At 39.9% G+C, this 72,089-nt stretch overlaps 2 protein-coding genes across 3 annotated transcripts; one reads left to right on the plus strand and one right to left on the minus strand.

The window, feature by feature from the left end:
* Positions 1-29,429: 29,429 nt before the first annotated feature.
* On the plus strand, positions 29,430-47,952 carry LOC121758724 (kinesin-like protein KIN-7C, mitochondrial). Of its 2 annotated transcripts, none has more exons than XM_042154114.1 (23): positions 29,430-29,638; positions 29,733-29,830; positions 37,761-37,850; positions 38,111-38,163; positions 38,893-38,958; positions 39,079-39,132; positions 39,852-39,911; positions 41,408-41,486; positions 41,792-41,859; positions 42,348-42,407; positions 42,653-42,757; positions 42,847-42,951; positions 43,057-43,164; positions 43,263-43,409; positions 44,043-44,225; positions 44,400-44,567; positions 44,651-44,890; positions 45,071-45,211; positions 45,357-45,482; positions 46,135-46,227; positions 46,414-46,707; positions 46,831-47,544; positions 47,632-47,952. In XM_042154114.1, the coding sequence occupies exons 1-23, from the start codon at positions 29,466-29,468 to the stop codon at positions 47,650-47,652; spliced, it is 3,246 nt and encodes a 1,081-aa protein (XP_042010048.1). In that variant the 5' UTR covers positions 29,430-29,465; the 3' UTR covers positions 47,653-47,952. The 2 variants fall into 2 exon arrangements, with proteins under 2 accessions (XP_042010048.1, XP_042010049.1); XM_042154115.1 differs by having other exon boundaries at positions 46,177-46,227.
* Positions 47,953-48,872: 920 nt separating this feature from the next.
* On the minus strand, positions 48,873-56,939 carry LOC121758725 (aldehyde dehydrogenase-like). Its single transcript, XM_042154116.1, has 10 exons — positions 56,714-56,939; positions 54,106-54,174; positions 53,930-54,026; positions 53,644-53,850; positions 53,220-53,335; positions 49,991-50,095; positions 49,743-49,915; positions 49,558-49,648; positions 49,348-49,497; positions 48,873-49,269 (listed from the first exon to the last, which is right to left on the minus strand). Exons 1-10 carry the CDS (start codon positions 56,903-56,905, stop codon positions 49,036-49,038), a joined length of 1,434 nt encoding a protein of 477 aa, XP_042010050.1. The 5' UTR covers positions 56,906-56,939; the 3' UTR covers positions 48,873-49,035.
* Positions 56,940-72,089: the final 15,150 nt, after the last annotated feature.

The raw sequence follows: 72,089 nt of genomic DNA on the forward strand, positions 1-72,089 counted from the left end.
CTGAGGATTCGATAAACGCCAACCACCAGACTTCGGCCAACATTGAGGCCTAATACAACAAGGTGGCGTACAAGCGGACCAAGGATCAGCTGCGCAAGTGTTGGGATCGGCTCAAGGTCCACGTCAACAACTTCAGCTATATCTACACAAAGAACATGGACGGAAGGGTGATGCACTTTTTATTAGCACTAAAAATACCTGTAATTATACATGGTAGATCTATTATAGTTAAAGGTCAGTACCAGGATATCGAACATGGGGAATATAATTGCAACTGACAATCATGTACTAAGCGCCATATACTATCTAGAGAAACAACAGATTTGGTTTTAAATAAATAAAGCAAATAAAATAAAGCAAGTAAATTAGGCAAATAGGGGAATTCCAAGAATAGTGGTTTCACAATTATGGTTATACAAATTCCAACTACAACACCCTAGCACAGTTCATACTTCGATAGAACGAGTCACATAAGTTTTGCCTATGCGGCACAAGCGTAGATTACTAACACTAGGGTTGCCAATCCCAGATCCGTAACTCCTAAAAGCTCCTAAGACCCTTATAAAGTCCTCACTCTCAATTAACAGTGTCGTTTTAAGGAAGCTAATTGCAGTATCTACTAAGTGAATCTAACTCGCCAACCTCCTCTCACGATTATGTAGCAAGTTATATTAAATCATCACCGAATGCGTCACTCAAACGTGAAGTATTATAGAACAACTTAGGAAAGAAACGAAGTAAGAACTAAACGGATATTAAATAGCAAAACAGAATTTTATAAACCAATAAAAGTTACTAACACATCCAAAGAAATCTGATAATTTAGCTACTTATAGACAAATAGCAAAAACTACAAATTAAAGTACAAAATATAAAGAAAAAGCAAACAAAACCCAAGGATGAATTGTTATGCAATCTTTAGTCTTCTCTTGCCTTGCTCCAATCTCCAAGAATGGTGATAGAATGATGGATGGAGGAATTAGGGTTGGAGAATGGAGGGGGAGTCATGAAGGCTCCCCTTTTGTGGGCTATGAATTGGTGAATATTATGAATTAGGTTATGAGGTATATAAAGGCTTGAAAATTATTTAAATTTGGTAAAAAGTTTCCTCCAACCAATAGTAAAGATGGAATTTTCGTGCCCCATAGTAGAAGGAAAAGATTTGGCTTCACAAGGTAATGTATTTTTTTTCTTTAAATTTCCGCCTAAACTGCATTTGACAGCTTTGCACGACTTTGGTAGAATGGCCATAACTTTCTCCACAGAATTCCGATTGAGATGATCTTGGTATCAACACGAAGCACTTTCGGAGTCAAAGAGAATGACATGTAGAACGCCCTGATCGGAGTTAAGATCGTAGGAAAATTGAGTTTGAACACATGCTATCGTGCGTCGCGTTTTCCCAGCGGGCGCTGGAGAGAGTCAGAGAGTTCTGGAGTGATTTTCAGCGACTGCTGGGGTGCGCCGCGGTCCGCTGGGTTGCCTTCTACTCCAGCTTCCGAACTTTGACGTTTTTATGCCCTTTTTAAGCTATATTTTGCACATTTTTCACAAAACACGTCAAAATAACAAAATGGATAAAATATGCAAATAATGGACATGAAATGCAATTTTGACACTAAAACAGACCACAAAATAGCCTCAAAATAGTGCAAAATCCGAGCGTATCAAAGGGGCAGCGTTGAGAGCATGTAGGATGTCATCCAGAAGTTGATGGCCGAGTATCAGTCGCAGTACGGGCAGTTCAAGTTCTACAATGTTTGATTGATCTTGAAGAACAAGGCGAAGTTCGACGGAGGGATATCGGTTGCATCCTCAGCTGCGAAGCAGCCGAAGAACACCGCCAATGGCGGTTACACGAGCAGCGGCCCATCGCCTGTGGATCTCAACCTGAGCCGGAAGGGAGTTCCGGCACGCCTACGTCTATTTTAAGGCATTCCGTAGGCAACAAGACTGCTAGAGCCCATGCCGAAGGTGACCGCGTCTGGATCGGCTCCCCCGCAGGCTGTGCCTGCTCCGTCTACTCAGCTCGTGGCCTCAGCGCTCCAGGAGTTTGGTGGTTTTCACGAGGTGTGTGAGTATAGGTTTATACTTGACGCATAAAACAGCCTTCTGAATACCACCGATCCAGCCGCCCGACGGAGGCTTGAGAAGATGATCAAGAATATGAGCAAAAAATTAGATTTATTAAAAATTAAATGCAAATTGAGTGTAATTGATAGGGCGAACAATAGGGTGAAACCAATGTAGAAAGAAAGGTCGGACTAGGAAATGTTGATGTGGCAATCACTAGGGAGGACACTAGGGCGGATGTGTTAGGGTTTTGTATACTAGAAATCACCTTTCGAGTGATTGCATACTGTAAAACTCTAATGGCTATTTTCCAATAAATGCAACAGATTATTTTTGTCATAATTTTGTTATGGTTTACATTTAATGGTTGTTTATTGCATATTTAAATGTATGAGCAAACGTAACAAAGTCTAAGTCTTTGTTTTAGTAGACCGGTTGTGGGCGTCGTCCAATTTAAGGTAACACGGTCAGTTCTAAACAAAGAAAAATAAGAATTTCACAACCTAGATAGACCTTGACTACCTATCGCGAAAGGTTGCAATGTCAGTCCGATTATTTCTAAACCTTATTGAAATAAGATGACGTTGGTGTGGTATAGCACTGAATGGATCTAACAGGAAGACGAGTCTTTATGCTATCTACTGAAAGACGAGGTCTTGATAATTAATTTCTTAATCAATGTACGTTAGCATTGAGCATACGATATTGAGTATCCACTACTTTGACTTACCAAAGGTGCGGGTTTTTCGTAACCCAACGATTCAGGTATATTGGATAGTGGTGATCATTATCTAGAGGTGCTAGGATTGCTATTATGTTGAAACGTGCGCGAGGAGAGTCTCGTTTGATAACATCCACAAGAGGAGCTCGAAACGAGGTTTTATTATTCGGAACCTAGCTAGTTGGAGTTTGATTACTCTATGAATAATAAATAAGAGTTTCTTGCTAAGTCCACTCTTGGAATTCGAAATATGTTAATTAATTAAGTCTATAGCAGACATTAATTAATTAATGGATGTTTCCATCTTAAGCGCGGGAAATAAATCAAATACAATTAAAGGAAACCCGGAATACTTGTAATTTCGGATTTGGAAGGCAGTGCAATATTACTTCTGTAGTGGCTGCTCGTAATATTCCAATATAAGTTTATATTAAATTGTGGGTTCAATTTAATTAGTAAAAAACTAATTGGGTGAGGCCTGTTCCAGATTCTTCCTTAGATCCCTGACTGGGCCCAATATGTGACTTATATAAATAGAAGAATAAAGGAGACAGAAAACACAACAATTTATTCATAAAATTTTCGTCCCCCTCCTTTAAGAGAATTTTTGAAAATTGTGCTCTCCTCCGTGAGCTGAGTTCTGTCTTCCATTATTCGAGTCCTAGTACGTTGGTGAGATTTGCCCACACAAATATCAGCGTATAGTCCGGGACACCAGTCAGAAGATCCGAGGTCTTGTATTGAAGATCTTCACGTGGAGACGGAGCAAGCCATCATCGATTCTTGATTGAATCAACGAGGTAAATTGGCTAATTCCGTAGTAAGCATATTTTAGGAATTTAATGTGCTAAAGCATGTTTTAATTCAAGTTATGAGCATGATACATGTGATAATTACGCGAATAGATTTTGTCTAAATAATCTGCTAAATAGATCAAATTCATGTGATCCGTTTTGTCACGCACGCTTCCGCTGCCAGCCCCTTCAGTTGGTATCAGAGCCAGTCTTTGGCTCTGATTATTTGGATTTAAATTTCGCGAAATTCATGTATGCATGTATTATTTGATTGCGAAGCATGTTCTTGGTGTTTTGTTTAATTTATTATGCATGGTGAACTCAAGAACTATCGAATCAAGAACTTGTATTACTCGATTGTACGAGACGTGCGATCGAGATAGGGATGTGGAGACAGTAGGAGCCGGAGAGCCGGGATCACGGGGCGACGCGCAGGCGAGCCAGGGCTCGCGCGCGCCGCCGGCCGAGACCGCTGGCCCCAGACGCACCTGCGTCGAGAGCGACATGGTGGCTGGCGTGGTGTGGTGGCTCGTAACTGAACCACCGAGACACTGGGCGCCGGGAGCCGCAACCCTAGGCGGAAGGCCGAGAGCGGGCGCACCTCCGTGTGCGCCGCTGGCCGAGAAGATCGCACCGCCGGATGGCTTGGTTGTCCGAGACGGGCGCCGAGACACTGGCCGAGAGCGGGCGCGCCACCGTGCGCGCCGCTGGCCGAGAGATGTCGGCACCCGACGAGCCAAGAAGCCGCGACAGATGCTCGCCGCTGGCCGAGAGGAGCTGCGCCTCCGCGCACGTCCTGGCCGAGACGCTGGCGAACCGCGACGACCCGCTTGCCGAGACGATGGCGCGCCACCTGCGCGCATGTGGCCGAGACGCCATGTGCGTCGTGATCCAACGACGAACTCGTCGGATTTTCGTCGTTCATCGTTCGTGCGAACCTCGTACGATGAGATAACGATGAAGAATTATTTTAATGATTATTTAATTATTTTATTAAAAGATATCATTAAAATATTATTATTTAATGGAAATAAAATCTTTTTGGAAGATTTATCTAGATTTTAGGAATATTTTGATTATTATCTATATCTATGGAATTAAATAATATTATTTTATTCCTAGAAGATATGGATGAGAATAATTTAATAGTTTCATAATATTTTATCTAGATTTAAGGAATATCTTATTTTTTTCTATATCTATGGAAATAAATAATATTATTTTGATTCCTAGATGATATAGATAAGAATAATATAATAGTTTCCTAATGTTTATATATCTAAGATCCTAATAAGGATAGATATGTATCAATACGTTAAATAATATAATATCTCTTCCTAATCTTGAACATGGAAATAATTTGAATTTAATTTTTCATGTCTTATTAAGAATTAAGTAATTTAATTATTTTAGATATATCTTATAGTAGACATGAATAAGAATTAAATTCTAGAACAATAATTCTTAATGGAAGATACCAATTAATAAAAGATTTAATTATCCGGTAGATTAAATACCAACAGAATTTAATTAAGCCTTCAACTGCCTCAAGGCTAAGGATAATTAAAGAAAAACCATAACCCAAATATCTAAGCTATAATTATGAACTCAACGTTTGTATATGGTCTCCATCAATTGGTCTGCAATTCATGAAGCCTTTTTCTAATATTATCGCCACCTGCTCTGTGGGGACAATAATCCTAAGAAAATAACAAGTTCATGAGGGCGGACTTCTCAAATATAAATAGTATGAACTAGAATGTAGTTTCGAATATTATCGCCACCTGCTCTGTGGGGACAATAATCCTAAGAAACTGCGAGATTCAGAAGTTCACACAGAATTTATGAGATAGCTTGATCTTGTTAGCAGCACATAAGCATTGTTATGGGAGTGTGTTGTAGAAATGAGACTCTGTAATGCTAAAGAGATGGTCTTGCTTAGGCAACATTAGGCGGCCATGCCACTCTGTGGTCTCTGGACTATTCGTCGGTGTTGTGACCAGTAAAATTGTAAGATTTTAATGCGTATTGACTTCCTCTGGAGGGTACAAAATTTTAATTTTACAGTTGTAAGATTTTGAAAAGTTTTATGGTTAATCTAATCAAACTTCTTAGATAAGTTTATGACAATAGTAAAATACTCTGTTTTGCAGTGCAAATCAAATCGTCAATATGTCATTCAATCCTTTTTCCGCAATTCTCAAAGAAAATAAACTCGAGGGCCAAAATTACATAGAATGGAAACAAAATTTGGATATCGTTCTCACAACAGATGAATACATCTTTGTGCTCACCACCCCGCGACCTCCAGTGCCGGCGGCTACCGCTGCGGCAGGAGTCAGAGATGCACACAGACGGTGGCATAAGGCGAATAAGATGGCTAAGTGCTACATGTTGGCTTCTAAGTCTTCAGTACTCAAGCATCAGCATTCAGCCATGGAAACAGCCGCCGAGATTATGCAGAATCTCAAAAATCTTTTTGGTACTCAGAATCGAACGGTGAAGTCTCTAGCCTTTCGGAGTATCATGTCGAAGACAATGAAGGAAGGCTCGTCTGTGAGGGACCACGTCCTCGAGATGATGGGCCACCTCAACCAAATTGAGGTCTTGGGAGGGACAATCGATCCCGAGTCCCAGGTAACTATCATCCTTCAAAGTCTTCCCCCTAGCTTCCAACAGTTCAAGCTCAACTTTAAGATGAACAAAAGGAATTACACCTTGGCAGAGCTGTTGACTGAACTTCAGTCGGCAGAGGACCTTATGGTCCAGGCTAAGGCGGCCATGATGATTTCGGCGCCTCTTTCCTCTGGCTTGAAGCCTAGAGCAGGAAAAAGGCAGGCACCGAACTCAGGACCGGCCAAGATAGCTAAGGGAAAGAAGAAGAAGAGGGATAACAAGAAGCCTACGGGGAAGTGTTTCAAGTGTGGAGAGAAAGGGCATTGGAAGCCAGACTGTTCTAAACGGGGCAAGGCTACAGGTATGCACCAGGCTCTAGTTGTCGAGTCTTGTTTGACTTCGACATCAATTTGCACTTGGGTTATTGACACAGGAGCCACTGATCATATTTGTTTTGATCCTGACTTATTGCAGGTGACAAGACGGCTACATGATCGTGAAATCGAAGTCCAGCTGGGCGACGCTACCAAAGTGACGGCCGTTGCAGTGGGAGACATTTATTTGCATTTTAGTAGTGATAGATTTTTTATTTTGAAGAATGTTTTGTTGATACCTTCTTTTAGAAGAAATTTAATTTCGGTTTCTAAATTGGTTTATGATGGATATTCGATTTCTTTTAATGACAACTGCGTTATTAAGAAAGATGGTTCTTATATCTGTCATGGTATCATGGAAAACAATCTGTACACAATCACTTCTACACAGTTTAATAATCGCAAATCAGAACTCAATACAACATCGAAAATTTCAAAGAAACGAAAAGAACCTTCAAGTTCAATGAACGAAACGTACTTGTGGCACCTTAGACTTGGTCATGCCAATGAAAGGAGGATCCAATCTCTTATTCAACAAGATCTTATCAAAGGTCTAGAGGAGGAACCTTTTCATAAGTGTGAGTCATGCTTAGAAGGCAAGATGACCAAGAGGCCTTTTAAGGCTAAGGGCAATAGGTCCAAGGAAGTACTTGAGCTCGTTCATTCCGATGTATGTGGACCAATGTCAACTGAGGCAAGAGGTGGTTTTCGATACTTCATCACATTTATTGATGACTTCTCGAAAATTGGATATGTCTACTTGATGCGTCACAAGTCAGAGTCTTTTGACAAGTTTAAAGACTTTAAGACTCTTGTGGAGAAGTATCATGGGAAGAATATCAAATGCCTACGATCTGATCGTGAGGGCGAATACCTCAGTGCCGAATTCTTGGACTACTTATCGGAAGTGGGAATTCAATCCCAACTGACTGCGCCGGGCATGCCCCAGCAGAACGGCATGGCTGAAAGAAGGAACAAGACCTTATTAAACATGGTTCGATCGATGATGAGTTATGCACGTCTGCCTATTTCGTTTTGGGGACATGCCTTACTTTCCGCAAGTCACATTTTAGACAATTTACCATCAAAATCCGTACCTAAAACTCCATATGAGTTGTGGACTAGGCGTAAGCCCAATCTAGCACATCTCAAGGTTTGGGGTTGCCCGGCTCATGTATTGGAAAAGGATCCAACTAAGCTAGGATCTAGGACGGAGGTATGTTTGTTTATAGGATACCCCAAAGGAACGAAAGGTTATGAATTCTTTAGTCTCCGAGATAAGAAAGTCATTGTGAGCACTCACGCGATATTCTTAGAGGAAGACTATGTAATGAATCATAAACCCAGCAGTGAAGTGGCTCTTGATGAGCTAACTTCTGTCACAAGTTCCATTAACCAAGAACAAGTACCAAGTGTACAAACAATTCCCGAAACTTCAACTTCTACTCAAAATATTGTAGTGCCGCGCCGCAGTGGGAGGGTCTCACATGAGCCCGACAGATACATTGGTTTGGGAGAATCTATGGATCACTCCTCGGACAGCAATGTATTAGATCCCTGGAACTTTGCGGAGGCGCAGGCAGATATCGATCATTGCGAATGGGTAAAAGCAATGGATTCGGAACTACAATCTATGATAGACAAAGACGTCTACGATTTGTCCGTCCTACCCGAAGGTTGTACTGCCATTGGGAGCAAGTGGATATATAAACGTAAACGTGGACCCGATGGACGAGTTAAAGTCTTCAAAGCAAGACTAGTGGCCAAGGGGTATACCCAAAAGGAAGGCATCGATTATGATGAGACCTTCTCCCCAGTGGCCATGCTCAAATCGATCCGGAACTATTGTCTATTGCAGCTTATATGGATTGAGATGTATGGCAGATGGACGTTAAGACTGCATTTCTAAACGGCAGTCTTGAGGAGACCATCTACATGGAACAACCCGAAGGATATGCCATAAAGGGCAAAAAACACATGGTTTGGAAGCTTAAGAAGGCCATTTATGGCCTCAAGCAAGCATCCAGATCGTGGAACCAATGTTTCGATCAAACTGTTTGCAAGTTTGGATTCGAAAAGTGCCCAAGTGAAAGCTGCGTGTATAAGAAAGTTGATAAGGGGAATGTGGTGTTCTTAGTTTTATATGTAGATGACATTCTTCTAATTGGAAACAATAAAAAGATGTTGTCATCAGTTCGAACATGGTTATCAAACTAGTTCGAGATGAAGGATATGGGAGACGCGGGACACATCCTCGGGATCAAGGTTCTTCGGAATCGAGATAAGAAGATGTTGTGCTTATCTCAAGAATCTTACATCGAAACAGTACTTAGTCGTTTTAGCATGCAGGATGCCAAGAAAGGTTTCTTACCTTTTAGGCATGGCATCCATTTATCTCAAGAGATGTGCCCTAAAACGCCGTCTGAGATACAAGCAATGAGAAGGATTCCATATGCTTCGGCAGTTGGAAGTCTCATGTATGCTATGCTTTGTACTAGACCAGATATTTGCTTTGCTGTTGGCATGATGGCAAGATATCAGTCGAATCCGGGCCAAGGACATTGGACTACCGTAAAGAACATACTCAAGTACCTTAAACGGACTAAGGACTATGCTCTAGTTTACAATGCAGTCGAGCTCTGTCCTTTGGGATATACTGACTCAGACTTTCAAGCTGATCAGGACTCGAAAAAATCTATTTCAGGATATGTGTTCACCTTAGGAGGTGGAGCCGTAATTTGGAAGAGTGTGAAGCAGAAATGCATCGCGGACTCGACCATGGAAGCCGAGTATGTGGCCGCTTCAGAGGCTGCAAAAGAGGCTGTATGGTTCAAGAACTTCCTTATGGATTTAGGTGTGGTTTCGAATCTGCCCAAGAGCATCACCATTTATTGTGACAATTCTGGTGCTATGGCAAACTCGAAGGAACCAAGAGCTCACAAAGCGAGCAAACACATAGAGCGGAAGTATCATATCATTAGAGATATAGTGCAGAGAGGAGACATAAAAGTGGTCAAGATTGCGTCAGAGAACAACCTGGCAGATCCTTTTACAAAGGCTTTGGCGGTAAAACCGTTTGAGTGCCACGTAGAAGGGATGGGAGTTCGACTCATTCAAGACCTCAACTCGCTTTCAGTATAAGTGGGAGATATTTAAGACGTGTGCACTACCATTTTGTATACTCGAAAGCTGTTTTGAGTATAAGTGGGAGATTGTTAGGGTTTTGTATACTAGAAATCACCTTTCGAGTGATTGCATACTGTAAAACTCTAATGGTTATTTTCCAAAAAATGCAACAGATTATTTTTGTCATAATGTTGTTATGTTTTACATTTAATGGTTGTTTATTGCATACTTAAATGTATGAGCAAACGTAACAAAGTCTAAGTCTTTGTTTTAGTAGACCGGTTGTGCGCGTTGTCCAATTTAAGGTAACACGGTCAGTTCTAAACAAAGAAAAATAAGAATTTCACAACCTAGATAGGCCTAGACTACCTATCACGAAAGGTTGCAATGTCAGTCCGATTATTTCTAAACCTTATTGAAATAAGATGATGTTGGTGTGGTATAGCACTGAATGGATCTAACAGCAAGACGAGTCTTTATGCTATCTACTGAAAGACGAGGTCTTGATAATTAATTTCTTAATCATTGCACGTTAGCATTGAGCATACGATATTGAGTATCCACTACTTTGACTTACCAAAGGTGCGGGTTTTTCGTAACCCAACGATCCAGGTATATTGGGTAGTGGTGATCATTATCTAGAGGTGCTAGGATTGCTATTATGTTGAAACGTGCGCGAGGAGAGTCTCGTTTGATAACATCCACAAGAGGAGCTCGAAACGAGGTTTTATTATTCGGAACCTAGCTAGTTGGAGTTTGATTACTCTATGAATAATAAATAAGAGTTTCTTGCTAAGTCCACTCTTGGAATTCGAAATATGTTAATTAATTAAGTCTATAGCAGACATTAATTAATTAATGGATGTTTCCATCTTAAGCGCGGGAAATAAATCAAATACAATTAAAGGAAACCCGGAATACTTGTAATTTCGGATTTGGAAGGCAGTGCAATATTACTTCTGTAGTGGCTGCTCGTAATATTCCAATATAAGCTTATATTAAATTGTGGGTTCAATTTAAATAGTAAAAAGCTAAATGGGTGAGGCATGTTCCAGATTCTTCCTTAGATCCCTGACTGGGCCCAATATGTGACTTATATAAATAGGAGAATAAAGGAGACAGAAAACACAACAATTTATTCATAAAATTTTCGTCCCCCTCCTTTAAGAGAATTTTCGAAAATTGTGCTCTCCTCCGTGAGCTGAGTTATGTCTTCCATTATTCGAGTCCTAGTACGTTGGTGAGATTTGCCCACACAAATATCAGCGTATAGTCCGGGACACCAGTCAGAAGATCCGAGTTCTTGTATTGAAGATCTTCACGTGGAGACGGAGCAAGCCATCATCGATTCTTGATTGAATCAACGAGGTAAATTGGCTAATTCCGTAGTAAGCATGTTTTAGGAATTTAATGTGCTAAAGCATGTTTTAATTCAAGTTATGAGCATGATACATGTGATAATTACGCGAATAGATTTTGTCTAAATAATCTGCTAAATAGATCAAATTCATGTGATCCGTTTTGTCACGCACGCTTCCGCTGCCAGCCCCTTCAGGATGATCATCCAACCATTGTGGATGCTCTAATGGCGTTTTTGTTCACTTCGCGTTTTCAAATTTGTGTTGTGAACTAAATCGCTTTTATAGTAAACTAAATTCATGTTCTTTAGTTATACATTTAAGTAGTGATTGCCCTATATCACTAATTTTTATATGTATATAGGGTCCTGTTAGGCTGAGATTTTTAGCTTAATTGAGAATTGAGATGCATTTTCAGCCACTCATCCACAACATTTTCGAAATGTCAACTGCCAGTAGATTATGTCAACTCGGGGGTATTATCGTCAATAGCCAGCACATCAAATGTCAATAGCCAGCACCTCAAATGTCAACAACTTATAGTTGTGATTATATGTGTGTAGTTGACATGAATTGTATATATAGTTGACATGGATTATACACATAGTTGACATTATATGTGTGTAGTTGACATGAATTGCATATGTAGTTGACAAAAAAAATTAAAAAAATTAAAATTTTAAAAAAATTTATTGATTAAAATGTACCATGAAATTACCATTCCGCCCTTTTATAATTAATTCATCTAAAAATATTTTTCATGTGGTAAATTCTGGACCACTCATTTAATAAAAATGAGTGGTTGATAATACATCTCAATTCTCAATTAGGCTAAAACATCTCGATGATCACCACCCTATGTATATACATGTTACGTAAATTACTCCTATGTAAACTATGTAATATGTAATTGCATTGATTAACATTTTTACGTGAGAGAGATCAATCATTTCGCTGGGTGGGTAGCTAGTTGGTTTGCAATATTCTTAGTTAATAAATTTCATGACAAAAATTAATACTACTATGACTGCTGATTAGTTGAATTTATCATTATTTTAACGTACCATTTTGTTGGATTTCAATATTCTTAATTAATAATTTCCATAACAAAAAAAAATTATTATGACTGCTCATTAAGTATTATTTTAACGTAGTAGTGATAAACGTACATAATTTCTACTTACATAATTGGATATTTTAGGCATTTCAATTCAGAATCAGTTTATTATTTTTAATTATTTTAAAATAGATTACTATATTACATATTTGTCGTTAATAATATATCCGAAAAATTAAAACTTTCAAATTAAAGATTATAGATTTGGAAAAAAGATTTGCTTTTCTAATGTATATCTATTTAATTATATCGAAATCAAATGCAAATCATTATGAATCTTACAAACTGCTTCCTTCGAAGCATTTACGTCCATTAAATGTTAGTCATATAGTTGTACAAAGAAAAAGAAAAAATATTGTTGATATAGCTTTAAAATAATAAAAGCATTCCAAAAAATTAAAAATTATACTATAATATTCTTATAATCAAAATCGTAAACTCAATCAATATTTATATACAGTCAAATTTTAATTTATTTCAAGTTAATTGAGTTAAAAACTACATACTCCATTCATCTCTAGTAAGTGATACATTTCTTTTTCTCACATGTGTTTTGAGAAAATGATAATAAATCATTAAAGTACATTATTCTCGCACTTACTTTGTATTTTCATCATTTAACTATTCATATTATTTTTTCAAAACATGTGCGAAAAATAAATGTGTCACTTACCTTGGCATGAGTGGATTATAGTATTTTTATAAAGCAAACTATAAAATATTATATACAGCTTAAAAGTATTAAATACATGAGTTAGGAACATGTTACTATTATTTATCGAAATTCAACTATAACATTCTAAAAATTAAGAATTTAGTGGAGCTAAAAATTTGGAAAGTGAAAAGTTAAAACAAAATTATGAAATTCTTAAATCAAAATCGTAAACTCAATTGTTGGTGTCTTTAAATCATAATTATTTCCAATTTTAATTTCTTTCATGATAAACTAAAATGAGTTAGGAAGTCTAATATTTTTACAAAGAAACAGATAAATATAAAATATATGAATTTAAAATATTAAAGCTATTCCAAAAGTTAAGAGTTTAATTAGAAAACTAGAAATTTGGAATGTCAAGTTAATTGAGCTAAGGTATTTAATTAAAAAGATATTTAATATTTATTTTTAAAATGTTAAGTGGACAAGTTAGGAACATGTAATTATTTTCTAATAGAATTTGCCTGTAAAATTCTAAAAAATAAGAATTTAATAATATTAAAGTTGAAAATTAAAGTATTAAAATTAAATTAAAGTAAGAAATAGCCGGGATATGGTTTGTTTAGAACAAACCATATCCTGGCTATTGGGTTCAGAACAACAAAATAGAAATATTAACTACATATCTTTAGATAATTTGATAGATGAGTTAAGAACATGTGATAATTTTTTTAATTGAGGTTTAACGTAATGTTCTAAAAATTATGAATTTACAGAAAAGAAGAATATAAAGAATTAAATCAAAATTATAAATTCTTAAAATCAAAATTGTAAACTTAATTAGTAATAATATATCATATGTATCAAATTAAAATTCTGTAAATTCTTTTTTTTTATCTTTACTTTGATCCCCGATAACAAATAATCAAATATACTTTTTTAACTCATTTAATTAACATTTTATAGATATAAATAATATTTCACTATCTCTTTAAAAATAAATTGAAATTTGGGAAGTAAAGGTATATACCTTATTAAAATACTACTCCGTGTATTTTGGAAAGTAAGATATATAATCTTTTAAGTTTGTATTTTTGAAAGTAAAGGTATATAGTTAACGTTCCAAAATTAGTACTCTTATAAACAAATAATCTGTTTTATGAATGTAGGAGTAATTAATAATGTATATGAACAACTTAGAAATTTAATTAAAAATAAAATACGTATAATGGAGTATAAAATTACAAACCATCATTTCCCGTTCCATTGCTTCAAGATTTTAATTTGTACGTTTATAAGATTGAATAATTGATTTGTTACAGGTAGATTTATAACAGGGATAATTTAGTAAATAAATAATATAATTAATAACAAAAATAATTTTAATAAAACTGATTGGTCCTATTTAAAAGGTAAGGGTATTATGTATGTAGAAATTATGTATGCTTATCTTTTCCCTTTATTTTATCATGCATAATTTGCCATAAGGTTTGAAATTACATCCTTTGCGCATAAGAGAAATGTATACATATTCTGATTGAAAAAATAAAAAGGAACGTCGTTCTTGGTAATTATTTGTTATGCTTATCTTGTACTAAAAGACACTAGAGAACTTTGGAGACTACATTGTAATTGATTTTAATTGTTATGTTGATACATAGTATATCCTTATTTATAGGACTAGAGAAGTAATGTACCTAGGAACTAAACAATTGGAACTATAACACTATTAATGTTATATTCCTTGAAACTCTAAAGTGACTCTTTCCAATATTCTTGACACTCCACACTTTCTTTTCCCAATATACTTGGGACACCAAAAGTGATCTTTCCAATACTCCTCCTCAAGTTAAGTATCGAGTTTTTTCGAAACTTAACTTGCACGATCTTCACTTTGATAAATAGTTTATACTCGTATTTAGGAGTCCTTCGCTTTTCATTTACAGATTATGCTCGTATCATAGAGCTTCTTCAATTCATCATTGATAGTTTATACTCGTATCATAGAGTTTTGTTTTTCATTGAAAGTTTAGACTCGTTTCAAGGAGCTTCTTCGTTTTTTTATTGAAAGTTTAGGCTCTTATCAAGGAGCTCTTCATCATTGAAAGTTTAGACTCATTTCAAGGAGTTTCTTCAATTTTCTGTTGACAGTTTTAACTCGTGTCATAGAGCTCTTCAATTTTTTATTGACAGTTTTAACTCGTGCCAAGGAGCTAATCTAGACAGTTTTTACTTATATCCGGGAGTCGTCTTAGATAGTAGCTCGTATCCGGGAGCCAAATCATTTTTTCTGACTGTCAGTTTTTACTCATGTCGAGGAGCTTTTTTCTGACTGACAGTTTTTACTCGTGTCGAGGAGCTAATTCTGACAGTTTTTGCTCATATCGAGGAGCTCGTTCAGATAGTTTTGGCTCATGTCGAGGAACATTTTTTGACCATTCCTCGGCCCATTCCAGCTCAAACTATGAGCCCATTTTTCATTTTTTTTTCTTCTTGAGCCCAATAACACTAGCCCAAATTTTCTTGCAAACCCAAATTGAGAAGAGGACTAACAGCGCCACCCTTTTCTTTTCTCCTCCTATTCTCATCTCCAACAGCAACCTGCCGCCAAAGCTGCTGTCCATTTTTCCCCACCTAAAGAAGCTGAGGTAGCAATAGGTAAGCTCTGAATAGCACTACTTAAACCAGGAGATGGCACTCTTCCAATATCTGACACAATTGCTCTTTCATCTACTTCCCAGTGATGGAAAATCTCTCTCAAAAGCGGCTTTGCACATCCCGTGTTTCCCAGAAATCATGGACTGCGAACGTCTTAAACCATCCCTCTCAAATTTACCTAATGAAGGGTCTACCAATGGATCTGAAACTTTCTGATGCCGGTTGTGTGGCGACACTATCTCTCTCCCCCTCGCTGCGCAAACGTTGGCTGCCCCACCTTCGTCCTCAGCGATTGTCTCCTTGATTCGGAGATGAATGGTTTGGCGGTGGCTGATATCTCCCCCTCGACCAAACACTTCATCCATTAGCCTCTCACGGCTGCACCCTCTTTGGCAGTAGCCTCTCCTCTCTTGGTGGGTTCCTGCTCGTTCCTCCTTAGCCAACCTCTTGCATTTGCTGGCGGCTCTTGTCGGCCTTCTCCAGACATGACATGACGGCTTCACTGTTGTAGCTTTCTCGTGATTCATACTCCGGTCATCCAACATAAATTTGGAGAGGGATTGTTCGGTCGGATACTTTTTCTCCCCCTCGGACGGACAAACCGAGGACTCCTCCGCTGTTTTCTTCTCTTGACGGCGGCCTTTTTGTCAGCATCGCTTCTTTCCTCTATTCGAATAAGAATTGTTCAGTTGTTTGCTTTTAGATTGATGAGCTCTTCCCCATCTTTCTTGAGGTTAGCAGCTTCTTCTTCCTTCTGCTTGTATGCTTCCATCTCTTGGCCATATTGTTCCTTCCTTTTAAATGCTATCTCTTCATAGGGGGCTTTTTGTATGTCAGTCATGTTCTTCCACTCCTCACCTGTGATCTTTGCAACCTCCAACACATTCTTGTTTTCTACAAGCAGAGCAGCTCTACGCTCATTAAAGAAGATGAAATAGGCCGACATTGGATTCTTCAGCTTCAAAGGGTCCTTTTTCTCAGTTGCTGCCTTCTTCTTCAATTCACCAGCCATTTCGACTTCATGAGCCTCTAGATCCATTTTGATCTTAGGGTTTAGGGTACGGCACTGCGACATCCTTTTGGCATTCCTCACATTTGGTAAAAGCACTGCCAAGGGTGTAAAATTGATTTCTTCACCAGCATAATAGCGTGATGATAATTGTGCAACCTTTTTGGAGATTTGGGGATTGAAGGATGAATATCAATAATATATATTTTTTCTTTGTTTTTTTTTTGGTTTTGAACAAACTAACGAAGGATCGTTAACTGCTCTAATACCATGTTGAAAAGTAAAATCGGAAAATAAAAGACACTAGAGAACTTTGGAGACTATATCTTAATTGTTATGTTGATACATAGTACATTCCTATTTATAGCACTAGAGAAGTAATGTACCTAGGAACTAAACAATTGGAACTATAACACTATTAATGTTATATATTACTTGAAACTCTAAAGTGACTCTTTCCAATATTATTAAGACTCCACACTTTCTTTTCCCAATATACTTGGGACACCAAAAGTGATCTTTCCAACACTAATTGTTGGCGTAATTGTTAGAAAAATAGAGAAACTAAATTATACTATGCGGATTTTAGGACTTTTAGCTATGCAATCTGAAGAATAAATCAATACAAGTAAGAACAAACGAAGGAGAGAAAAATAAAACATAAATAAATAGGGACAAGCTAATTATTAAGTTCAGTCAAAGAAAAGTTTTATTTTCATATAGTAACAAATTAATCCATGATTGATACTCAGCTCTCAGATTGACGCATGAGCAGATCCAAGTGGAATTGAAGAGAAGGCAAAAGCCCTTATAAATTACTTTTTAAAACTTTTTCTATTAAGTTTTTTTAAATTTTATTCAAATTTAGTGTGAATTATTATGTAAACCCTTATAAATTATTTAAAAATATACTTTAAAATAAAATTTGGAAATCATAGCCGCTACCGATAAATATTTATTCGTCCGTCCGCCCGCCCCTAGATTGACGTATTTTCTCGAAATATAGCATGTAAAAGCACCCTAGATTCGCTAGGCACTTGACAAACTTTATGGAATTTTGAGAATTGATCTAATACTTTTAAACTAATTCAAAATGATGTATGCTAAGAAAAAATGCGACCGAGAGAAGACTTTAGAATTATGTTGCGTGTTCTTCTTTCTCAAACTTTACAAATATTTATAGGCTAGAAATGAAAGATTTGAAAGTCCAAAATCCTTGGCCATATGAAAGATCAAGGCTATCCCATTATCTCTACGTTTTCATCAATTCCCCCCATTGGTTAGATCCTCCAAGATCAAACCAAGATAAAGAAAAATATATTTTATGTATATACTTTGTTTAGTTCTAAAAAATTTGCACTTGGAATAGTAGCTTGGAGCTTTGACATTCCATTATTAATACTAGCGACGTCCATACGGTCTAGTGACTTGTCATGATGCATTGGTGTAAAAGAGAATTTATATTTTGGATAATTTATAATCACCATCATCTATCAATCGTAACATATTTAGCCTCCAAAATGACTTCAATTCAATTTATTTTTTACTTTAAAGTTGCAGTCATTGTTATCTCAAATCCAACAATAAATAAGTGTTGATTTTCACTCTACAACTTAATTAAAACTTTTTTATTTGTGAAGATAAAATTGGCACTTCTTGTTTAGTCATCTTCACTTGATTCCACAAGCATTTCCCCCTATTATCATTTCCGGTTTAAACACCCCCACTATAAGAGTAACCACAGTAGGTGCACGGCCGCCGCGGTGCCCTATTGTAAGCCGGAGGGGAGCCGCGGCGGAGGTGAAACAGCCGGGTATCTGGCGGAGCTGGGCGGCGGGAGAGACAGCGGTGCCATGGCGGTCTACTGCAAGCCGGGGCGGTCTACTGCAAGCCGCGCAACCGCCGCGGCAGTATTTTTAAAAAAATTATTTATTTATTTTTTATTTTTAAATTTTTATCTATAAAATATCTATTCCCAATTCATTTTTTTCATTTCATTCTATTTATTTTTTCCAATTAAAATATACCAATAATTAATAAAATAATGTGATTTGTGACTATGGCGTGACTGGACAAGTTTTTGTAGTTGAGTCATGGCTATGATGACTAGGCGGACAAGTTTTTTTTTTTGCCTGTGGTGTGGCTGTGCCACCTTTTGCGGACACTCTAAGAGCATCTCCAGTGGGCGGATGTCCCACTCGGACATCCACTAGGACTTCCCAAAAACATCCCACTGCCACGTCACTAGGACTTCTCATCCCACTGCCACGTCACTAGGACTTCCCCTTCACAATCCGTCCTTCCCATCGCCCTTCCCACTAGGACTTCCCGCAATAAAAAAAAAATCACAAATTCATAAATAAAGCAATTTACGTTTACGGAAATAAAATTTCAACACGAATACAAACGGGAAAAATTAACAACTTCATTTAAAAAAACATACATGATTTGAAAAAAAAAATTACATAGTAATAAAACAAAAAAAAGTACTAACATCAACGTCAACCATTCTGCGTCCAAACCTCTTCGATAATATCGTTCTGAAGTCGAACATGGGCATCTGTTTGCCGCATGTCGGCAAATGCACGCATCCGCTCGACCTCTCCATGAGGTACCCCCATATTCACATTCGCGGTGGCCACGCCGTGACTTGGACCTGCACCCGTATCATCTTCATTGGTCCACTGAGTCAGTTCCGCAGCTTCATTTTCGACAGTCATGTTGTGCATTATGATACATGCGTACATGACATCGCCGATGTTGGGAATATACCACTGCCGTGCAGGACCCTTGACTACCGCCCATCGACTCTAGAGCACACCAAATGCCCGCTCCACATCCTTGCGCGCTGCTTCCTGACGGCTCGCAAAGTATGACTTCTTTTGTCCGAGCGGATGCTTGATTGTCTTCACAAAGACGGGCCAGTTTGGGTATATCCCATCCGCCAAATAGTATCCCATATTGTGCTGGTTGCCGTTGGCGACGAAACTGATGGCGGGACCAACGCCATTGCACTGAGCATTGAACAGGGGCGACGACTGGAGAACGTTGATGTCGTTGTTCGACCCGGCGACTCCAAAATAAGCATGCCATATCCACAGCCGGTAGTCAGCTACAGCTTCAAGGATCATCGTGGGATGCTTGGCTTTGAAGCCAGTAGTGTACATCCCCTTCCAGGCGGTGGGGCAGTTCTTCCACTCCCAATGCATACAATCTATGCTGCCCAACATCCCAGGGAACCCGTGCACCGACCCATGCATATCTATCAGACTCTGGCAGTCTTCGGGGCTCGGACTCCGAAGATACCGCTCACCGAATATCGCTCTCACGCCCGCGCAAAAATTCTGCAGACACTCGACGGCTGTCGACTCGCCAATGTGGAGGTACTCGTCGAACATGTCGGCCGCGCCTCCGTACGCCAGTTGTCTGATTGTGACAGTGCACTTCTGTAAGGGCGTGAGTCTGGGTTTGCCAGCTGCATCCTCCCTGATCCTAAAATACAGGTATCTTCTCTCTAAAGCATCCACGATATGCATAAACAGTGGACGATGCATCCTAAAATGTAACGGGAATAAGCATCCCCAAAACGAGGCTGCGGAGCGAAGTAGTCCTGATACAACCGAATATGTGCTCCCTCTGGTGTAGCAGCCTATCTATCGCACCTTCCACAACGACCTCCAATTCATCCTCGCTATCACTGTCACTAGCCATTGTAGATATACTTGAAAATAGAGATGTAGAGAGAGAAACTTGTTAACACAATTGGTGCGAATGAAATGAAGTTCAATGAGCCGTATATATAGAGTTTTAAAAAAAAATTAATATACCGGACGTCCGACCCACGCCACAATGGCGGACGTCCGCCGACCGTCGCCCGCACGTCCGAGGACATCCGACGTCCTTACGGGACGTTCGTATCCGAGTTGAAACGCCACAATGGCGGACGTCCCGGTCGCCCGTCGCGGACCGGACATCCGCCATTGGAGATGCTTTAATACCCATCTTCTCTCGTTACTTTTCAATTCCATTCATTTCTTCATATAACTGCTAAAAATTAATGGATTTTAATTTTTTTTATGAAGAATTGATGAAATATCTGCCACCTAAATATTCGCTATCAATTCAATTTTTCAGAAAAATTCCAATCTTTTAAACTCATGTCATGGGATCCTAATTTATTCATATGAATAACGAACAAAGTGATGAAGTTTAATGGGCGAAGAATGCCTATAGTACAAATATAACAAGGACAAACATGCCGGCCGAGGACAATATCCAGGACAAACTTAATTTTTATATTGATAATTTTAAAAAATTAAATTTGTAAAAATGTGCATTTTATATGAATAGGGATGAAATTAGAGATTAATGTGCAATAGAGATGAATTAAAACTAGTGTGGTAGTTAATGTATGTTACTCCCCCGTCCCAAGGAAAATGACTCCTTTCTTGGATGACCCGAGAATTTATGCAACTTTATTTTGTGTGTGATATGGAGAAATAGTGTGAATAAAGTAGAGAGAAAGGTATCTCTATTTTTAGTAATGAGTCATCATAGTTGAGACAAACCAAAAGGTATCTCTATTTTTAGTAATGAGTCATCATAGTTGAGACAAATCAAAAATGAAGTGGACGAGAGGAGTATGATGTGTGGATAGATTGTTTTATTTGTGGTCTGTACGAAAAGTTAATATGATAGCACATGAATAGATAAGGTATGATGTGATTTGTGCGTTTATGGCACAAGTAGTCTCTAACACTTTATTGTTAAAAATAATTCTGAGTTGTGTACAGGTAATCTCTAACTGTTACAACCAAAGTAAAAGAACAAAAACGGTGAAATGAAAATTAAGAAGGAAAAGTACAACAAATTAGCTATAAGTCGAATTGAGAAAAAATCCTCTTTCCACGAGACACACAACGTCTCGAAGAGTGCTATCCGATTGATTTATTGTACCAAAAATAATACTTCCTCCGTCCCAAGATAAGTGAGCAAAATCTTTTCGGTATGGGATTTAAGAAAATGAGGTTTTATTAGTAAAATGGAAAGTGAATAAAGTAAGAGAGTTAATAAAGTAGAGAGAAAAAGTAAGAGAGAATGCCAAAAAAGGAATGTGAGTCGCTTATCTTGGGACGGAGGGAGTACGACTTTCTCATAACATATAGAAGTACCTCAAAGCAGTATCACAATTGACGGAGTTCTATTGAGCAAACAAATTTCTTATAGGCTAGATGAAGAATTTAAGATAATATTGAGAGAGATGACGGTGTAGTTTGTGTTGTAATTTTTTCCATTCTCAAAGCATATGCCTCTTTATAGAACAAAAAGGACTTGATAATCAAATTAAGTATCTCAGAGGCTGGGAAGGAGCAAGAGCTTCACGAAGAGGTCGGTTGTGTCTGACTTTTAGTTGAAATCTGGACTCTTGTTGTTTTTTACTCCTTTTGTGGCTTTGTTGCGGGTTTTGGCTCGGTGAGGGGTGGTTGGTTTGTTGCTTTGTTGGGCCTGCTTAGTTAGGTTGTTTTATGTTTGTCTTGGATCCCTATTCTGGGAGGTAGGGGGTTTCACTTTTGTTGGTGGTCTCGCCTTTGGACTTGCCTTTTTGTTGATCGCCGTTTGGTGGCTTGAGCATTTGCTATTCATACAAAAAATATCTCATAATGATGTGAGTGAATATATAATGATGTGAGTGAATATCTCTCTCTACATGATGATTTGAAAGCGAAACGTTTTGCCTTAGCACCAATAATTTCATGTTTCCAACATATTGTTAAGGCTGCATTTAGAAATCAATATTGGAGCTTCATTTTTGTGTTAAACCTTTTGAGTTTGCAAGTGCAAAGTACATTCCAAAATAAAAGTGATATATACAACCAACGGGTCGTAGTGCAATGGCAATGCGGAGCTGTGGTGACCTTGAGGTCATGGGTCCAAACCCCGCCACCCGCAGAGAGACTTTCTGCTTTAATCTGCAAACTCGGTCGAGCAAGATTAGTCGAATTCCGTCAAAGGCGGTGTTCAATACAACTGTGGTAAAAAAAATTGATATATACATGATAAAGTTATATTGCTGTATTAAATCTGAGAACCTACTAGCATCACGTGCAAGCATACAACGACAAAATCACAAGGTTTACATTTTGTTAGGATCGTCGACTGCAACATTAGTTTGATATTGTCCGCTTTGGGTCAAGTCCGCACGAATTTGTTTTTGGGTCACTCCCAAAAGGCCTCAAACTAATTAGGGTTGGACATGAATTATATACACCTTCCAACTTCCCTCACTCATCCGATGTGGGATGGGTTTGTACCCCAACAAACCTCCCCTCAAACCGAGACCACATCGGGAACGCAGTCGACACGAACATGGGTTGTTCCAGCCCTGGCCCCTGGGGTCATCCTGGGCCAGACTCTAACCCGAGTCCTTCAGGGGCCGACCCTAACCGGGGCTCATCCAGGCACAACCCATAGCCACCTGGGCTCTGATACCACTTGTTAGGATCGTCGACTGCAACATTAGTTTGATATTGTCCGCTTTGGGTCAAGCCCGCACGGATTTGTTTTTGGGTCACTCCCAAAAGGCCTCAAACTAATTAGGGTTGGACAGGAATTATATACACCTTCCAACTTCCCTCACTCATCCGATGTGGGATGGGTTTGTACCCCAACACATTTTATAATCAACTTTGGACCTATTATGTTGCCTTGATTGCCAAATGGCACCCTCTAAAATCCTTTTCATTTCCCCATCTAAACAGATATTAATTGGAGGAACTTGTCCCATGGTTTTTTACAAATTTGCTTTGGTGTAGTTGACTGATTAATATTTACATTTGTAAACGGTAAAAATGAGATTGTATATGAACGAAGAAAAATACCCTAGTAGGAGCTTCAATGGAGGAGAGTAAACATAGACATGCTCAAATCGAACCCGCAGTTAATCGTTGGTTCGTAACCGGAACTGGAACTGGAACTGGAACTGGAACTGGTGTGGCGGTTGTGAACCGCCAGACAGTTCAACAGTTCCCACGGTCCGATTAAGATTCAATGTTATACAAAACTAAAACCGGCGGTTCCGAACCGTTGGTTCAACAGTTAAACCTGCAGTTCGAATAAAATTTTAAAAAAATATATTTATCTGTTGTCAAAATTAATTTTTATATTTAAAAATTAATTTTCAAAATAAATAAATACAAGAATTTCATAGTAGCCTATATTTATTTGTTGGACCTATGATATCTAAGAAACTATTCTTGGTTGTTTCTCTTTTACAGAGACATCCTTGAATGTTTTATGTTGCACTTTCAATGTGAGACAAAATATATTGAAGTATTTTATTTTATAACTATATGTTTAGACCACTCATTCATCTTTTTCCAATGTGGGATACAAAACTTTCTTATGTCTTATACTTTTCTTTATTTTTTACATTTTATTATTCACTATTTTTATCTTTGTTTTTTTCATAATTCATTTTCTAAGACAAATATATAGATAATAATAGTAGGGGTGTCGAAAAGGGTACCAGCGGGTACCCAAACCCAATTTTCTGAGTACCTGTACCCGAAAACTTCAATATTATACTACCCAATCCCGACCCGTATAGTTATAAGGGTATCCGCAGTTGCGGGTACCCAAACCCGCATGCATAATTTGAATTGTGTATTATTTTATTCAATGGTATTATGCTTTTAGTTTTCGATTATCATCAATGCTAGTCATCTAATGCAATAATTTTATGTACATGTTTGTAATTCTAGAATGAATTTTGGGATTATTGCTAGTTGCTACACTATGATTTTAGATTTATATATTTTTTTACTTTGTTGTATTTGCATAATTTCCAACTATTAACTATGCATAAATATGGTGATTTCTCATCTCTTAAATATAATATGACTACGTATGAAATATAATGCAAATCCAAATTTCAAATAAGCAAATATGATGTTTCTATAATGCAAATCCAAATTTCAAATAAGCAAATATGATAGAAAACATCAAGCATGTCTAAAATTAAATCACCAATCAAAAGTTTAATATAAACTGATTATATATAAATTTAAACTAATTAACTAAAATAAAATATTTAAAAACCCTAACCCTAAAAATAACGGGTATTATCGGGTTTAACGGGTATACCCGCGCGGGTAGCGGGTATACCCATACCCGCAAAAATTTAAAACAATCTACCCGATCCCGCCCTGTTTCCCATTGTCATCGGGTAGCTGGTACCCGATACCCAGCGGGTAGCGGGTCGGGTTGAGGGTTTCCCGATACCCGCTAAATTTAACTCCTATATGAAGGAGGAATTTATAAATAAACTCCTATAGAAAGGAGGAAATTACAACTGGTGTCAAGAGGGCTCGAACTCGGCACCTCATACAATAATGTCTAAGCTCATTGCCGCTAGGACAAAAGCTCTGGATGTGCCCAAATAATTGGATTTAAATGTAAGTTATGCATGGTGCGCTCCTCCTTATTTCATTTTGTATGTTGATAGTACAACTGACAAAGTTCATTTGCTAGAAAGGATCAAGTTGATGTTGACGTTGCTGAAGGGATGGGATGAACTACATTCGCAATGTTAAGTCTAGCAACGTGTTGATTTTTGAGGATGCAACTGGTAAGTTAAGCGATCTTCTTATATCCAAGCCATGTAGTTGCTTGTAATTGTAACTTTCCGCTTCCTATTTGTGACAGAAAGAAGGTCATCATGCAAGCTCTTTCATCCACCATAGTATGTTATATTTTTCTTAAAGATGAAGTGTCATAGTGCAGTGAATGTACCGACAATGAGGTTATTATGTGATTGCAAATTTTCAAGGGAAGACAGATACTAAAGTTGGTGATATTTACAATTTTGGTGCAGTCCACCTTAAACTATTTGATAGGTAACAAATAAAAGACCCTACATTAGCAAGTTCCCTTGTGTGTTGGGTAACACCACTGCTAATCATTGAAAAAAGAGGGATTGAGAGTATGGGATTAGAAACACCATCATAAATTAGTGAGGAAGGGTTAAAAATGATTGTGGAAGATAGACCCGAGCAAGACTACCTGACTAGTTATAAAAAAAATTCCAAAAATATCAAAATCAGTTGATGTTTGTTCTATATATACAATAACTTTGTTGCATTGATTAATACATATAATTATATAAATAAAATTATCATTTGAATATATTCTCGATAGATAAAAATAAACAATTATTGAGTAATAAACAATGATTTGTATATAGAAAGATATCTATTTGTGTAATAGTTATTGAGAGGTGTGATCCATTGCAAACTTTATTATGTTGCTAGCTCTGCTAACTCATCAACGCCGTGTATTAAAAATGTCAATACGATCACATTGAATGTCAACATAAACTTAGTTGATATTTTATTGCACTGTGTTGACATTTTAAATATCAATGTCAACACAAATTTGTGTTGACATTTTAATGTGATCATGTTGACATTTTTAATACACTGCGTTTAAGAAAAGTTAGCAATATAACGCACCCCCAGTTATTGATAGATTAATACAATTTGTATAATAATTATTCTCTTAACGTGTAGTAGTATTTATTAGTTAACACTACATAAATTTATACACATAAACGAATCGATAATGATAAAGAATTAAAGAATAATACTCCATGTAATAATATTTATTGTTAAATTATAATAATAGAAGATGTGTAATAATATTTGTTGATAAATTATAATAATAGAAGATGGAGTACTAATATTGACAAAGAATGATGGAAATCTTCATGTAGTTATAAATAATGACTTTTATCCCACGTTGAAAGAAAGAACAAACTCATCCAAGAATGTAAAGCTATAAAATAGAATCATCCAATACACTGATACGACCCTACTACGTATCCCCTTTCTCCGGCGTCCTAGCGAAGGATCGGCGGTAGCAAGAACCGGCTGTGCGCAGGAGTCCTCTCCGTCGGGCAGCGCAGAATCTAAGTTACAGATAATTCTCCGGCGTCCTGCGACAGGATCAGCTGTAGTTCTAGTTCTAGCTGTGCGCGGAACTCCTCCGTCGGGCAGCGATGGAACTAGGGTTTGATTAATTCACGTTGGGTGTGGGCAAATAATATATTTTCATTCATGATCATTCAAATGATTACATTCTGCCCTATTTATAATACTAAGTCCTAACTTACCGAATAAGAAAATAATATATGAAAAGATACTATGAATCAAAAGATAACTAAATAGAAGATATGGAATATATGGGAAGATATGTGAAGATATCGTATCAACTCCCCCACGGTTGAAATCCGCCTTGTCCTCAAGGTGGAAATTACGAAGCAACGACGATAGTTGGAAGCAAAAGCTTTGGTGAGGTGTCTCCTCCTGGATCGAACACACGCCAAATAGGCAAACGTCTCCTGACATAGTAATCCCCATCAAATTCCTGAACATTCGTGAACACAACAGGTTTTGCCGGCATGTTTAGCCCGATGTTAAATGTCTTTGTGGCTAGCAAGCCCTTCATCCATCCTCCATGTGGCAGCTCCTTATCATCATCCGATTTCCCCTCCACCAGAGATTTCACAATCTGCTTCCTCAGCTCCTCCTGCTCTTGCGAATAACTCTTCAACTTATTATTCTCTCCATCATTCCCACTTCCATCCTCTCCATCACTTAGCTCTGGGCCCGCCTCAATCAATTGCTTCGAAACGACGTCTTTCAAATACATTGGCTTCCCCTTCTTCATACTTGCAGTATCCTCCTCTTCATCACTATCCTCGTCATCGGATTCGAACAATTTCGCATCTCGCTCCCTCAAAATCGGGTCTTGATTTTTCACCTTAATCAACGCCTCAAAAAAATTGGCGTCAGTCTTCTTACTCGGTTTCTTCAACTCCTCCTCCCCAGACGACGATTCCTCTGAATCCGAGTCCGACGAGTCGACTCTGCCCTGCTTCTTGAGCACTTCGTACCTATGCAGTTCCACTCTCTTCATTGTGTCGTAGTTCACACCTTGAGGACAAGGTGGATTTCAACCGTGGGGGAGTTGATACGAGCATTATTTAGTTAGTTAAATTAGAGATTTGCGTATCTTTTCCACATCTTTGTTTATTTGCGTATCTTTTTCATATATTTGTTTTCTTGTCAAGTAAGTTAGTTATTAGCATTATAAATAGAAGTTATTGTAATCATTTGAGAAATCAATCAAGAATATCAATATTATCGTTCATTCTCTTCTCCAAAGTGAGAGACCCGTCTTGCTCGACGGGCACTTGCCCGCGACAGACATTTATCGATCGCCGATCTAAGGACGCCAATCAACCCGATAGGGGGTTTATCCTATCAAATTGGTGCTTTCATTGCGATCTCACCTTCCAACACGCCGATCAAATCACAGCTATGTCGCTGCCCGACGGGAATCCACCGCGCACAGCAACTAGCCACACCGATCGAATCATAGCTACGTCGCTGCCCGACGGGAATCCACCCGCGCACAACAACTAGTTATGCCTTCCCACCATCTCGAACCGACGTTGCCCCGCTGCCCGACGGAAGATGTTCCGCGCACAGCACCAGATTTGGTTTCTGATGTTTTCGACTCTCTTCATTGTGTCGTAGTTCACACCTTGAGGACAAGGTGGATTTCAACCGTGGGGGAGTTGATACGAGCATTATTTAGTTAGTTAAATTAGAGATTTGCGTATCTTTTCCACATCTTTGTTTATTTGCGTATCTTTTTCATATCTTTGTTTTCTTGTCAAGTAAGTTAGTTATTAGCATTATAAATAGAAGTTATTGTAATCATTTGAGAAATCAATCAAGAATATCAATATTATTGTTCATTCTCTTCTCCAAAGTGAGAGACCCGTCTTGCTCGACGGGCACTTGCCCGCGACAGACATTTATCGATCGCCGATCTAAGGACGCCGATCAACCCGATAGGGGTTTATCCTATCAAATTTGCTGAAAGTCTGACCTGTAGCGACGGCTTCCCACGTGAGTGCAGCGGGAAGCACCCTCTGGAAAAGTGTCGGGGCAGTGACCCCCCCACAATGATTTCCCGTTGCTATGGAAGCGGGACATGAGTAAACCGATGAAAGCACCAGTTGATACAACCCTTTGTCGTATCCCCTTTCTCCGGCGTCCTAGCGAAGGATTGGAGGTAGCAAAAACCGGCTGTGCGCGGGAGTCCTCTCCGTCGGGCAGCGCAGAATCTAAGTTACAGATAATTCTCCGGCGTCCTGCGACAGGATCGGCGGTAGTTCTAGTTCTAGCTGTGCGCGGAACTCCTCCGTCGGGCAGCGATGGAACTAGGGTTTGATTAATTCACGTTGGGTGTGGGCAAATAATATATTTTCATTCATGATCATTCAAATGATTACATTCTGCCCTATTTATAATACTAAGTCCTAACTTACCGAATAAGAAAATAATATATGAAAAGATACTATGAATCAAAAGATAACTAAATAGAAGATATGGAATATATGGGAAGATATGGGAAAATATCGTATCATACACTCTCTTCCAACTAAAAAGCCCACGTCCAACATATCAAAAGGTTTAACTTTAAGTATGACCAATTGATTAGTAAAAATTGATTAAAATAGTACTATATTTTTAAAAAAACCGAGAAATCATCGGTTCCAAACCGGAGCTGGCAAAATATTGACAGTTTGAAGCGTAGCCAAAACCGACAATTTTGGACCGTAAACCTGAACTGTCAAATATGCCGGGCCGATTCAGATTCATGCCTTTTTTTTACCGTGAACATGTATAGAGAAACCACCCCCCCCCAAAAAAAATAAAACAAACAAACACAAAATCAAAATAAAAAAGTCGAATGTATAAAGTTTTATTCCTTTTAATGGCGGGTCCCACTCCTATCCCATTTGAATTAAAAAAAATCGAAATCCCCCCTCCAAATATTTTGATTTTGGAAACTCCGGGCGGCAAAATCAAGCCGGCTCTCGACTTCTGCACCAATGGCCTCCGCCTCCGCCTTCCGCCGCTCCTCTATCTCCCCCTTCCGCTCCCGTAAACCCCCTCCCCCGCCTCCCTCCCGTCTCGCCACTCCGTCCTCGCGACAATCAGCTCCGCCGCCTCCCGCCAAAGCTAAGGAGAATGTCACTGTCACTGTGCGGTTCCGACCTCTCAGGTTGAAGGACTCTCGATTTTTATGCCAATTTCCTATTTTCTATTGTATGAATTTATTGATTTTGGATGATTTGTTTGTGTTTTGCTGTTTACAGTGCTAGGGAGATTGGTAAAGGTGATGAAGTGGCGTGGTATGCAGATGGAGATTATACTGTGCGGAATGAGATCAAATCCGACATTTCGTATGGATTTGGTATGTCCCTGCTCTCTCTCTCTCTCTCTCTCTCTTATGAGCACACATTTGCTGTGAACGATAATGGACATATTTTCTTTGTAAGATTAATGAGTACCGGACTCAAGTGAGCCCTAACGGGTGAAGTCTGGAATCAATAGGCTTTACATGCTGCTTGTGAGGGGACTATGGCTATGGATTGATTGTTTTTCTAAAAGAGGAAGTTATTGCTATTTGCTATTCTATGTAGACGGTGGGGTCTTTCACTTGTGCAAATATAATGTCTAACCGGAATCGATAAATAAATGGAGCAGAATTCATGCCAGTTCTTACCATTTCTGTTCACTAGAATAACTGGTATGCTGTTAGGCCATCCACCATAGGAATAGCCCAGCAATAGCCCAGCCATAGCCTAGCCACTGCCACATCATCAGCACTAAAAATCCTCCTGCCACATCATAAATAGCCCAGCCATAGCCTAGCCACATCATAAATAGCCCAGCCACATCAATAGCCACATCACTAATAACAATTATATAAAATGACATAATTAACAATCACACAATATACGGAATTTAATTTACGAGACATATACGGGAAACATTAATAATACTATCCAAATCACTATTAACAAATATATACAAAATGAAATAATTAACAATCACACAATATACAGAATTAAATTTACGCCACAAAAACGAGAAAATTCACTAATATTAATAAAAATGACGAACAAAGCGCGTATATATAGTGTTTCGAAAAAAAAAAATTTATTTTTTCGCGCTAGGCGGTGCGCTGGGCGATCCGGGCGCTGCAATAGCGCCGAACGGACCGCCCAGCGCCACGCGACCGCCCAGCGCTGCGCGGTTTCTCTCTCCAATCGCCCGCTGGGCGGCTGCAATAGATCGCCCAGCGAACCGCCCAGCGCCGGCGCTCGGCTGGGCGATCGCTGGGCGCCTATTGTGGATGGCCTTACGGACGTTCTCCGCAACAGCTCCGTTGTCTTCCTTCTCCGCGGAACAGCGATCAATCCCCGCGACAACCTCGCGGGATTGTTCAATAATTTGGCTGAATTGTGGACGTCTTCCACTCCGCAGCCAAAGAGACGTAAGTAATTATCTTGTAGCACAAGATATGTTTAGGGAAAATATTTCATTCATAAAAATCAAAGTTAATGAAATCCCCTGTTTTATACCAAGGACCCTAGGACGGTTCGACCTAACTTAAGCATTCGAGAAAGAACCGCAAAGAAAATCCGAACGGGGCTTATAATTCAGGCCCGACTCAACAATAATTTAAACCAAGTTCGAAAGGAATAAAAATATGCAAAGGAAAGAATTATGAAATAACTAAACAAAGTAAAACTGCCGCTACTCTACTTCTTGAACTTGCTCGGCGGCTTGAGCTTGTCTCGCGGCCTCAAGATTCTCTTCGGCGTCGACTCCTCTTTCTCCCGTATGCTCACCGACTGCGTTGCCTCTGGCCCTGCCTCCAGCTCCCCATCTGCGGCTTGCTCCAGCGCTGGGAGTGTTATCGGGGGTCCCGTATCAACCCCCCCTCCGTTAAGAATTGCCTTGTCCACAAGGCGAACCTCAGGAAACCGCCTACCAATCGCTTCTATCGGCTCCCACGTAGGCGCGTGGAAGCATCATCTTCCCACTGCACCAGACACTACTTTTCTAGTCGTCCCTCACGCCAACTGACGCGTTCCTCCAAAATTGCCACCGGTCGTACCACCGGCCTATCCCCAACGAACTCTGGCGGCAGTTTCACCCCGTCTACATCACCGTCCCCCGCCACAAATTCCCGTAACAGGCTCACGTGAAACACATTGTGGATTCTACTTCCCTCCGGGAGACGCAATTTGTAAGCCACTGGGCCCACCTTCTCCACAATCTCGAACGGGCCATAGAACCTCGGGGCTAGCTTTGCCGACAAGGGCTTCGCAACCGAGTGTTGCCGGTAAGGTTGCAGCTTCAGCCAAACTACATCCCCGACTTCAAACTCCACGTGACGGCGGTGTCGGTTCGCTACATCCGCCATCCGCTGCTGGGCTCGCAAGAGGGTTTGACGTAGGGTCACCAATAGCTCCCCTCGCTGCTTGATAATATCCGCCACGTTAGGCGGCGTCTTTGCCGATGGTGGGGACGTGACTAATGAGGGCGGCTCTCTCCCATACAAGGCGTGATAAGGCGACGTGCCCAACGCGGAGTGATGAAAACAATTTAAGGCTAGCTCAGCCCAGGGTAGAAAATTCGTCCACTTCGAGGGCTTATCGGAAGCAAACGCCCGCAGATATTGCTCCAAACCCCGATTACGGACCTCCGTCTGCCTGTCCGACTGCGGATGATAAGCTGTAGAAAAATGAAGTTTGGTGCCACTCAAACGCATCATTTCCTCCCAGGTTGCGTTAAGGAAAACCGAATCTCTATCTGAAACCAATGTCTTAGGGAAGCCGTGGTGCCGGACCACCGTATTCACAAAAAGTTGCGCTACCCGTAGGGCGTCGAATTTGGTGGGAAGGGGGGCAAAGTGAGCATACTTTGAAAGCCTATCCACCACCACCATGATGGCCGTATACCCGCGGGATTGTGGAAGCCCGGTAATGAAGTCCATTGACACATCCTCCCAAACCTGCGATGGAACCGGTAGTGGCTGCAATAACCCTGCCGGCTTGCGTGTAGAGTATTTTGTGGATTGACACACCACACATTCATTCACAAATGTCACCACGTCTTTGCGCATTTTCGGCCAAAAAAATCCTGCCGCCAACAGACCAAATGTTCCCTCGTGCCCGGGATGCCCCGCAATTGGCGAGCAGTGGTGCTCCTACAGTAACGTACGCCGCGCCTTGGACTCCGCGCCCACGAGCACCCTGTGATGAAAATATATAAGGCCATCTGCCCACGATAAATGTGAGGGGGCATCGCCAGACTTGATCCTAGCCGTTAATTCCACCAATTCGGGTAGTGATGCGGTCTCCTCTTGCAGAACTCGCATTATATCCGGCACGAGTCTGGAGAAGGCTACTAGTAGCTGGACCTCGGTCACGGCAGCAGTGTCCGTGACGTGACAAGTATCCCTGGAGGTCTCGTCGGACTGCACCCCCGGCATGTCATGTTGACGGGACAATGCGTCTGCCGCCTTATTCGTGGTTCCACGCTTATATTCGATCACAAATTTGTAGCCCATAAGATTCCGGACATAAAGCTGTTGGTCCGGTGTCTGCACCACCTGTTGTAATAATTCTTTTAGGCTCCTCTGATCCGTTCGAATAATGAACTCGCGCCCCAATACATATTGGCGCCATTTTTGCACGGCCTCCACAATAGCATATAGTTCCTTATGATACGTAGATGCTACTCTCCTGCGAGGTCCCAACTTCTTACTAAAGAACGCAATCGGATGATCGCGCTGCATTAGCACTGCGCCAATTCCCACCTCGCAAGCGTCTGTTTCCACACAAAAAGGCAAGTTGAAATTTGGTAGTTGTAGGACCGGTGCCGAGGTCATCGCCGTCTTTAGAGCAGCAAAGGCGGTCTCGGCCTCGGTTGACCATCGAAAAGCCTCCTTTTTAAGCAAATCCGTCAAGGGTGCCGCTATCATTGCGTAGTGAGCGACGAAACGGCGATAATAGCACGTCAAACCCAAGAAGCCTCGTAGCTATTTCACTGTTCTCGGCGTAGGCCACGCCGTCATCGCTTGTATTTTGGTCGAGTCAGCCTTGAGTTGGCCGTCGTCAACGATGTGCCCCAAATACTCCACTGACACACTACAGAACGAGCACTTGGAGAGTTTGACGAAGAAGTTATTCGCGTGGAGCAGTTCCAGAACTGCCCCCAAATGCCGGCCATGCAACTCGAGGGTCGGGCTGTAAATCAAGATATCATCGAAGAAGACAATAACACACTGTCTGAGGAGCGGCTGGAAAATAGCATTCATCGCCGCCTGAAAAGTGGACGGTGCATTTGTTAGCCCGAAAGGCATCACGAGAAACTCGAAATGGCCGTCATGAGTCCGGAAGGCTGTCTTAAAGATGTCATCCTCACTCATTCGAATTTGGTGATAACCTGAGCGAAGATCTAATTTTGTAAAATACTTTGCACCGCCCAATTCGTCAAAAAGTTCCTCCGCCGTAGGTATGGGAAAATGATCCGGGACGGTTGCCTTATTGAGAGCACGATAATCAATGCAAAAATGAAAAGTGCCGTCCTTTTTACGGATCAACAACACCGGGGATGAGAAAGGGCTAATATCACGCACCTGGTTCTCAATTTCAGTCTTCTGGAAGTAGGGGTACCTGTAAGGTCTAACATTAACCGGCCTTGTTCCTGGCAAAAGATGAATCCGATGATCGAATAGGCGGGTCGGGGGCACGCCACGGGGCTGCTCAAACACCGCCCGGTGCGCCGTCAATACCCCCAGAATTTCGGCTGGCAGGTCAGGAGGAAAACACTCCAGGCCACCGGCTGCAACCGGCTCGGTCGCACTGTCGATCGGCACAATTTCATAAAACTCGTGGTCTGCCGGCTGTGTAGTTAATGTGTATAACGAGTGTAGGGAAATCTGTTTCGGTCTGGGCATCAATCCTTGCAAAAATACTGTCCGATCCCCTTGAGTAAATTCCAACGTTTTCTGACAAAATCTGCTGACACCTTCCCCAGCGATTCCAACCAGTTCATCCCCAAAATCACATTCGGTCCATGGTGAGCGAGAATGTGGAGATCCACCACAAATACATTACCCTGCAGAGTTAGCTTCGTGCCACGCGATATTTGGGTACAAAGCAAGGAGGCGCCGTTACCCACTAGCACCCGGAACGGTCTAATTGGTGTTAGTTCCAATTGGAGTATCTCCGCAATTCTCGGATGGAGGAAGTCCAGTGTCGCCCCTGTGTCAATCAACACCCGCACGTTGGTGTCACCCAGTGTCCCCTGTACAATAAATGGTTTCGAGCTCCCCCGGCCATCTAAGGCGTGAAGGTGCGATAAATCCGCAGTAATTAATTCCTCCTCTGGAACCTGCTCTCTCGCAATTTCCTCCTGCGGGTTGTCAACCTCGTCGTCCATATAACAAAGCAACTTCACTTTACACATGTGGCCTGCGACCCACTTTTCGGGGCAATGATAACAAAGTCCTCGGCGTGCTCGCTCCGATTTTTCCGCATTAGACACCCTGATTGGGTACGTTCGCGATTTGTCCGAGTCCCGGCCCTGCGAATCATGCAGCTGAGGCGCGGAAGCTTGGTGAGAACCCGGGACCGGGGTGGCCCTTTGCTCCTTGCCAGGCCACTGGCGGCGCGGGTACGACAACGTGTGATGCGGCCGTTCCTCCTGTGTTGCGGCTAAGCGCAGCGCTAAAGCCATTGCCTTCGCCAACGACTCCGGGCTCTGCAATTCGACCTTCTCTTGCAGAGGTTGCTTTAGCCCCTGAATAAAAATTGGAATCAAGGCTGATTCCGATAAATCGGTCACCCGATTGAGATACCGTTCGAACGTTGCGTGATAGTCAGCCACGGTGGACGTCTGAACCTGCTTGGCGATCAAACCCGTGTAGTTTCGGAAGCTTTGAGGGTCAAATCGATGTCTAACATCGTCCAAAAATTTTGGCCAAGTAACAAAGCCATTGGTCTCTCGATAGTTAAATATCCACTCTGAAGCAGGAGGGTCAAATAGCATTACTACATAATGCAAGCGCTCCGTCTCCAGAATCCGCTTGTGATCGAAATAGTATTGCACGCGGGAGATCCAATTTGGCGCATCTGTCCCATTAAAGTGTGGGGCGTCCATCTTCACGCCTGAAGAATAATCAAACCCCCGGCGGTTAAAACGCTCCCGGCGCTGAGACGGGTCCCAGCAGGTTACCGCACGATCCTCGTACGCATCGTCATCCCACTCATCGTGCCTCTGTGGTGGGTCCCAATGATCCCGACGGCGACCCGTTCTATTCCCTGTATCACCACGGCGCTGAAAAGGACGGCTTCCCCTGCCCCGGATCAGACCCTCCCCAAAACGATCACCGCGACCAACCCGATAAGGTCGTCCACGACCTCGACCCTGGTGGCTGTAGGGGCGGTCATATTCTTCACGTACGCTCCGACCATTCCCGCGGTATTCCTCCCACTCATGGTCGGCGTCATCCCATTCGGTCTCGTGGCCGTCTACATGCGTCGTCGGTCGTCGTTCGAAGTTGTCGACCCGACGATCCATCTTATCGAAACGCGCGTTCAATTGCGCAAACCCTAATGTGACTGGGTCTGTCGCTTGCTGCTTCCCCCCAACTTCGCCTGGATTCCTCTGTCGCGCCGGCCCCAATTGCAGCGCCGAGGTTGATTCCTCCAGCGGAAAGTCCGACGCCATCAACTGTGTGACAAGGCTGGTGATGAGTTACCGGAATGAAAGCACCAGATGTTACGGACGTTCTCCGCAACGGCTCCGTTGTCTTCCTTCTCCGAGGAACAACGATCAATCCCCGCGGGATTGTTCAATAATTTGGCTGAATTGTGGACGTCTTCCACTCCGCAGCCAAAGAGACGTAAGTAATTTTCTTGTAGCACAAGATAGGTTTAGGGAAAATATTTCATTCATAAAAATCAAAGTTAATGAAATCCCATGTTTTATACTAAGGACCCTAGGACGGTTCGACCTAACTTAAGCATTCGGGAAAGAACCGCAAAGAAAACCCGAATGGGGCTTATAATTCAGGCCCGACTCAACAATAATTTAAACCAAGTTCGAAAGGAATAAAAATACGCAAAGGAAAGAATTATGTAATAACTAAACTAAACAAAGTAAAACTGCCGCTACTCTACTTCTTGAACTTGCTCGGCGGCTTGAGCTTGTCTCGCGGCCTCAAGATTCTCTTCGGCGTCGACTCCTCTTTCTGCCGTATGCTCACCGACTGCGTTGCCTCTGGCCCTGCCTCCAGCTCCCCATCTGCGGCTTGCTCCAGCGCTGGGAGTGTTATCGGGGGTCCCGTATCATATGCTTTGATCGCAATTTTTGTAAAATTTCCTTGTTTAAGTATCTTGAATGTGATTGATTATGAATCAATTAACAGATCAAAACTTTGATGTAAAAGTTTCATAATTTGCATGGGGAGTTGTGTAATGTTTTACGTCTATGCACAGTCTACCACTTGCTTGTAAATTCTTATATATGGTATGTGTAGCTAATCAAAGTTGTAGCCGTAAAGCTCCAACTAGATTACAGATCTTTATGATCTGCATATCTCTGGTGAGAATTGGACACTATACAGAAAATCTGATATGCATGATGCAGTGTATATATGGACAAAAGTAAATTTCAATAAGTTTAAGTAACGTTTCTAATACTTTTACTAGAATTTAATGGACTGGACGAACCTGATGAAAGATGAATTAGTATCCCGTCAGAAATGAGACCTGCTGAGCTCATATTTATGTACAAATAAAAAAAATAAAATAAAGGTAGTACTTGGAGTGTTTGGAATAACACCCTAAGCCTGCTAGATACTAAAAATGAAGACCGATAATGAGATTAAGAGATCCATTGCTTCTTTCTTTGCCATATCTGATTTCATTGAAAAGGTACAAATTTTTCTTTAAAACAGTTTACAAACAGAAGGTTTTCTTTATGGCTAACAATATGGATCGAACGAGTGAGCTGAAGTGCTTTATAATGAGAGAGACTGGAGGTCAAAAGTCCTAATAACCTATCCAACATTGAGAAAATGTGCCCTGCTGCTCAAACCCCGTCTTTACATTTATTAATTTCAATCTTTTGATAATTTTCTGAGATATTTAAGGTTTTTTAGCTTGTTAATGCTTGCAAACATGAGAAGATATTGCAGAACAAGCTCTAAATTTCCATGTGTATAACAAGTGAACAACAATGATATTTTAGTTGGTTCCTTCTACTTTTGTGTTGATAACTTATTAACTAATGCTGATCAAAACTACTTGTGTTCCCAGACAAAGTATTTGGTCCTGCAACAACTACTCGCCAGGTGTATGATGTTGCAGCACAACATGTTGTAAATGGTGCCATGGAAGGAATAAATGGTACTCTACTATCTGTAGTTTTGGTAACACATATTTGCAGTTGATCGCTCTGCCCTATCTTAAATTCCATTACAAGTTTTTCCTTAAAAATAAAAACCAGAAAAACAATTCATAATATTTTCCTTCTTTTCCCTCTTCTCTTGATCGACAATTTTTCACTGCAAGCATGCCTCAAACTGCAATTCTCTAAGGAAAACCAATAATATTTTCTTCTGCATGTGGACTTTGGTTTTTGATTTTGTGCTTACTTGTTTTTGTAGGCACTGTATTCGCGTATGGTGTTACTAGCAGTGGGAAGACACATACTATGCATGTAATGGATAACTGTTCTTCAACCCTACAATATTCATTTCCTTCGCACTGTATTGTTAGGTGCCAGGGCTGCATAATCATATGGTGTGAAAGGGAGAGAATGGACAATGCAGGAAATATGTTGATAAAATGCACGAACTGGAAATATTGCAAATTATGCTGAATTGACTGAATGAAATAACTTCGATAAATAAACTGGAAAGAATGAATCCTCTTACGAGGCCAGGTGTTTCCTCCATCCAAATGTGACATTCTTCAAAAGATATCTCAACCTATTCATATTGAGAGTGAGAGTCCCACGGTATATAGACGTTTACATTAAGAGTCCTACTCAAACTAAACATATCAAAGATATTAAATTTAACTTATTACTTCCTCCCTCCCACTACAAGTAATTGATTTCCCTTTTTTGGTTGCCCCACTACACTTCAAGTGATTTATTCCCATTTTTAGCAAAAAGCAATACATTTACACTCTCTTACCACTTGTAACAGGGTGGAGGGAGTATTTACTAACAAAAATTACGAATTGAAACTAAGACTCCTAAATTACTGCACCATATCTTCTAAATCGTATCTCGCAAGATATGTTCACCAACTGGCTAATATCACATAATGCTAGATTTCTTTGCTTTACAAATATCTTAAATGCCATAAATCAAACATAGTTGTCCACTTCTATTGTCCCAAGTTGATGGTAATATTGAAAATTCTCTACTTTTATGTCTTAGGGAGAGCAAAAGTCACCAGGAATCATACCTCAGACTATTAAGGATGTCTTTGGAATTATACAAGAGGTAAGTCCTATTACCTTAAAGTGGGTTGTAACCATGACTAGTTTTGTTGTTTCGATCACAATAAAGAGATAGGAGTGCTTTTATTCCAACATTTGAATTATCTTTGCTATGCTGTATTAGACGCCAGGACGAGAGTTTCTTCTCCGAGTTTCATATCTTGAGATATACAATGAGGTTAGTTTCGTTATTTGCTAGTTGGAAGTGTTCACATTTGTATTTGATTATTTGTTTCATGTACGATTATTTGAACTAGATATGAGACTGAATTCCCTTAGGTTGTCTTCTGTAGCTGATAATAATAGTTCAACTATTTTATGTGGTTAGTTCTAAACTGCACTCTGCCTTAACTACTTAAAAATATACTTATATCCCTTAAGCTGCATTTTTTTGGAGTTAATGCAAATGATAATATTTTCCATATCAAACCATTGTGCAGTTTGGTCGACTTTTTTGGGTCCCTGAAAGTAGTTGAACATTTAGCTAATCCAGCAACGCCATGTCAGTAGGATCCTTCTGGGTGGTGTCTTCTGTAATCTCCCACTTCATTTCAGGAATAATTAAATAACAAGCAAACTATTTTGTGCTTAGTCGGTTGTGGGCTGTAGATATTCAGAAAACTAAAATGGAAAGTCGGTGCTGGTATTCTTGATTTTCCGTTAAGATGAGTTGGGATTTGAGGACTAATATTATTCACCCAGAAAGTTGTAGTGAAGTGCATTTCCAGACCTTAATTGTTGAATTGTGTTTCCAAACTGGAAGTAAGCACATTCTTACTATTTGATAATAAAATTCAACACAAGCCTTGGTTTCTTACAGTTTCCATATTCTTACTTGTTAGTTATTTGTTTCTGAATTTTGTGTATGACCTACTGCACGTCTGCATGAAAATTTAGGTCATCAATGACTTGCTCAATCCCACTGGACAGAATCTTAGAATACGAGAGGACTCTCAGGTATATATGTCTTTTAGTGGCTTCAAGCTCTTGGATGCTGCTTGATTTTATTGAATAAGTTGCATCATGTTGTAATGCAAATATGTCAATCTGAAGTCAACAAATTATAAGGACAATAGTTATAAAAACATCTAGTTTTATTCATGTTTCTGTGTTTGATATCAATATAGCTCTTGCGGTCATCTCTATTTTAGTAGTTTATTTATTATTTTTATTGAGTTGTTATCTTTAGAGTTAATTGAATACGATTCTAATTGTTATCTGTAATTAGTTAGAGTTTTATGTGAGTTGGAGTCTTTAGTAGAGTCCTATATATAGGTTTATATTTCTTAGTTTTAGGTGGACAGGAGTTTAGTTTGAGAACCAGCCATTGTTGTGTGGCCCTCTTCAGAGTAATTTATCCTTGTAGTTTAATTTCTGTTCAGTTATACTCCCTCCGTCTCCTAAAAATAGGAACTTTTGAAACGGCACGAGTTTTAATGCAAAATTGGTAAAGTAAAGAGATAGAAAGGAAAGTGTGTTAGTGGAAAATGGTTCCCACCTCATTAGAGAGAGAAATTTTTTAATATAGAAAGTTTATATTTTTAGGGGACGGACCAAAAAGGAGAGAGTTTTTATTTTTAGGGGATGGAGGGAGTAATATTTTAGTTTCAATCATTTTTTGTGCATGGCTCGATAGTTTGCTGCATCCCTGTTCTCTGTACCACAGTTAAGAGTCCTACCCAGCCACCTTATCCTTTATCAGTGTTTCTCTTTCTAGTGGATTGCCTTCTGTTGTATTTAAATATTGTCATGTGTTAAATATAATAAAACTAACAAGTCGATAAGTGATAGTACTCAAGATCTCTGACGAATGATGATCCATTCAAAGGAAATCCATACACACTCAAAGATTTGGCTGGAATCCTTTTGAATGTCATCTCATATCCAGTAACAAAATATTTGGGAAGGCCTTACAATATGATTGAGCTAAGCTATTTATTTCACTATCTTCTCATTTATGTTTCAACGGTTTACAGCTACCTTCTGAAGACGTGGTGTCGCTTCTGTTTAGTTAATGATAAAAACACGCGTCTTAAATCATATCTCTTCCCTTCTTAGTTTTCCTTTTAAGTTCTCGGCCCTTCTTCCTTCTTATCCAACGACTGCTTGCGATCACTTCCCATAAAATGCTAACAGTATGTTCCCTTTAAGCTTCCTTGTTGCAAGGAAAGAAACAAATTGAGCTTCATTTCAAGTAACGGGCTAAAATGGAAATAGGTCTTATTTTTAAGGGACGGAGGGAGTGTCTTATTTTCTCCCCATATAAGAAAAAAGGTGGACTCAACTGTGGTCCAATGTCTATTTCTATCAGCTACCCTCCACTGCCAGATTTGTTTTTGCATATGCTTCATGCTCTGCAGGTTTAGTATCAGTGCTATGGATGCAATGTGAAATCAACTGTTCTGCTTATATATGAATTAATGTGACATTGAGGAATATTATGAACTTTGTAGGGCACGTTTGTGGAAGGAATTAAAGAAGAGGTGGTACTGTCACCTGCCCATGCTCTTTCTCTAATAGCATCCGGTGAAGGTAAATTGACTCGTAATGTTAAACTCATCCACACCCTCCTTCAAAAGGCCTTTCTCTTCTCTTGTGTTAAGTACAAAAAAGAATTTTAACTAAAAGTAGCGAGAGTCCGCGGATCAAAGTCACTGGACTCTCAGTTGTTCAGACGAAGTGTTCTGTTCTTAAATGCAGTTTTGCTCTCCACCACTTTTATATCCTTAACATTCAATGCCTGTATTTACCTCTGGAAACATCTCCCCTTGTTCTGCTGCTGTGATTATTTTCTGGATAACAGAAATTTTAAGTTTTTTCTGTCAATATTAATGCAGAGCATAGACACGTGGGTTCTAATAACTTCAACTTACTCAGCAGCAGAAGCCACACCATATTCACTTTGGTATTACAGCTCTTATAGTGCTTACGTTTTCTCACATATAATCGCTTGTGAGTTTGATATCTTGAGGGCTGTGCATGTACTTTACCGGAAATAGCAGAATTGGCTTAGATATTGATCATGAAAAGCTGTAACCAAATAAATAACTTGATAACATGATACATGGGTTTCAGGAATAGACTGTTGGGCTTTAAAAGGAACATGTCAGGTCTAGTCTTTTTGCCTTGTTTGTTTTATTTGATACCACCAGCTGCTATGATAAATGAGTTATGAGTTTGCTGGAACAATCATTGACATAATTTGGACTTAATGTTCTTTTGATGCGGTTTTAATAAGAACAATGATAAAGGAATGTAGTATCATTTGATATCTTGCTCATGATGACTATTTCTTTTCTTTTGCTCTTTCAAAAGCTATAAATATTTCAATAGTTGTGGCTACGCAATTGATAACACTCTAATTCCTTGATCTTATTAACTTATTCATCTCAGACTGTTGAAAGCAACCTACGTGGGGACATTGAAGGAGAAGAAGTGACACTGTCACAATTGGTATGCTCGAACCTGCTAATTGTCTAACTCTACTGTGGTTTCATCTACAACGTTTGTTTTTAATTATGTCTGTAATTTTTTATGCACCTTAAATAGTTTTGAATACACAAATTTTCCTTCTTTCTCATCTCCTTTTCTCCCTATTTTTCCCAGTTTTGTGCTGTTTGAGTGTCTAATGTGATGAAGCTCTTTTATTTATTTTTTGATTTTCAATTATTTGGGCAGGACACTGATATCTTTTATAGCATTTAATTGACTTGGCAGGATCTGAAAGTTCTAAAACAGAGACAACTGGGTTAAGGAGAAAAGAGGGTTCTTACATAAATAAAAGCTTACTTACTCTTGGCACTGTAAGACATATGGCCATGCCTATCCTTTTCACCATTTCTGTGTGTCATACTACATTCAGTTAACATGATCAATACATTCATCTCTCCAGGTGATTTCCAAATTAACGGATGGAAAATCCACTCATGTACCTTATCGAGATTCAAAACTTACACGGTTGTTGCAGTCATCTCTTAGTGGTCATGGCCGAGTCTCAGTAAGTTGTGATTCATAAGTTTGTAGATCTACACCGAAAACTTCTTATTTTCGTTGAACGTTATCTGTTAGTAAAATTTTTATTTTTTGCATGAACTTTTTGCAGCTCATCTGTACAATTACTCCAGCCTCTAGCAATACTGAAGAAACACATAACACTCTTAAATTTGCCCAACGAAGTAAGCATGTTGAAATTAAGGCTTCTCAAAACAAGGTGGGGTGTACAAAACTCTTAAATTGCACAGATAAAGAAAGTAGTATCTGTGGGAATCTTTCAAAGCTTTAATTATCTTCTTTTACTTTCATGCACAGATTTTGGACGAGAAGTCTCTCATCAAAAAGTATCAGAAAGAAATATCCAAACTAAAGCAAGAGCTTCAACAGTTAAAGAGCGGAATGACGGATAAAGAGAATCAGACAGCACCAAGTCAAGAAGATTTAGTTAATCTGAAACTTCAGGTTGGTGACAATTAGATTGTTTTCTGGAGAAAAGAATATGGCTTATGACTATAGTTTCTTCTTCTCTATATGCTGGTTTTGGAACTTACGCTGCTCAGCAAGTATCTTGGTCTTGATTTGCAATTGACAGTCAGTATCATATTTCCACTGGATACACTGGGGCCAAGATGAGCCTATTCCTAGTTGGGATGAGATTTTATCATTTTATGCTTCATATTCCAATGAGGAGTGATGCTCTTTCGGGTCCTTGGAAATACAAAGTAGATAAAACAAGGGACAGGAAAGTCAGTGATCACTAGTAATTACGAATTAAAACTTATACCATAGAGTTACCGATAGACAGTGCTTCTGTCTCTTCGGTGTAATTATAGGGTAAATGTGGAATACATCCTCTGTTAATGAAATCAATAATTAAACTTGATTTTCATTTCGGTAGTATGCGCATTTGTTTCCTGCCTTAGTAGAGAATAATGATGAAGAGGTGGGATGGTGTCGGTTAAAATGCAATGATTAGTTCTATGGTAGAAATTTGATGTGCATTTCAATATTGAATGGTAAATGAAAGTGATGTTTTTTTGTGAACCAAAAATGGTGCTAGTATATTACCATGTTCTTAAATACTTCGTGTTGCAGTTGGAAGAAAGCAAGATTAAGTTGCAATCGAGATTAGAAGAGGAGGAACAAGCCAAAGCTGCTTTGATGGGAAGGATACAGAGGTTAACTAAGCTAATTTTGGTTTCCACAAAAACTACTATCCAACCAAATAGTGTTGAGAAGACCAGCCACTGGCGAAGGCATTCGTTTGCAGAAGATGAGGTGGTAACATCTTTGTTAATTCCGTATACTTGACATCCAAGATGTTGTTTATGATATTAGATTAGCCACCCCATAAGGGACTGTAAGCCTTGATTTCCATGTACTGAAATTCGAATATTTCATTCAAAGATCTAATATGCAATGTCATTGTGTTTGTGTTCCTTACTTGTGCAGCTAGCATACTTGCCTGACAGAAAGCGTGAGAGCATTACCGATGATGCTGGAAGTGTTGATTCTGAAATTTCGAATGATGGCAGGAGCGACACTGCGAACATTGATGATTTAGTCCGGGATTACAGAAAGAACAGAAGGAGGGGGATGCTTGACTGGTTCAAAGTGAAAGTAAATTGTTGTAGCATTTTTTGGAATGTTGTTGATGCACAAATCTTGGAATGCATCATAAATGCTATACACTGTGATTTCAGAAGCCCGAGAATGTGTTTGGGACATTGCTAAATACTGGTCGTGAGAGTTCTGCAAGTGGTTCACCTGCTTCCTCATCAAAATCATCACAAACCAGAGTTATGTTTAGTGATCTAAAAGATGCACAAAGGAGATCAATCAGTAGAAAAGTAGAAGATGCTGCTCGGGCTGGCTCATTTCCTGATAGGACTCAAGCAGGTGATCTGTTCAGTGCAGCTATAGGTGTGCAACGTCTCCCACCGGTGAGATATAGTTTGATAATGCATAACAGCTAGTCAGCTACCTAGACAGAAACTGTCTTTCAAAAAGGAACTCCATTTCAATCTTTAGTGCTTATGGATTAAAACTATCACGAGCTTATAGTTATGTTTCTATGTTGGCTTCAATAAATTAAATGAACTTCAATGGTAAATTTATTGTAGACTGGGAGCACCATTACAGACCAAATGGACCTTTTCCATGAGCAGATAGAGATGTTAGCTGGAGAGGTTGCGTTTTCTACCATTTCTTTGAAAAGATTATCAGAGCAAGCGGCTAAGAGTCCTGGAGATTCATATCTACTGGTTAGTTTATCAGCACATTTTTCCTTTTATATCACGATAACCCATGTTATTGAGAAGCATTAACATTAGATTCACATTCTGAATCCTCAAGTAAAGTGCATTTTAAATTGAGAATAATGTTCATTTCCATTCCGCTGTAACTCAGGAAAACGTGCAAAAACTGAAGGATGAAATAAGAGAAAAGAAGCGTCAAATAAGAGTTCTTGAGCAACGTGTGATTGATTCAGTGGAGACATCTCCATATGTTTCAAGCAATCTTGGGGCGTCTCAGGTAAGCCTGCCAAGAAAGGACAAAAACCATTATAATCCTCTGATGAGTTTGCAAACTTACTGACAATCTTTGTTTGGGGTGGTCTGAGTTGTAGAATGTTGGAATATAAGAAATTCTATGTCTACATAATTCTACTGAAAATATCTAATACCTAATTCTAGAAATTTCTACTACAAAAATCTAGTTTATTTCTTTTATTCCAACATAAAATAGTCAACCACATGGCCTTTTCCTTGATTTTCCCGTCTCTTCTCCACAAGCTTATGTTTTCAGTCATGTGAAATTGTAGTGATTTATCCTAATGTCAAACATAGGATAAACAAACCATTGAATTGTGTGTGGATGAGTAGTACTACATACTCCCTCCGTCCGTGAAATGTTGTCCAGTTTTGCCATTTCGGTCTGTCCGTGAAATGTTGTCCACTTTGCTTTTTTTTTTCTTCCATTTTTGGTAAATGGACCCTACTTTCCACCAGCTCATTACACTCACATTCTATTATAAAACTAATATATAAATGTGGGGCCTACATTCCACTAACTTTTTCCACTCATTTTTCTTCACATTTCTTAAAATCCGCGTCGAGTCAAACATGGACAACATTTTGTGTACGGAGGGAGTAACTTTTTTCTTAAAACTACGGATATTTTTCAGAGAATCTTGTTTCCTTGGCCTCCCCTCCTTCCACTTGTGCAGGATTTGCCTAGGCTTGCAACTCAATTACATGAGAAAACTTTTGAACTTAAGGTATGTAGAATATATATTGATGATCCTGTGCAATAGTTTCATTTCGGAGTATATGAACTGATGGGAATTAAATAATGCTGCGACTAGTGATTGGTGAAAGATCATACAGCAGACTATTGTCATTGCTTAAGTTACTTGACAGTTACACTATAATCTTACATTTAACAAACTATTGTCTGTTATTAGACAATGGAGGCTACTCAAATGCAAGAAACCATCTCTCTCTTGAGTCAGCAGCCTGATTCCTTGATGTCAAATAAAGAATCAAGTGCAGATAGCAGCACCACCAAGGAGAACAGCAATGGGGATTCCTTCAATATGAAAAATGGAAGGGGTGATGATCTCAACTCTTGTGACGAAACATCCTTAGACAAAAATACACCAACTAGTTTTGGAAGTTTAAATAGGTCTATATTCAACCATAAGAATGGTAAAGAGTGCATTTGTGGTGCCTTTACAAAGTCTCAGCTTCTTGCACAGGTAGGTATTTTCAGCTTATGTACCCTTTGTGGTTAATGTGAATATAGTGCAGATAGTTTCTTTGCTAGGATTCTTCACATGATTATTCTTTCATAATCTGATCATTCAACCGTTTTATCTCAGGCTGCTGAGATAGAGTCATTGAAACAAGACAAGGAAAGACTTGTTGAAGATAAGGATGGTCTAGAAATTCACTGCCAAAAGCAGACCGAGGAAGCTTCTTATGCGAAAGAGCTTGCAGCTGCAGCAGCAGTTGAACTCCGAAACTTGGCAGAGGAGGTAACGAAGCTTTCCTACCAAAACGCCAAACTCACTGCAGATCTGGCTGCTGCTACAGATACCCGCTCTAAATCAAACTTCTGCCAAAAGTATGCTCCAGTTGATATGATGCAAAACGTGGTGAGTGGTAGCCAATCTGATACATGCTCGAGAAAACAGCACGATAGATTATCAATGGAAGAACTTGAGCAGGAGTTGAGTGCAAGACACCAAAGAGAGGCCTCTTTGGTTGCTGCATTATCTGAAAGAGACAAAGTCGAAGCTGATCTGCGAAAGAGACTTGAAGAAGCAAAGAGGCATGAAGAAAAACTAGAAAATGAGCTTGCAAACATGTGGGTTTTGGTTGCAAATATACGCAAGTCTACTGCTGGTTCTGATGAGACCAGACAATTGAATGGAGTTCTTCCATTTCCCGATGGCCAAACTCTGAACAAATTCCACGAGAATGAGGAAAGTGAAACTGCTGAAGATGCATGCTCGTTTGATGAGCTGAAAGTGCGCTATCAATCTGAAAAAAGGAAGTTCAAACACCTCGATGGTTTGAAGATGAGATCAAAGGTAAGCGGCCATTATTTCGGATTGCTTCCTCAAAATATTTTGGACACTCAATGAGATCAGCTTCGGTTCTTTTAATGTAATTTGCAGGGCTCAGACTATCTTTCGTAGGACTTCCTCAACATAGTTCCTCGGATTTAGGTGCTCATCTCTGATGAGGGATTGACTCACTTATTTATTGCTCAGTGCAAGAAGCCTGGACTTACTAGTTCACCTAACTTCAAATTCCACAGAAATCTGGTAAGAACGTGTAAATATGTATTGGTAGACCATTGTTAGTAATTTGTAATTGCCAATCTTCCTATGTGAAATAGTGAATACTGTGGTAGGACATGGAGTGACCATTGTTAGTTATTTCAAAGATATAATGGCATCGAGTGCTTACTAAAATGAGTAAATTTTATTGGGGTATTTGTACTCTCTCTATCCACAAAAAATAGTCCTATTTTGTCATTTTGAGGTGTCCACAAAAAATAGTCGCATTTATAAAAATGAATTTTTTTTCTCTTATACTTTATCCGTTTTTTCTCCTCTTTTATATACTTTATCTACTTTTTCTTCTTATCTCTCTTACTTTATCTATTTTTTTCTTCTCTTATTTTACCAATTTCTCATTAAAACACGTGACGTCCACAAATAAGACTATTTTTATGGACTGGGGAGTATTTTGAGAAAGAAATTATAACTAATCACTATAAAGTAAAAAATTAATTTGGTTTGGATAAGAGAGACATCTCTACCTTACTAAGAGTATTAAATCTTTCTTGTACTTGTTAATCAATATACGGTAATATTTGATGAAGTGCCTTGTATAAAAATGTATTCGAGTAAATATCATGTGTTTGTTTGGATACGTGATAATGTTGCCAATTCATACATGCATGCATGCGTTATTCGTGCATACTACATAGTACATAATTTATTTATGTAATAAACTATTCATTAGATTAGTAATTTTTATGTCCTCTTGTATTACGAGCAAGGTAACGATAATAAGAGTAATTTAGTCCAATAATAAATAATTAATCTAAGACAGGGATTACAGTTGTCTCAATGCAAATTGAGAATTGGGTGCTCAGTTTGCAAGATTGTATCCGAGATTAAATTTGTACTGTATTTGGTTCATAAGATTCAACCCCACAACTCAATCCTAGATAGATAATCATGAGATAATTAGTCATAGCTAACCCCTTATGACTAAAATAATTCCACAATTCAATCATAGATTGTATTTTGGTATTATTTTATCTTGGAAACCGAACACCACCTAAATATATAATTAATCTTTTTTGAGATCCTTTTAATGTATGCCTATGATGAGGAGACCAAATCTTCTTGCCACACAATAATTGAAGTACATATTTCCGATACCTGGAATAAATCCCCATATAAAACACACACACACACATATATATATATACCCTAACTTCTACACGAATAATTTAGTAGTAGTCATTTCTTAGCCGATCAACTAAAAAGGTAAGAACTAGCAAATTACCAACAACTGCCCAATGATCGAAAAATGTCAAGTAAATTGCCTTGTACAACTGCGCTGAGAAAACGACGTTTTCCGGGAGTGTAAGGTGGATATCTAGCAGATAAATCAATTGCAAAACTCCGTTTTAAGACAGGCTTCTTGTGGCTGAAAGCATCAAATGAGAACTTGCCATGATATGCTCCCATCCCGCTTTCGCCTACACCTCCAAAAGGTAAACCCGGCTCTATAAACTGCAAACACACGTTCGAATGTCTAGTTCTTTTGAGTCTGTGAGTCCATATAGAATTGTGCAAAGGAGAAGGACTTACATGTAGAATAGTATCATTGATGATCATACCACCCGCTGATATGTTTGCAACGAACTTCTCCTCCAGCTTTTTGTTGTTCGTAAAGAGATATGCCGCTAGTGGCTTCTCCTTACCATTGATCACACCAAAACACTCCTCAATCTTATCAACCTTCATCAATAAATTGTCAGCACATCATGGAGAAAAGTTAATCAAATTGCAAGCTTTTACCGTTATTATGGGAAGTATGGGACCGAAAATTTCCTCGTCCATCATGATAGAATCTCTTGAGACGTCCAATATAATCGTCGGAGCAATCTTGCTGGGTAATTAAACAACACGCATGAGAGGTTAGATTGAGTAGTACTACTACTATGTCATTATTCTTTAACCAACAAACTCAAATTGTAACTTACAGATTCGATACATCGCGTTCGCCTCCACAAACGATCTTACCAGACACTTGGCCGTCGTCCAATAATTTAACCAAGCGGTTAAAATGGTGGGCGTTGATGATACTTGACAATTCCTTTGACTGCAGAGGTTCTTTTCCGAAGAATTTCTCCAGTTCAACTGACATAATATTTACCTGAATATATTTACAATGTGAGTAGATGTGAAATATGTGGAGTAAAGAGTTGATAATAGTACTATTAGTTATTACCAGTTGAGAAACAAAGTCTTTTGTAGTGATTATGTAGTCAGGGGAAATGCAGGCTTGCCCACTGTTGCAGCCCCATTTGCCGGCAATTATTCTTCTTGCCGCTACCTTTTAATCAACTTACACATTAGTCATTATTATAAGACTAAAAATTAAACATCTGATCCATGAGCTATCTAGCATGTATTTTCGATTGCGTGTTTGGTGACTCCAATAAATCAGGTGATGCATTTATAGAATATATGACTTGGAGGCCGTAAGTTATTATTTTGGTTTTATATATTTCCTAGTTAGTAGATGGAAAAATAGGTTTTCCTTTTTTTTATTTTCCTTTTAGTTATTTTTCTTTTAATTTTATTTTCCATAAGTTTAGGATTTACTTTGCCTATATAAAGGCCTCATTGTTGATCTTAAAAGACCGACTTTGATTAACAATATTATTTTCATTTTTCACAGAAACTAGGATTTCTTTGATTAATTCTCCGTTCAGTCGTTTTCTCCATACGTTTTGTATCATTTGGTATCACGATCCAGGTTGATTATCAATGGCTGAACGTAGACATGGCGGCAGACGTGGCGATGCTCGTGGCGGCTGTCATGGTGGGGGACGTGGAGATCTCTCAAACGAAGAGGCTGCATGACAGCATGATCCGGCAACATCGAGAACGATGATCTGAGACAACAGGTTCGAGACCTCCAGCGCGACATCGAGAACGGTGATATGCGATAACAGGTTCGAGACCTACAGTGACGATTGGTGCGACAGGAGAAGCGTCTGGGGAAATCCAACCCGATGAGGTCTATGGCGCTGGAGCGTCGTTCGATGGACGATCCATTATTCAGCGACGTCTTCACACATCATCTGATGTGGATGAACCGTCAAAGAATAGTAATAGCAATATATTTTCGATGTCGGTGTATGATAAGCCTGTATACGACGAGGATATAATGTCGATGCCGGTGTATGATAAGCCCGTATACGACGAGGATATAATGTTGATGCCGGTGTATGATAAGCCCGTATACGACGAGGATATATTATCGATGCCAGTGTATGAGCTCCCTAGATTGATGAGCAAATCATCACTTCCTTCTGTGATATTTGACGACGCTGCCGAAAGTGAGGGCGTTGGCGTCGATGACGATGAGGAGTACGACGAGGCTGAAGGGGGAAACCATGATGAGCTGATGGAGAATGAAGAAATTGACTTCATCGACAGATTCGGTTTGACAACAACTTCTGCTGGTGTATTTGCTTCAAAACCAAATAAGTTGAATATGTTCAACACAATGGACCCTCTAATATGTGTTTGTCTGCAATTTGTTCCGGGGGGCGAACATATGCGAACTTGCTACTTCTTGATAGCTCACTGCGGCGTCGATGACAACGGCTTAGGGTACGACGACGAAGGCCACGAGGAAGACTGGTCTATTGCCGGCGCGGCCTTTTCCTTCAAAGAATCCGAGGGAGAATTCGAGAGGTCGAAGAAGAAAAAAAAAAGGTTCTCAATTCGGACAAGGAGGCGGCGAAGAGACCTTCTCCGTTGGCCTCTGCAGCAGCCTTGATGGGTAAGCAGAGAATTTCTAAGGATATAGACAATAAAATTTCTTGTGATAGCATTGTTGATGATGTGATTGTGAAGTTTGAAGATGAGAATTTTGAACTAAAACATGATAAAGAAGGATATGATTTGTCGTGGAGCTCATTCAAAGAAGGATATCTATTGAGTGGTTCGAATGATTGTAAAACTTGTCTGTGGGATGTCTCTGCAATGCCTCAAGAGAAAGTGCTTGATGCAAAGTTTACTTATGAGGGCCATGAGAATGTAGTTAGTGAAATTTTGAATGAGTTAAGATGCTATTTCAATTCAGCAAACTCGAGGACAGGCTCGAGGACAGACTCGAGGACGAGTCTTTTTCAAGAAGGGGAGTATGATGCAGTTATAGAATATATGACTTGGAGGCTAAGCAAGTTATCATTTTGGTTTTATTTATTTCCTAGTTAGTACAATTAGTAGATGGAATAATAGGTTTTTCTTTTTTCTTATTTTCCTTTTAGTTATTTTTCTTGTTGAAATATTCGCAAGTTAGTTGTTCCACATCGAAATAAGTACGAAATAAAAGAAATCAAATTATATATAATGAGTTACTCCTCTTATAAAAATGTCAGAATCAAGTCACATTCCTTTGAGAAATAATAATTGTTTGAGCTATCTTGTCAGTAACCATCATGAACTACATTTCGCATGAATTAAGAATTCTTTCACTGCCATACTATAATTGTGTTTATCAATCTTAAGATTATGCAATTTTTTCTAGACATCGCTTCCGTTATTACCAATCATGGTTGTGAAACTTTATTAATCTCTTATGCAATGTTTGGCTAATGGCCCTTTAACTAGACCATTTGTTCTACAAGCTTCACAGTTATGAAACAAGTGCACAGTTATATGAATTATTTTTTTGACATGAGAATTCAGGTCAACGCAACACTTCGGTTTCGTGTCGAAAGCATATTATTTCAGTGAATTGCTGCTGCAGAAGTGTCGACGACAAAAATTGCCTGCAACAAGTCTCTAAAGAGAGGCGATCGTCAGAGGATTTGGTTTCTAGTGTTTGCCAAGAAGTAAGAAAAGGAATATAAGTGCTACTTTGATAAACTTCTGATAAATTGTACTCTCTTGGTCCCGGAGAAATATACTCAATTTTCTTTTTTGTCCAATCCATAGAATTAATCAACATGCATTTACTGAAATCTTTTCTCTATCTCTTTAACTTAATCATTTATGGACCTCACTATCTATCCACTATATTATTCCAACTATTTTTCTCATTTCTCTTACTTTACCAATTACGCATTAAAACTCGTGTCATCTCTAAATGACCTAATTCTGTAAGACTGGGGGAATATAAAACACTCGGGTTTTTGCAAATTTAATATAATAGTCACTCAATTTCTATAGAATTGCAAAAGGACCTTATATATGTCTTTTGCAAAGCCCGAGAAAACCCCAATCTTTGAATAAAAGTTAGAGAGATACAAGCCTAAATTATTAACCGAACAGGTCATTGATAGGAGCTAAAACTATCAACAAAGCATCACATTAAAAATAGAAAGAAATAATTGTTTTTACTGTAAATTTGATATGAAAAAGGAAAATATAATGATAGGCATTTCAGTATTTAATTTAACTTGAACAATTTATGTAGATCATGCAGGTAGCTAGCGTACCTTTAAATTGATATTAGAATCAAGGACGGCTGGACACTTGCCACCAAGCTCCAATACGACCGGAGTTAGATGCTTGGCCGCATAAGTTAGCACGATACGCCCCACCTCGCTACCTCCTGAAGTATATCTCCGTTTGGTAAGGCAGATATATTGAAGATAGAAGAGTTAACTAAACTCACCAGAGTGTTTGAGTTAGTGTAGTGGAAGAGTGATAATATCTAAGATGAAAGGTCTTGGATAATTGGCACAACATTTAAATAAAAAAAATGATATATACTCATATTTAAAAGAAAAAAAACTAGGCTAACAGATAAATAATTATGTACTATAATTAGCAAATCTTACATACCAAACATGGTTGGGTTGGGTTGGGTTAGGTTAAGTAAGATGATATTAAATCCATATAACATGGTTAATGATTTACCTGTGTAGATTATCTTATCCCATTTTTGGTGTAGCAATGCAGTGGTTTGGGCGACTGCCCCCTCCACCACTTTCACAGCTGATGTGTCCATGTACTTGTCCACAAGCTTAGCAAGCACTGATGACGTGGCAGGGGCACTCTCCGATGGCTTCAAGACGACGGCGTTACCAGCAGCGATAGCCCCCACCACCGGATCAAGTGATAGTGCTGTTATCAAATATATAAAACTGCATAAAATCTCATGCCAAATAAGAAATGCTCCACTTAGAATCGGAGTAACACTTACCAAATGGAAAGTTCCAGGCTGATATAATTAACACTAGGCCCAAAGGTTCTGACACGATTTTGGCCGATGATGGAAAACTGATTAATGCGGTTTTCACCTGCAATTGCAAGCGGACAAATTCAATATTTGATGCATGCATGCATGCAAAAATTAATGAGAGAGAAAGCTAAGCTAACCTTTTGGGGTTTCATCCATCGATGCAATTCCTTCAACGCCAATTTGCATGATGCTGATACTACACAAATCTATACGTCATCATCAACCAAAAATGTTATCTAAGTTGTCCGTAACGTAATGGCTATTTTCTCTTATACATACAATAAATACAATGGAGGAGTCCATACAATTAATCTTGCACAAACCTATAAAAAGTTAAAAACAATAAATAGGCGTATAGTAGGTGGTGGAGGGCCAAAAACTAGTACGACAAAGACATGACACGATAATATAATATACTATTACACACACCTATCATGTGATACATCACAAAATAATTAAAATTAGGAAAGTGGATCCACATCTTGCTTTTGTGAATCCTTAACAAATGATGAGGATTTTCCCAAAATAGGTTTGTATTGTGGTGATGGGTCCAATATGGTACTGCTACACTAGTAATAGATGGTGATCTACACTCTAGATATTAATATCTCTACACTAGTAATAGATGGTAATAGATGGTGATCTACACTAGTAATAGATGGTGATCTGCACTCTAGATATGAATATCTCTACACTAGTAATAGATGGTGATCTACACTCTAGATATGAATATCTCTACACTAGTAATAGATGATAATAGATGGTGATCTACACTCTAGATATGAGCACCACCTTACTTTAATGCATATTTAGTCTCGTTTGTTTTGTTTTATAAATTCAAATAAATGAATAAAATGACTAATTGAGATTTTATTTTTATGAAAATTGTAAAATTAAATGTGTCAACAATAATTCTAACACATTCGAATCAATCTAAATATATAAAATAAAATAAACGACGCTAAAGGGTTTAGCATAACATTAAACTTAAATGAAGTAGTAGTACTATTTATTAAATTTTGACTTTGTAGTTAATTTCTCATGATGTATATTTCCCACCAAATTAAATTCGCATAAAAGTGAAATGAAAAATAAATCTGTTAAGATGATGCACTTTTGATTATTAATTTTTAAAAGAGGGAACATCATTTTTGGTCCACGAACTTTGCCAAAGTATCATTTTAGGTCCGTGAACTTTGAGTTAGTATCATTTGAGGTACTTTTTACTATTTCAAGTTTTTTTGGACGAAATTACCCTCAATACCTTAAAGTGTATATATTTTTAATAAATTTATCATATACACATAATTTTTTATAAATATCTTTACAATATATTTTTGACAAAATTTCTAAATATAATTTGACCTTGAATATTATCACTTAATTTTGTGACATGCAGTAAAATTGCTTCTTCAATTTTTTATATTAATTTTTTTTAAAATTGAATAAAGAACTTTTCTTTAATAATAAAAAATTGAATAAAGATCTTTTCTTGCATGTCACAAAATTAAATGATAATATTGAAGGTCAAATTATATTTAGAAAATTTGTCAAAAATATATTGTAAAGATATTTATAAAAAGATCTTTATTTAATTTTTTATTATTAAAGAACGTTCTTTATTCAATTTTAAAAAAAATAATATAAAAAATTGAAAGAAGCAATTTTACTTGCATGTCACAAAATTAAGTGATAATATTTAAGGTCAAATTATATTTAGAAAATTTGTCAAAAATATATTGTAAAGATATTTATAAAAAAATAAGAGTATATGATAAATTTATTAAAAATATATACATTTTAAGGTATTGAGGGTATTTTCGTCCAAAAAAACTTGGAAATAGTAAAAAGTACCTCAAATGATACTAACTCAAAGTTCACGGACCTAAAATGATGTTCTCTCTTTTTAAAAATAAGTTAAAAGAGTTAAAAGAAATAATAAAGAAGAAAAATATGAAAACACACATTTGAAGTCATTTTATGCTACATAACTCCAAGATAGAGGAGCTCGGTGTAGGTTAGTTTACTCTCAGTTGTTTGCCGCATCCCTCACCGCACAGCCACTGCCAATTTTCACGTTACGCTACTTTTTATTGTTGCCCTCTCTCATCTATGGACCTCCTCCTCACCCACCACTATATGTGCCTTTCCCAATAAAACCCTCGTTAAAAACCTCCTTCTCCCTCACTCCACAAAGTCCCCCTTCATCTCTCTTGAAAATAAATTTAGGGAAGGAGGCAATAGTGTGTGATTTGGGGAAATGGTTCAGGCCAACTAATATCGTTTGGATTATCGCGGAAATTGGAGGAGTAACAAGAGGTATGAGTTGGATAGAGAGAACCTCCTTCGTTGGAATATGTTTTTCATACAATTTTAACATTCAAAACCCCATTTTGGTTGAATTTTGAGATAATTCAATTTCAATGAATCGAATTAATACTCCACTACTAAACTAGTTGAACACTTAGTATTTTCCAATCTCCATTGGATTAAATTATTTAAGTTTGTTCCGACAGGACGTCTAACTACAATCTACTTTCTCAGAAAACCTTGGATTTTGGCGAAAAATAGAAATTTTTACAAAAAAATACACGATTTCCATGAAAAACAGTCACATGAAAGAATTCACTCAGCCTATGAAATGAAATTTATTAAAACAAAATTTGAAGTTAAGTTAAACCAAGCTAGAATATGTATAAAACCAGGAAAGATCGACGAAAAATAAAATAAAAATGAATATCCCACCTCATGAATAACAGCTTCAAATTCTGGTTTATTGAGATCGGAGCGCAAAGCTTGGATTATTTGGTCGCTGTGCAGAGTGAGCATCTTCTGTATAGCTTTCAACTGCGAAGCCCGCCACTCGAAACTCTTGGTCTTTCCGGTGGTGTAGGCGGCTCTCAGCTCCCTCACCGTCGCTTCCGCTTCTACACCCATTATTCTCTCTCACTCTCTCATAATTGATAATGATATGCATCTATATATAGATGTATCCAAGTTGTATGCGTGCTTCCAAAAGTAGAGGATATGTATGGTGTTGGGAGTTTGTTAGTGAAAGGTTAAAATGCGACTTTCCCACAAGGGGGAGCGTAGGGTTTGTAAGTTCCATCCCATGTGTTAGCATCTTTTATACTCATTCATGTGTTTTAGGCCACCCGCAACGCGTTACGCGGGTGGCCCGTGTCCAGTTACGCCGTGACGGAACCGGGGCGGGACGCGTTGCAACGTCTCGTCCCGTCCCCAGCCCGCCGTGACCAATCGCGTGACGTCTCGCCATGCGCTGAGGCGACGTGGCTCCGTCCCAGGCGATGTGTGACGCCCACTCGTCGGGCCGCGAGTGGGATTCGTCACGCTGACGCAATAATTCATTTTTTTTTTAAATCGAAATAATTTTTTTTTAATTCTGAAAACGGTAATGTTACCGTTTTTTTATAGCCGTTTCCAATTTTTTTTATTATTAATTTTTTATTTTTTTACACTATAAATACTCCTAATTCATCCTCATTTCACACACAACTACACATCTATTCTTCCCAAATCATCTCCATTTCCTCTCCAATTTTCATCTCAAATCATCTCTCTTTTATTCTTCCCCCAAAATTAATCGATCTCACGGACCCATATGAGCAAATGCGTCAAATAATGGAAAAATCACTTGAAGAAGATCGACGGCGGGAAGCGGAGGAAGCCGCGCCGCCCCAAAGACGCTCCCGGACTTACATCCATCGTAACCGGGAGGAAGCCGCCGCAAGGTTAGTCCGCGACTACTTCTGCGATAATCCGGTGTGGGGAGATACCCACTTCTGTCACCATTTTCACATGCGGCGACCGCTATTTCTCCACATCGCAAATACATTGGCGGGCCGGGAAGAGTTCTTCCAAGAAAGGTTCGACGTCGTCGGCCGTCCCAGCCACACGATGCTGCAGAAATGTACTGCAGTAATCCGTCAGCTTGCGACTGGACAAACGGCGGATGTGTTCGACGAATACCTTCACATTGGAGACAGCACTGGGAGAATGTGCTTGCTTCAATTCTGCAAAGGCGTCCGGGCAGCCTTCACCGACGAATTTCTCCGGAAGCCAAGCACGACAGATTGCCAGTTCCTGCTCCGCCTTCACGAACAAGTGCATGGCTTCCCCGGGATACTTGGCAGCGTCGACTGCATGCACTGGCAATGGAAGAATTGCCCGGTGGCGTGGAGGGGGTCGTACACGAGCGGCCACAAAGGCACCCACCCCACCGTTATACTCGAGGCCGTCGCCGACTACCGGCTATAGATCTGGCATGTGTACTTCGGAGTCCCCGGCTCGAACAACGACATAAACGTGCTCCAGCAATCCGACCTTTTCGCCGAAGTTTTGGATGGTAATGCGCCGGCCATCAACTTCACCGCTAACAACCGACGCTATAGAATGGGGTACTATCTTGCCTACGGCATCTACCCGAAGTGGCCAACCTTCGTGAAGACGTGCGCTAGGCCTGTGAACGCAAATCAGACGCTTTTTGCGCAGATGCAGGAGGCTGCTCGGAAGGATGTGGAGCGGGCGTTCGGGGTTCTCCAAGCGCGCTTCAACATTATCAAAGCCCCGTCTCGTTCATGGTTCATGGAGAACATGGTCGACATCATGTATACGTGCATAATCTTGCACAACATGATTGTCCAAGACGAAGGACCCAAGGCGGAAAATTGGTTCGACCCGGAAGCCTCCGGAAGCTCAACCGCCAGTAGTCCGCCTCGAAGTGGAGTGCATCCGTCTATACAAGAACAGTTGTCTATTCGGGCAAGGACACGTGACTCTTCCGCCCACGCCCAACTCCAATATAAAGTGATCCTATAAAGATTAAAGTTTAGACTAAAGTGTATTTATTTGTTATGGAAATAAGTATAGATACCATATGTGATTTTCTATTTGTTGAGGGACCAAATAGAAATTAAATGAACTTATATTATTTATAAATATAAGTTACGGTTATGGTCCCCAGACGTCATAAGAACTGTTCGATATCTCTGTACTCCCTCTATTGTGAAGAACATCTCTGATCGTTTGGAAGATCCATAGCCGCTGCAAAGCAATTCCGTTGTTATGTTCTAGATGGATCAAGGTACGCTTCCGCTTTGTGGTTTGTGCTCATTCTCTATCGTTCTTGGTTAATCATCGTAGAGAGGGTTATGTAATTGTTCACACAATTATTCCAACAATATAAGCTTCATTTTAATAATAAATATATATCATTAAGAAACTATACTACTCCATCCGTCCCACAATAAGAGTCACTCTTATTGTGGATACGAGTTTTAAGAAATGTAAATAATAGTGAGTTGAAAAAGTTAGTGGAATATGAGACTCACTTTTTTATATTAGTTTTATAATAAAATGTGAGTGAAGTGAGTTAGTGGAATGTAGGACCTACTTACCATTTATGGTAAAAATGAAGAGTGACTCTTATTGTGGGACGGACCAAAATGACAAAGTGTGACTCTTATTTTGGGACGGATGGAGTAATATTTAGGTTGAAGATAATTATCTAGCAAATTGAATGGAATCATTTGCCCGACTTCATACCTTGAGGGAGCAAACCTGGTCGAACAGGATTAGTCGGTTTCCAGCTTTCCGCCAAAGGCGGGTTCGGTATACATGTGTAAAAAAATCTACATGATTTCCGTAATAAGTATGGTGCAATGAACTATCTTGTTATGATTAGAAGGGGGTAATAATTGTAAACCCTAATATATCTTCAAATAAAAACTCATTTTTATAATTATTTCTCGTTGGATGAGTGCTGTACCAGGTTTAATGCTATAAACACCGAAAATTTCATTAAATTCATATTAGCAGTTAATTTTAGTTTTTTACGATAAAAAATATTTTCAGGACAACCCATTTACACCGACACATGGAATGCTCAGACTACAAAAAATAATTAAACTATGAATTTATTGTGAATTATGTATGATTTTGATTACGATTACGATGCATGCATGAATTCAAAATTGAAATTTTTTATTACCTATTAGATTAGAAGCCATGACTACAAATCACCCAACAAGGTGACGACATTACAGTAGATCTTCACAATTAAAGGATTGAAAATTGTTAATTGCTTAAAATCTAGCAGTTAATTTTGTTTTAACTGCATCTTATACCCAGATGAAGAAAATATTATAGAACTAAATGAAAACGGTACTCGTGGACGATGTTCACATTGATTAGTATAGCATAACATTTCTCTCTCCTTTTCTATACATACATATAGGATTGCGATAAAAACACTCCTTTAAATACAGAGTGAGAACCAAAAAACTAGGTCATTATTAAAGAACACATAAGGTCCTTTATTATAGGAAACTTCGTTTTTTTGTTTATTATAGGAAATTCGGATTTTAAAGCAAATTAAATGATCTAAAAATCACCTAGGTCATATTAAAATCTAATTTTCCTATAATAAACTAAAAACAAATTAAAAATGACCTTATAGTGTTCTCTTACAATGATCTATTTTTTGGTTCTGTGTTTTGCGATTAAAATTGGCTATGTAATGTCACATACCTACCCTAACAGTAGTACTCCCCTCGTTCCATAGTAGTGAAGTCATTTTTTAATTCGGGACGTTCCATCATAATAGAGTCATTTTCCTATTTAGCAAAAAGTAACATTTTTCTCCCTCACTTACTTTATTCTCTCCTTATTTTACTCTCTCTACTTTTCTGTCTTTCCTACTTTATTACCTTTTCACTTGATATACATTTAATATCTCTTTCTTAATCTCTTTGTCGAAAAGAAGTCACTCTACTGCTATGGAACAGAAGGAGTATATATTATGAGTGAGTGAGTTATGTAAAAACTCATTTTTATGGTCAATACTATAAATAATTAAAAGACTACTAGGCGTATAAAATATTTTTTAAAAGAGTATAGTACTATTTTGGTCCTAAACATATGACCGATTTATGATTTTGGTCCAAAACATTCACTTTTTAAAAATCGTGTCCAAAACATACGAAAACGCTCTCGAATAGGTCCTTTTTTGACGGTTTCCGTCAACTTTGACAGTCAACCGTCATTTAGCCCAATTTCGACCCGATTAGACTTAATATGAGATTATTAGTAGCTTAATATTATGTTAATTATTTTGCTAAATAATTCAATTTTTAATATTTTGAATATGAAAAGTCAATCTTCCAAAACTCATGAACCGTCACTCTCTCTCTTTTATGTCTTCTCTCTCTTCACTCTCCTAAGAACAAGAACCCTAGTTTAGGATTCCGATCAAGAAAATCCCGATTCCGACCGATTATTGTTGGTTTCCATGAGTTGGAAGTCGCCCTACCCTAACTCCCATTCCAGCGATAGAGATCCGCCTGACACCGAAGATGGTCCGTCGGCTGATTCGTCAAAGCAAAACAAACAATGCAACGAACAAGGGTCGTCGGAGGCGTCGCGATTTGTGGGTTCTAACCCTAGCTCCCACGACGAAGAAGAAGCAAGGCAGATGCAGTATGGTTTTTGGGTGTTGATGGTGTTAAGGTTGATGTAGTGCCTTATGACAATATTTTTTTGTGGAAGTAATTCGACACTAGCTGTGGTTGTTTTCGAGTTTTGTTGGTGTTAAGATAGATGTAGTACCTTATAACAATGTCTTTTTGATCGTGTAAATGTTCAGGGTCAATTCGAAGTAGAAAATGAATATGAAAGACTGTTGGGAATAGACGCAGCGGAAATTGCAAATTAAATAAATCCACAAAAGAATCTTTTTAGGAGATTATGTGGATCGATTCAATTTCATGCTACAACATATAGAGACATGCTATTGCACAATTAATCACAAAATTTAGAATTAAATTATGATATTGAATACTTACAATTATGATTCTCCAAAGAATCGAAGTGGCTTGCTACTTCTCCATGTATAGATCTTGAGGCTTGATTGTGATTGCAAGACCAAGGATCTTCTAACCTATGACCCAACTCTAGATCTAAATTCCTTGTGGGAGGAATCTCTTAGAAATAATTGTCACGACCGCACTTCCTAAGGATAGGAAGCACGGGAAATCGTGACTAGTGGGGGAAATAAGAAGCGGGGATGAAGGGGGAAACAATCAAACAATTCAAGGCAATACCACTTAACAGTCAAAGACGAAATTCCATTTTAAGTTAACCAACGTTTCAATCCCGAAGTCTACAACATGAAAGATAACAGAGTTCGACAATAAAGAAAATAACGGAGTCTCTTGGGACATTGAATAGCGGAAGCAATTTGAGAGTTTAGCTACTATGTATGAAGACATAATAGTAACCGGACCAGTTCTTGAATCATCACTCAACATCCTCCGCCTCCCGACCTCGCTCAACCTGCACATAGGGAAAACATATGCAGGGGCTGAGTACTTGATGCACCCAGTGAACTCATGCCCGAAAACATTCATCGTTAAGATATGTCAAGCCATCATCGTGTGGATCCCGGGTTTCACTTTAAAAGAACCGAGAAGCACAAGAAAAACCATTTCCATGATATAGTGTCCGCGCGGACTAACATCATCCTCCATCATATACCATATCTGAACCATCATGTGAAACGAGACTGTGGCCACAATCTCGATCACAGAACCGGCCGACCTAGGGGACGGCTCACGATCCCCATCAGTGCACTAGTCTAAGTAGGGCGTAGACCCCAGTTAGACCCGAATTCGTTAACCATCAAAGTCTAGTAGAGTTTTATTCTAGTAGACAATCAGATAGGCAGTTTCAAAACATAAACACGGCATGACATACTTATAGAAACATCCTTATAACACCGTAAACATATTGATTTAAAATAAACGTTAAAGAATAAAGCCCACCTCAAATGCTTAAGTTTTCCGTACAAATTCCTCGTTCCGACTTTCAGCGTGCGTGCGAACCACCTTTTTGGAAAACACATAAAGTTCACATCAAACCTCTGTAACGACGATAATTAGAATGCATGCACTCTAATTAAAATCTTTTAATTCTCTTTCTCGATTTTCGCACACTTTCGGTTATTCGGCGGCTGCCCAAGGCATCGCGTGCGACGCCGGTCGGCCGCTTACACTCGTTCTTTCCTCCGTTGGCTCCTCGTATTTTCCATAACGTTGAAAATAATTTTTAAAAAAAATTATTTACGCGCATACTTTAATTTCCGTAATTATTTACCGTTGAAAAAGTATTATTTCATACCTAGGTAAATTATTCACTCGTCAAAAGAACTTACGGAATTTAATTAAATATTTTCCCCCGATTAAACTCTCAATCACCGACCCGGGATTAAATTTCTTAGCCACCTTATTCCTCCAAAATTACATAGTGAGCCCCCATCAATTAAAGAAAGAGCCCAACAACTAAAAAAAAAAATTAATCCAAGGCCCAACAACAAAAGTACATGGCCCAATTCCCTCTATCTTCTTCCTCTCTTTCTTCCCTCTCTCTCTCCTCCATTCTTTCTCTCTCCCCGACTCCTTCTCTCTCGCCGACTGCCACCACGACGAAGGCACGCCGCCGTCGCCCCCGGCGAGAGACGTCGCTGCTACTGCCCCGTCGTCGAGGAGTTGACACTTCCAGCCCGTCGCTTTCGTCCCTTACAGCCGTGCAGCTGTTGTTGGCGTCGTCGGTCGCTGCCGTCGCCGGATGGCACAGCAGCTGTCGCCGACTGCTGCTCCGTCGCCGTCGGTCGTCGCGCCTGGAGCAGAGGCAGACCCAGCCGCCGGACAGCCACCCACCTGCCATCGCCGAGAGGTCCAGCCGCCGGACAGCCACCACGCCACTCCGAACACGCCCGAAACCACCCCGAAACTTCCCGAAACACGTGCTATTACTATAAAGTTAAGTTCTTTCTAAGCTTCAGCTATGTGCGGCGATCGTTTGGAAGATTCTAAGTTGGTTCCTATTTAGTTTGGTTATGGAAGAAAAGCTACGAAACAAGGATGTAATATGCATGAAAAACTAGAACAACACATGCTTTAAACAAGGAATGGATTATACCTCCAAGATGGTTGAAAATGGTGGAAAATACACAAGGTAGTGGCTCAAAGCTTCCTCCTCCCTCTCGGCACTCTCTCTCGCCGCTTCTTCTTCTCTCTTCTCTCTTCTCTCTTTTTTTTTGCTAAGTGAAAGGTTACAAGAGTAAGTGGGGGGGTGGCTTTGGGGTGTAGATATTGATGGGGAAAGTGGAGAGGTGGATCAAAGTGGAGTAAAACCGATCGGTCATGGGGGAGGGGATGGAAAACTGTCGGAGGGGGGGGCTCTTTTTGGGCTTAGCTAGTTTAAAACCAAACTTGGGCTTCCATAAATTAAATTTCAATTGGGCTAAAACCAATAAATAAATTACAAGCCCAAGTTAAAAACTACCACTTGATGTATTTAAAGAGTGATTAGAACTCAAGTTATTTTATTTTTAATTGGACTTCAAATTTATTTTGGAAAGTCCAAAGTAATTTCATGCATTTTTATATTTTTCGCATTTTCCTTCGTTAAATAAAATTCACGGGCCTTTATTAAATTTTGTTATCTCGTTCTTCATAACCAAAAATTAAAGTACGAGAAATCGTACATAACTTATATTTGGTGTTGTTCCAAATATAAAATTCATTCAACCGTTCCTCAAATTACGCGCGTCATTATCCATAAAACATACATACCTTTCCACTTAATTCATTCGCCTTGCTAAAGAATAGCAATTTCATCATTGACCTTTCAACGAGACCTTAAACGTGCCTCCCATCGTTCACAGTTAAAAAAAACATAAACACATTCCTTTTCACTCCACACACATAACCCACAATTTTTCCCATATCACATTTACCAAGAAGCATAGCATTTCGAAATAATTTTATCAATTATTCCGTTACATAAAATTAATTTCAAACTTAAGGTACGGGTGTTACATTCTACCCACCTTAACAGAAATTTCGTCTCGAAATTTACTCATTTCTAACGAAAAGTTCCGGGTATTTCTTTTTCATTTTATCCTCGAGTTCCCAAGTAGCCTCCTCGTGGCCATGGTGTTTCCAACGTACTTTCACGGACGCGATCGATTTGTTCCTCAACTCTTGCACTTTCCTGTCCAGAATAGCTTCGGGCTTCTCGTCGTAACTCAAGTCAGGATTCAAAATCATTTTCTCTTGATGAACCACGTGCTTGTGATCGAACACGTACTTTCGTAATTGTGACACTTGGAAAACATTGTGCACAGTCCCAAAACTTGGTGGTAGTGCCAACCTATACGCTACGGGTCCCACCTTCTCAAGGATTTCATAAGGCCCTACGTATCGTGGCTTCAACTTCCCCTTTACACCGAACCTCGTTATTCCCTTTGACGGAGATACTTTCAAGAACACCTTATCTCCTATATTGAACTGTAAATATGTACGCCGGACATCAGCATACGACTTCTGTCGGTCTTGAGCTTCCTTTATCCTTTGTCGAATTTGTCGCACGATCTCTATCATTTCCTCGACCGAATCTGGCCCGAGTATTCTTCTTTCACCAACCTCATCCCAGTAAAGTGGTGATCTACATTTCCTCCCATACAATGCTTCATACGGGGCCATATTTATTGTCGCCTGGAAACTATTGTTATAGGCGAACTCGATCAATGGTAGTACTACTTCCCAATTTTCTCCTCTGTCGAGCACCACGGCTCTCAGCATGTCCTCAAGAGTTTGAAACGTTCTCTCGGACTGTCCATCGGTTTGTGGATGGAAGACAGTACTACAATTCAGTCGTGTACCAAGCTCCTGTTGCAGACTTATCCAAAACCTTGAAGTAAACCTTGTATCCTGGTCTGACGTGATTGTTACTGGCACCCCATGTAGCCGAATGATTTCCTTCACGTAAATCCGGGCCAGTTTGTCGGATCCATGCGTTATAGGGATGGGTATAAAATGCGCACTCTTGGTGAGGCGGTCTATAATCACCCAAATGGCTGTATTCCCTTGTCGGGTCTTTGGTAGTCCCGTCACAAAATCCATGGCGATATGTTCCCATTTCCACTCCGGAATCCCCAACGGTTGCAACTTCCCATAGGGTCGTTGATGTAAAGCTTTTACTTGTTCCCATTTACTACCTCCAATTGCATCTTGCTAAAATCGCGAATCAACTCCGCTTCCTGAGTGAGAAAAGTAGCCAACTGCGGTTGAGCTTTCCGGCTCAAAGCATCCGCCACTACGTTTGCTTTACCCGGATGATAGTTGATACTACAGTCATAATCCTTGACTAGCTCGAGCCATCTGCGTTGCCTCATGTTCAAATCTTTCTGCTCAAAGAAGTATTTCAGACTCTTGTGGTCGGTAAAAATCTCACACCGAACTCCATAGAGATAGTGCCTCCAAATCTTCAATGCGTGCACAACAGCCGCTAGTTCTAAGTCATGAGTAGGGTAATTCAACTCGTGTGGTCTCAACTGCCGCGATGCGTAGGGAATCACCTTACCATTCTGCATCAGAACACACCCCAGTCCAATCTTCGATGCATCAGTGTAAACCACATAGTCTATTCCCGGTTCTGGCACGGCTAGAACAGGTGCGGTGGTCAATTTCTCTTTCAACAACTGGAAGCTAGCCTCACACTCCGGTGTCCAATTGACCTTGGTCCCCTTCTTCAATTGTTGAGTCATTGGCCTTGCAATTTTAGAAAATCCTTCAATAAATCTTCGGTAGTATCCTGCTAGTCCAAGGAAACTCCGAATCTCGTTTGGGGTCTTTGGTGCCTTCCACTGTTGTACGGCCTCCACCTTTGCGGGGTCAACTCGAATCCCTTCGGCCGTCACAATATGCCTCAGAAAGTTTACTTCCTTTAGCCAGAATTCACACTTACTGAACTTGGCGTACAACTTCTCCGTTCTGAGTGTTTCCAGCGTGATCCTTAGATGCTCCTCATGTTCCTTTTCATCCTTCGAGTAAACTAGCACATCATCTATGAATACCAGGACGAACTTGTGCAAGTATGGATGGAATACTCGATTCATTAAGTCCATAAATACCGCCGGTGCATTTGTCAGTCCAAACGGCATAACTACAAACTCATAATGCCCATACCTCGTTCGGAAAGCCGTCTTGGGTATGTCCTCCCTTCGTACCCTCAATTGATGATATCCCGACCTTAAATCCATTTTCAAAAATACTCCTGCTCCCCTGAGTTGATCGAACAGGTCGTCTATTCTCGGCAGAGGATACTTGTTCTTGAGAGTCAACTTGTTCAATTCCCGATAGTCTATGCACATTCTCAGTGTCCCATCTTTCTTCTTCACAAACAGCACCGGTGCTCCCCACGGCGACACACTCGGTCGGATAAAACCCAAGTCCAGTAATTCTTGTAGCTGGATTTTGAGTTCTTCCAACTCCTTCGGCGCCATCCTATAGGGTGCTTTCGACACTGGTGCGGCTCCTGGTTCCAGATCGATAGTAAACTCTAACTGTCGGTCAGGAGGAGGGCCTGGCAACGCATCGGGAAATACGTCGAGAAACTCACTCACTACCGCCACATCTTCAACTTTCCTTTCTTTCTTGCCATGTCCTTGCAGATAAACGAGATAGACAGGACGCCCCTTTCTAATCATCGTGGTTGCTTGAAGTGCCGATATCACACAAGTTCGTTGATTCATCGAAATTCCGTGGAAGGTAGAGGGCTCCTTCCCCGGGGTTTGTAACGAAATTTGCCTCTCTTGGCATCGGATAGTGGCATAGTTTTCAGCTAGCCAGTCCATCCCCAGAATAATGTCCACGTTATCCATCGGCATAACATGCAAGTTGTGCGCCACTAAACTAAGTTCTCCCACCATGAGTTCTATGTTCGAGCAAGATGGTGAAATTTCTATAAGGCCTCCTACCGGTGAGTTCACATTCATCTTATGTTCAAGTTCATCAACAGGCAGTCTTAAAGCATTCACGCAGGAGTGGGATATAAAAGAGTGCGACGCACCCGTATCAAACAGAACAGCAACATGCATGTCAAGTAATGTTCCCATACCTGCCAGATTATCTTGTTTTGGCTCTCCCTGTGGGGCTTTTGCTTGACTGCGTCCCAAGGCATAGGCCTGGCTTGAGTCGGGTATGGCTGGCGACGCTGCTGCTGCTGCGGAGGTGGTGTAGGATTCCTTCGAGGTCCGTTCGGCGTTCCCCCACCTCCAGTATTGTTGTTGCTCGGGCACTCTTTGGCCAAGTGTCCGACTCCACCATACTTGTAGCACACGTTGGTCCAGACTCTGCACTCTCCCATGTGGTTCTTCTGACATTTGGCACAAGGAGGTGCTCTCTGACGGAAATCTCCACTTTGGAATTGAGCAGCTTGTTTTCCTTTTCCCTGGGAAGAGTTTGGGGTATTCTGGAACCTCTTGTTGTCGAAGGGTGCGCGGTTCCCGTCCCATTTCCTCTTATCCCGGAAATTCTGCTGTGAGGTCGGCGGTGTTGGAGTAGTGGGCGTAACCGTCCTTTCCCGTGGCATCGCTTCCTCCACGTCTAATGCATGAGATAATGGCTCGGCATACGAGAGTCTACCACGGCATGCCAACGCCATCCTGATTTCGTGCCTCAGACCGGCACAAAACTTCTCCGCCATCTTCTCGTCGGTGTTTACTTGCTCGGGTGCATAGCGAGACATGTCACATAGGGCACGGTCATATTCTGTCACAGTCATCCGCCCCTGCTTTAAATTGTAGAACTCGGCCTCCTTTGCCTTACGGTAACTCCTTGGAATGTATTTGTCATACAGTTCCTCCTTAAAGTCTTCCCACGTCAGGGTGTCTAACTGTTCCTGCGTCATTGTCCGCTGCTTAGTCTCCCACCAGAATTCTGCGGACCCGGTGAGCTGATAAGTCACGCACGATAGGCGCTCCTGATCAGTGCACCTCAAGAACTTAAAGATGCGTTCTATGGCCCGAATCCAGGTCTCGGCCTTGGTTGGATCTCCCATTCCATCGAACACGGGAGGACGTTCCTTTCGGAACTTTTTCTCGATGTTCCGTTCCGGCTGTGGCGGTGGTGGAGGTGGTGGTGGTGGTTGTCCTTCAGGACCCACACTGCTTTGGGTCTCGTTGCTTGCCCCATTCTCGTGGTGAACTGCGGCACGTCGGGGAGGCATTCTGTTCAACACATGCATTAGTATAAAATCCAACTTTACCATCACCACTCCACACAACCTTTCCAAAGCGATAACACAACTTTCCATACACAACATGGTAAAACGAACACAACGATAAAACAACAGAAACTTAATTATCTCAAAACCAACAAGTACGTGTTTCCACAAGGTCTTTGAAACAGGGAGGGAAAAACAAACGTCAAAAGAAACTACTACCTAGTTCGTCAAAACAAAACATTCGAAACTAACAAACATCAAAAGAAGACACTACTCCTCGGGAGCTCTCTCGTAATTCGCCCCTTCCTCGCTATCAACTTCAACCTCTCTCTCAAGGGGCTCTTCTTCAGGGTCTTCCTCATCCTCCATGGGATCCTCCTCGTCTTCAAGGGGATCTTCTTCCTCTTCCTCATCACTCCCCCGCACATCAGTAGCGACGTCGATATGCTCATCAACCACAAGGACTTCCGTCGCGGGAGGTGCGGAGGTGCGCATCCCAAGTCTCCTTCTCTTGGGGCAGTTTGGTTCCGGCGTCTCACTCTCGTACCGACCCCCGCTGTAGGGGCTGCGGCTCGATGAAGACGCCTCCTTCCTAGGAGGAGCATAGGGTAGCGGTCCACCACGAGCATCGACCAGTGCTTCCAAGAGAACCTTCACAAAACCATGCATGTCTCCCTGCATGTTGTAGTCGGGAAGCTTATGCCAGATGTATGACCGTGAAGCCTCGTAGGCCCACCTATTCCAAGGTGCCGGTAGTCCATCAATCAATCTCTTGATTCCCTCATAGTGCCTCACTCCACAGCCATGAGCATCCCGCCATAAGGTCAAGTAATCGGCGACATGAGATATCAAAGGGGCCCTAGCGTCCCTCTCGAACCCGCGATACATTTCCACCGCCCGCAATCCATTCTTGACGTACCTTCCCCTTAGCGGTGCGTGGATCGTGATCGCTATCTACATAAAAGTAAGTTCCCTTAGTAACCAATCGTAGAAAAAGAATAAACGAGGTAGAAAGAGATAAAAACGCGTAGAGAACGTCATACGTGCTACCGTGCATATACCTGTCGATTTCCATAAGGAAAAGTCATAACAATTCTTTTTTTTTTCTTTTTTTCTTTTTTTTTTGTTGTCATCTAAGGATATATGCTTCGTACTTTTAAAGACGTGGTACTTTTACAATTTCGTCAATCCTTCGATCAAACGCTAATCGTGCTTCACAAGGTTTTCCTCGTCTCGTCATCTCATCATTCCTTGGAATTCGCGCCTTTCTGCGCCCCACTCATTCTTTTACTTCAAATATGCTTCGTTTCAAACTTTTGCCTTCTTTCATGTTGAGCGCGGTGAGACGGAGTGTTGAGCTTTAAATGGATATTCTTTTAGTCTAGCGAAACGAGTCTAGACTAGATTGAATAAACGACTCTCGGTCCAGAGCGGAAGGAAAAACGGCTCTGATACCACTCTGTCACGACCGTACTTCCTAAGGATAGGAAGCACGGGAAATCGTGACTAGTGGGGGGAAATAAGAAGCGGGGATGAAGGGGGAAACAATCAAACAATTCAAGGCAATACCATTTCACAGTCAAAGACGAAATTCCATTTTAAGTTAACCAACGTTTCAATCCCGAAGTCTACAACATGAAAGATATTAGAGTTCGACAATAAAGAAAATAACGGAGTCTCTTGGGACATTGAATAGCGGAAGCAATTTGAGAGTTTAGCTACTACTATGTATGAAGACATAATAGTAACCGGACCAGTTCTTGAATCATCACTCAACATCCTCCGCCTCCCGACCTCGCTCAACCTGCACATAGGGAAAACATATGCAGGGGCTGAGTACTTGATGCACCCAGTGAACTCATGCCCGAAAACATTCATCGTTAAGATATGTCAAGCCATCATCGTGTGGATCCCGGGTTTCACTTTAAAAGAACCGAGAAGCACAAGAAAAACCATTTCCATGAAATAGTGTCCGCGCGGACTAACATCATCCTCCATCATATACCATATCTGAACCATCATGTGAAACGAGACTGTGGCCACAATCTCGATCACTGGACCACCGACCTAGGGGACGGCTCACGATCCCCATCAGTGCACTAGTCTAAGTAGGGCGTAGACCCTAGTTAGACCCGAATTCGTTAACCATCAAAGTCTAGTAGAGTTTTATTCTAGTAGACAATCAGATAGGCAGTTTCAAAACATAAACAAGGCATGACATACTTATAGAAACATCCTTATAACACCGTAAACATATTGATTTAAAATAAACGTTAAAGAATAAAGCCCACCTCAAATGCTTAAGTTTTCCGTAAAAATTCCTCGTTCCGACTTTCAGCGTGCGTGCGAACCACCTTTTTGGAAAACACATAAAGTTCACATCAAACCTCTGTAACGACGATAATTAGAATGCATGCACTCTAATTAAAATCTTTTAATTCTCTTTCTCGATTTTCGCGCACTTTCGGTTATTCGGCGGCCGCCCAAGGCGTCGCGTGCGACGCCGGTCGACCGCTTACACTCGTTCTTTCCTCCGTTGGCTCCTCGTATTTTCCATAACGTCGAAAATAATTTTTTAAAAAAATTATTTACGCGCATACTTTAATTTCCGTAATTATTTACCGTTGAAAAAGTATTATTTCATACCTAGGTAAATTATTCACTCGTCAAAAGAACTTACGGAATTTAATTAAATATTTTCCCCCGATTAAACTCTCAATTACCGATCCGGGATTAAATTTCTTAGCCACCTTATTCCTCCAAAATTACATAGTGAGCCCCCATCAATTAAAGGAAGAGCCCAACAACTAAAAAAAAATTAATCCAAGGCCCAACAATAAAAGTACATGGCCCAATTCCCTCTATCTTCTTCCTCTCTTTCTTCCCTCTCTCTCTCCTCCCTTCTTTCTCTCTCCCCGCCTCCTTCTCTCTCGCCGACTGCCACCACGACGAAGGCACGCCGTCGTCGCCCCCGGCGAGAGACGTCGCTGCTACTGCCCCGTCGTCGAGGAGTCGACGCTTCCAGCCCGTCGCC

Source organism: Salvia splendens, chromosome 12 (assembly GCF_004379255.2).
Source record: "Salvia splendens isolate huo1 chromosome 12, SspV2, whole genome shotgun sequence".
In the NCBI taxonomy this organism is placed as follows: Eukaryota; Viridiplantae; Streptophyta; class Magnoliopsida; order Lamiales; family Lamiaceae; genus Salvia; species Salvia splendens.

Coding starts and splice junctions, on each gene's coding strand:
- LOC121758724 (XM_042154114.1), top strand. CDS start 29,466: ATGGCCTCCGCCTCCGCCTTCCGCCGCTCCTCTATCTCCCCCTTCCGC. Junction 39,912..41,407: donor GAATACGAGAGGACTCTCAG/GTATATATGTCT, acceptor TGAACTTTGTAG/GGCACGTTTGTGGAAGGAAT. Junction 41,860..42,347: donor GCCACACCATATTCACTTTG/GTATTACAGCTC, acceptor TATTCATCTCAG/ACTGTTGAAAGCAACCTACG.
- LOC121758725 (XM_042154116.1), bottom strand. CDS start 56,905: ATGGGTGTAGAAGCGGAAGCGACGGTGAGGGAGCTGAGAGCCGCCTAC. Junction 54,027..54,105: donor GATGGATGAAACCCCAAAAG/GTTAGCTTAGCT, acceptor TTGCAATTGCAG/GTGAAAACCGCATTAATCAG. Junction 49,649..49,742: donor GAACGCGATGTATCGAATCT/GTAAGTTACAAT, acceptor TTAATTACCCAG/CAAGATTGCTCCGACGATTA.